This window comes from Pyrgilauda ruficollis, unplaced genomic scaffold (assembly GCF_017590135.1).
Source record: "Pyrgilauda ruficollis isolate IOZ18807 unplaced genomic scaffold, ASM1759013v1 scaffold56, whole genome shotgun sequence".
Classification (NCBI taxonomy): domain Eukaryota; kingdom Metazoa; phylum Chordata; class Aves; order Passeriformes; family Passeridae; genus Pyrgilauda; species Pyrgilauda ruficollis.
Genome location: NW_024527266.1, coordinates 6,081,486 through 6,151,735, shown reverse-complemented (window position 1 = coordinate 6,151,735; position 70,250 = coordinate 6,081,486). Strand labels below are relative to the sequence as shown.

Here is a 70,250-nt window from a genome sequence, read left to right as displayed (position 1 = left end):
TCCATATCCCAGACACTTACCAACTCCTTCACTAACTGCCACAGACCAGAAAGAACCTCCCAATGTGTCTTGGGCCCAGAGGTGGCAGAACTAGGAGAGATGAGAGACGTCATATGCACTCCCATTGATTCAGGCGTGGCGATTTTCTCGATTATTTGGTTGTTACTGTGCATGCTGCTTGCAGAGAATGAAAATCTCCTTCCACGGATTTAAGAGTGCCTTTTAGAGTAGTTTTTTTTAAACCTCTGTAATGACACAAATACTAATCTGCCCAGAGTTATTTTGCACTTGTTTGATATTAAGGCAGCTTTGTGTGAGAGCTCATTTAAATGCCAAAATAAACATGAGTTTCTGTGGAACTTTGCACTGCTGGGTAAGGGGTGCTGCTGCACTGCAGGTTTCTCACACCTCGGGAGAGACTTTTGGAAAAGCAGCAGTTTCCCCTGTCCTTATAATTGAGCTTAAACCAAACCAGCTTGCCACTTAGTCACAAACACACATCCCAGGGGAATCCTAAACTGGTTGGGCCAGACAGACTGGACCCAAAAGGAACAAGTGAGTCGGAGAGGCAGGATCCTTGTGCTGTTTCTTCTGAAAATCTGTTCACTGGGAGGCCTGTAAGCCCAGTCAGGCTCATCCCTACCCTGTCTCCCTTGGTGGTGGTAGTTGCAGGTGCTCTGCCTTCAGGGCCCTCTGGTTTCTGGTCCCTCCTCTCCCTGTTCAAGGAGACCAGAGAGCCAGAAATGTACACACCAGAGAAGGGTTGGCACAGAGCTGGATTATGAAAGCAGCCAGGATTATCAGGAGGCAGGATAAACTGCTGAACTTCAGGTCAGGGGTGTCATGGGAAAAGAGCAAAGAAGAACGAAAACACTGTTCAGCCCCAGGACCTTCAGGGTCACCATCCCATGGCCTTGCCAGGGCTGTAGGGCTCCACGTGCCTGGCCAGCAGTGAACATGGAGGGTGCAATAAACCCTTGGAGCACAGACCCATGCCAGTGGTAACACAATTTGGAATGGGGAGGAACCTTGCTGGGATCACATCCCAAGTGCTCCCTGTCCCTTCTGGCAGCTGGTGCCAGTGCCACCCTCCCTAAACAAGATTTTTCTTTGAGAGGGATTCACCCTCTTCCTACAAGTCCTGCAGTGATTGCTGTGGCACAGGGGTCATGAGTCCCTCTTCCTCAGCTGGGGCCATTTTCTCCAGGCTCACAGGGCCAGGTGATCACTTTAATCAGATCTGCTCCCCAAGGAACAGAATCACAGGACCACAACTTGTGACAACTTTTGGTCCAAGTGTGCATGTTGCTCCTTTGCCAAAGGTGACTCAGGGCTGACAGTACACGTGGTGTGTCCACTGCCCAGTTACAGGAGTCACCTTCCCCCATAAAAACCTTACAGTGTAGGTTTCAGTGTCCTCATCACACTGGACCAGAACCAGAGGCAGCTGAAGAGGAGAAATGTCTCCCATTTTCCTGTCCCTGCCAGAGGCAAAGTGAAGAGCTGGGAGCAGTCTCCTCCAGCCATCCCTGGCAGCTGCACTACAGCCTGTGAGCAACACCTAGAGGGCAACAACACTCGGGAGCAAGCGACAGCATTCAGCCCACCCTACATTTCCACTTACACTCTGCTCTTACACACACATACACACACTCCCCAGGGAGGGAACAATTTTGCAGCTTCTTAAAGACAAACACGAGATTGAAAAGGTGCCATTGTGAAAGTCGTGTGTGAGTAATGCATCGGATGCCTCTTGCTCTATTCTGCCCCAAGCAGAATATTCTGCTCCCTTTAAAGTGTAAGCTCACAGAACATGCAGGGAGGTGTGGTTCTGAGAATCCACAGAGTTCTTCCTTTTTCCAGCTCTTTCCTACATTTTAGTAGGTTTAGTGGCACTACAGAGTCTCAAAGTTTTGGTCAGATGGGACTTCTGGAGAGGTCCAGTCCAGTTTCTGCCCTGAACAAAGCTCATCTCCAGGACCAGTTTGAGGTAAGCTTTGAATGTCTCCAAAGGCAGAGATCACAAAGCTTTTTGGGGTCCCTATGCTGGTGTCTGACTGCTCTCATTTGGACATTTTTAAACCTGTGTCTAATCAGAATTTCTCTTCTTGCAACTTCTCTGTCATCCTTTGACCTTTCACCGTGCACATATGAGAGAAGTCTGATCCCATCTTCTCCGTAGCACCCATGTAGTTAATAGACAAGAGGACCTGGATCCCCCTTAGCCTTTCCTCTGATGACAAAGCAGGTCCCTCAGTCTTTCCCCGTGGTGACATGGTCCAAGCAGCTCCCAACAGTCTCAACAGCTCCCCTGGCAGACTTGTTCCCCTTGATCAAGCTCTGTAGCAGTGAGAGACCCAAATTGGACACAGTACTCCAGAAGAGCCTCCTGAGCACTAAATAACAGCAAATAACCAATTCCCTCACCTTGCTGACTCCACCCTTACTCAGACAGGCTGGTATGTGGTTGGTGTACATTGCCATAAGCGTGCATTGCTGGACAATGCCTTCTTCAGACTCATTTTCCCCAGCACCAGTTACTCCCTTTGCCCTGGAGGAGCTTGTGTGGTTATAAATAGAAGGGACTGAACAGTCCTTCCCTCTGTAAGGCAGGTGGTTTTTGACAGGAGCCAGAAATAGCACCTAAGGCCACTGAGCTGAGGCCTGCAGCTGCCTCTCCTAGGAGGAAGTCCTGGAGAAGAGAACCCCAGAGCCCCTGCTCAGATTTGCCTGCTTTCTGGGGCCCTGAGTGCAAAGTGGAGGAGGTGTGCCTCAGTGGCAGCAAGCCCAGCCCCTGAGTGCCAGCAGGGAGTGTCACTGCAGCCAGGCTGCGCTGGGTGAGCAGCACTCAGTGGAGCTGTGCACTCTGGGGTGCCCGGCCCCGGGGGCTCCGCTGCCTCTGCCCCAAGGCAGCCTCTGACACTGCACTGAGCAGGGAGGGACAATGGATGGACACGAGACTCTGCCGGGGTCCCTGCCCCACTCCAGCCACCTTGGTTCCTTTGGGCCTGCGACATGTCTTGTCCCCTCTCCCTACCTGCAGCACACTCACCCAGTACTTTCCTATTTTGGATTCCTTCCCTCCCTTAAAGTCAACATGTGCTGCCACAGGCAGTTTCTAGGGAAACTGGTGTTTGCTTTGCTTTTGCTATGGTGACGAGTGAAGCACTCTTCTAGATGTGAGTGCCATTTTCTACAAGACATTCTGAAGTGCCAGGCATGGAGCAGGAGCTGCCCTCCTGTCTGACCAGGCTGATTTTATTTGCATCTATCTCCAGAGACAGCCAGGGCTCTGCCTGGCTGAGCAGTTTCTCCCATCAAACTGGTAACAGGTGCATTTGAGGAGAAAGCAAAGGCTGTGGCTTACAAAATGGGCAACTTGCTCTCTAACTAATTAGTCAAGATCTGAAATAGAATGCTGTGTCTCCAGCATATGTCACTGTCTGCTGTTTCTCTCTCAGAACAGTCTGTAGTGAGGATCATATGCTTGAGTATAGAGAATTGCTGATAATTTTTGATGAGATCTCCAGTCACGGACAGAAAAGGACCTCAATATCCTCCGGTACTGCTCCTTGCTCAGTGCTGTAAGAAACGATGTTTTCCTGCAAATAATCTCTTTTCTGGTTTTGCCAGACCGAACGAGCACACTTGAATCTCGGAGGTTAGGCACCGAGGGGCTGCTCAGTGTCACTTGATCATCCCAGGGCGCCCCTATAATCCAAAAAGCAGGCTGCTCCTGCAGGCGCTCTGTTTTAGCAGTGCTCAACCTCCCTCTCTCACTGGCTGTTTGTCCCGTCCTCATCCCCTACCGCAGCCACCTGAGACTGGTGCCAAGGGCGAAATGAACGAGGCAGCCGGCTCCGACAGCGATTCCAGCACCCGCCTGGTACCCGCGGTGCCCCCCAGAGCAGTGGGCCTCGTCCCACCGCGCTAACTCCTGCAGGATTGAAAGCAGCCCCCTCGAAAACAGGGAGGAGGCTGTGTTTAGGGTTCTGCTTCCTCAAAGGAGGCGGAGGCAACGCCGGCAGGGTCGGTGCGGGGAGAGGAGCCGGCGGCGGGACTGGAAGCCCGCGGGCGGCTCCTCCTGGCATCCCGCCAGCGGCCGCCGGGCGGCGCCCTTGGCCCGCGGAGCGGCCGCGCAGGGAGCGGCTGGAGCCGAGCCGGGAAACGCGCCCGGCTCCCGCCAAACCCGGCCCGCGCAGGGAAACCCGCGGCTCAGCCCAGCTGTGGTGTTAAAACTACCAATAACAACATTATTATTATTATTATTATTATCATCATTATCATCATCATTATCATTATTTTTATTTTTATTTATTGTTAATAATAATAATAATAATAACCACAACAATAATGTTATTTCATGGCCTTACACTGAACTTCTGTAAAATTTGCCATTTTTGCCACCATTAAATGATTTCTTTGACCCAGCATGTTCCAATTAAAAAAAACCCAAAAAACCAAAAAAAAAAAAAAAAAAAAAAAAAAAAAAAAAAAAAAGGAAAGAAACCAAACCAAACCAAACCAAAACAACAACAAACAACAACAAAACCACAAGCAACTATAACTTTCCAGCTAAAAAAAGGAAGCTTGTCCACTGCGATGTTCTGCTTGTTTTATACAGCAGCACAAAGAGCTTGTCTCTGAACTCATTTTATTTTAGGCACAGTTTAGTTTGATTTCAACTAGCCCCTTCCTGACCGTCCGCACTTCAGCTGCTGGAGGGAAATGGGCTGCTTGGAGAGGCTGCTGCCCGTCTTTGGTGAGGTGTCTGTGGTCAAGGAAGATCAGCCAGCACCCAGACCCCGCACTGCGGATTCCTGGTGCTTCACAAGGCTGCAGGACATGGGCAATTGCTGGGGTGGGCAGCACGTGGGCATGCTTCCGTCAGACTGACTGTCCAGGCAGAGTAGGCATCACCAGCTCTGCTCCCCATTCTGTGCAGCCTCCCAGATGGAGGCCACCAGCTTCTGGGCTTGCCTAGGTGGGACTATGCCAGTCAGAAAGCCAGGAGACCCCCAGTGTCAAAGCCTGTGGTATCTGGCAAAAACGTGGACAAATCTATTACACAAAGAAGAATCAGGTCTTTGTCCTTTCTCTTCCTCTCTCATCACCACCATCAGTACTATGTACAAAGACTGTGTTGTGGTTCTGCTTTGTTACATCCAGACTTTTGGGTCAAAATCAGCAAACGATCTGTGTGAGATGAGACATCGACAGGGCCAAGATTAAATGCCCAGTTCTTAAGCAGAAGTCAGCTCACAAGCAGAGGGATTCACTGATGCAAGGACGTGTGTGCTGAGCCAAGGCATGCACAATTCTTCAGGGCAGAGGCTGATGGAAGACCTGTGGGACAGTCGTAGCACTGCTTCAAATGATCCGAGAGCTGTCTGCTCAGTTTTTGCAGCATTGCCGTGCCACTGTCCCCCTCGATGCTACCCTGCTCCTGTCCCAGGAGGACATCGGCCCTACTACTGCCCGCTGAGCTTTAGTGAACTCTCTGAGTTCAAAAACCTGTGCGGTGTGAGGAGGCGCACTGAGGAGCCGTCTGTGCCGTGGGATGCGCAGCAGCCGGGCGGGGGCACTGCGGGATCTGCATCCAGAGCGGGCACGCGGCTCCGCTCCCGCCGAGCCTGCCAGAGCGCACGGACAGACACCACCGACAGTTTTCAACCTGTTCAAAGCCTTCGGGTGAGTTCACACCAGATCAGTAGCTCGTTTCTTGGTGGTGATCACATTTTTCATCCGACAGCAGCAGTTCTAAAGCCAGATTTACTGAGGTAGCCCTGGTTCTGGCTACCAAATCCTCAGACAAGTGGGGTGGGAGGAGGGGAAAGTCCTCTCTCTGCAAGTTTCTTTAGGAGCTTCGCCTTTTTTTGAATATCGTTTGTCTTTATTGTCTGGCAGTATTTTCTAAATTGGAATCAACTTTATGGAATGAATGAGGAAATGCTGAAAGAAGCTGCATGCTCCTCTACAGGATCCCAGAGATTAAACCCTTGCTAGTGTCTCGCCTGATTTCTCTTTCACAGTGCACTCTTGAAGTGTCATCAGCTTTTGGGGCATGCTCTGCCTCCAGCTGTGCATACAGTGCACACACTGAAATTAATAGAAGCATGATGGTACATTTGAAGTGAGAACATTGGGGGGAAAAAAGTTAAATTCTTACAGGTACAATCAATGGCAAAAGTTTATTTGACTTTAGTTCTCACCTTAGAGACATCTACAGGTCTAAGTACCTAAGGAATCATTTTTATAGCTATATGTGTCTTGGCACAATCCTAAGAAATAAAAAAAACTCCATGAACTTGGAAATATAAGGATTTTAAAAACATGTCTTTGTGGTCTCCCTCTTAACAGAGATTTGTTACTGTGTTTAACCCCACTGTCTCCACCCCAGTCCTACTCTGGGGAATGGAAAATTGTTTGTATTTGATGGGATGACCACAATTGTTTGTATTAGATGGGATCATCACAATACACGTGGACAAGGCACTAGTCACCAATTTGCATTGGTGACCTTAGATCTGCTATTCAGAAATTCTGCTGTCTTGTTTTCGATATGTCTTTTCAGTTGCTAAGAGTCTTTCAGAAGGTCTTCTACATCCACATGTTTATCCTTCCATCAGGATGGGGAAATGATACTTCCTACACTCGGGGCAGAAGGTGAAGGTCAAATTTTCACCATGCCTAGGTGATTGCTCACCCACACGCCCAGGTGAACTGCTCTGTGTCATTCAGAAAAGAGGGTCACACCTGGGCTGCTTCCAGGCAAGGACTCAAACTACAGGAACTGGTGGAGTCACCATGCCTGGAGGTGTTCAAAAACCAAGTAGAGATGGAATTTAATGATATGGCTTAGTGGGTATGGTGGCATTCAATCGAAGGTTGGACTTGATGATCTCAGAGCTCTTTTCCAAGCTACATGACCCTATGATACTGTGCCGTCCTTCCCCTCCCTGCAATGCAAAAACCTCCCACCAACATCTGGTTTACAGGACAGAGGGGACTAAACAGGTAGGACAGCTCTTCTGAGCAGCAGCCTTACTCAGAAGGGACACTACTATCAAGTATAAGGTTTAGGAGCCCTTCCTGGAGGAGGCTGTCCTTTCACCTAGCATTGCTCATCTGCTTAAATGGAAGCCTCTGCAGGAAGAAATGACAAGGGTCAAAATAGCTGGATGCTCTCAGGGCACAAAGTAAGGGGATGTTTGGTATAGGTCTTCACATTCAAACTGTCCTGTTGTCCCTGGCACTCAATTGCAAACCAGAAGCTCAGGTCAGCCCACGCTGGCAGCTGGACCCTAGGATCTCTGTGGACATTCCACTCCAGCACTGACATTTGGCCTGCCCTGCCCTACCAGCTAGATGAAGCAAGTGCAGTTTCCCAAAACAAGCTGCATGCCTGCCACTTCTGCTGTGTAAAACCAGCAGCATCTTGCTGCAGAGATTTCATAAGAGGGAGGAAGTCATGGGTTAGTGGCACATGGTCAAGGGCTTTTCTGGCTGCACTATGCCTGGCTGAAACTCCTGATCCTTGTCTCATGAGCTGGACCAGATTTGCAATCATAAGCAGACATCAGGGGGAAAGGGAGCATCTCCCAGTCAGGCAGAATGACCTCCTGTCTCCCTGGGCAGAACAGCTGAGATGCAGCTCCCTGCACCCAAACCATCCATCCCCCCATTACACCATGGCCTCCTCCTCAGTGTCCATCTGTTACCCTGGCCAAGGGGAGGAGAAAAGCAGGAGTGGAATGTAATCCTGTCACATTGTGCTGACACTGAGCATTCATCCTTTGCAGCTTCCTCTGAGCATCTGTAGCACTGCTTTTCGTGTCTCGGCTCCGTCCAGCTCTGCAGGTGAATTCCTGAAAGGGCTGTGAACTAACTGTGTTTTCTTAAAGACCTGAAGAATGAGGACATTATTTACTTTGGTTGTCGATGGGCATCAAACGGTGTGAAAGAAATGTATGCCTCAACTCCATCACTATCTGGGACCAAAATAGCAGATAAAAGGAGAAAATCTGTGGGAGTTATCATTATATGGAGTTGCCATGGAAATAGCATGAGAGAACTTGGAGGAGAGCTGACACACTATGTCTCCAGGAGGGCACAAATCTCCAGCTAGCCTCACTCCTTTTTATCACATTAACAGGCAATTTTTTTTTGCTTCAGCAAGAGGTGGGAAAACATCAAAGCACAGTTCTGACATTTTTCTCTATCCCTTGATTTCTCTGATGAAGACCTCCATGACCCCTCAAGAAACAGAAAAGTGAACCCTAATGCTATTTGTAAGTTGCCCTAGAAACCATTTAATAATTTCAGTAAAATGGTAAAAGGGATGTAATTTTAAGCAGAAAATATTACTGACTTTTGTGAAATCATACAAAAAATTACCCCTTTATTGGAAGTGTACTATTCTAAGAGTTTTTTCAAATAAAAAATTATGCACTTCATTTAGAAGGTTTTTTAAATGCCGATTTCTAAGGAAAAGCATTACAATTTGAAGGATCTCTTTCAGGTGAAGTTGCTGTCTTGTGCCATTGCTCTGTTCTGGGAAGTCTGTTTTATTCTCTTCTCTCAGTTGCCAAATCCCATTTTTAATCTATCTCATCCCCCGATCAGGACAGGACAACCAAGTCTGCTCCTACGTTATATCCTGAGGCTTCCCAAACACAGCTCCGAGGCACGATGCTGTATGGGGTGACATCCTCCTGCTCACAGGTCCAGCTCTCCATCCTGCACTCCCTGGCAGGCCATGGTTCCCCGCTCTGGTGGTCCCCACCCAATCAGGACTATCAGTGGTGCCTGTGGCAATGTGACCCAGAGTGAACCACACTTGGCATCCACTGCACCTGAGTACAGGAGTGCAAGTGTGAGTGAACAAAACCACTTCTGTTCACTGACAAAATTGTTGTCCATGCCTATAAGGCCTCATATTTTGTTCTGCTGCATTATTGCTCCAATTTTGCAAAATGTTTTCCCAGGATATTGGTTTACCTGCCCTACCTTTCACCCTTTCCTAGGGCTTAGGCTGCTGCAGATTGTTACTGAGCACCTTTAGAGGCAAGAAGGACATTCAGCCTCAGCCAGGCTCTACAGGAAAGCCTGGAGCAGGGCAGCAGCAAAGCCTTCTTATTTGTACCTGCCCCCTTTCAGCAGAGCCCATAAGTGGATAAGGAAAGATGCCTGCAATGAGACCTTATCCTCCCCACCCACCAGTACCACTGCAAGGGCAAGTGAGATGAAAGGAAGCAGAGTAACAAGAGAGGAAGACAAAGAGCATGGTCCCCAAATGCTCCTCTAAGAGTCAATTCAAGTTATGTTCCAGCTGTTGTCCCAGTTACTTCTCACAGCACCCTCTCACCAGCTGAATTTCCACCATATTTGTGACTCCACTTGCAAAACCTGGAACTCCAAGAGATATAAAGGCCTACATTTTGAAAACCAGAATTGCTAAAGACATGGAATTAATTTGTGTGGGTTGACAACTTTGGGCTAGGCTTCTTTGGCTTATAGCTATCACGTTTGCCATAATGGCAGCAATTTCAAGTTTTTTCCCTAAAGCTGTCTTAAATAAAGAAAGGAAAGAGAGGTGAAGGGAGGAAGGTCTCTTTTGACACCTGCATTTCTAAGAAAAAGGTCTAAGAATAAAACTCGTGTTAAGTTCCTGTTGATTGTTTTGTCTCTTCGCTCAGCATCAATTTAATATAAAATTATACACATAATTTTATAAATGCTATTTATAAAGCTGTGGATACATATTATGCATATTTTGTGCCAAAATGAATCCATTTTTACCCATATGAAATGACAAGTCCCAAACACTGAATAATTCCACAGGGGCTATTTTTAAGGCACTTGGTGGTGCATTTGTTGCTGAGTAGCATCTCTCTGTCTATAGCCATGGGAATAGACACCATTTTTAGCCTCTCATCATTCAGGAGCTGGAATCAGTCCAGAAGAGTTTGCCACAACAATTTGAAAGGCTATTTATGAAAAATGGATTTGTGGATTATGGGATCAAACATTTCAGAAAACAATTGTGCTTACCTTCCCATCAGGACTGTCTGGGGAGCTCGTATTCATCCCCTTGCTACATGTCCCTGGAGCAGGAACTGCAGTCACAGGGAAACTCTGTCAGGGTGCAGCTCCCAAGATATTTTCTTCATTTCTCTGGGGTGCCTGGTCGTACCTTGCTGCTTTCAGCAGAGTAATCTGGAAGCAGGTGCCTTCAGTATTGCTTCAGGATCGTTATTTTCATTTGTTTCTTTGCAGGGAAAGGAAAAACATCCAAAGCCTTTTCAAATGCTACTGGCCTAGCATCAGGAGTGGGAGTAACTTGAAAGGTGAAACAAAAATCCCTGTCTGTATCTGCAGTTTTTTGCTACATTATGTGCATTCTGGGCTTCCATTCAAAATAAACAAATCTTTAAAGGCCAAAACCTAAATCATATGCTTCAGAAATAAGCCTGCATTTTTCTCTCTTATTCAGAAATAGCATCATCATGATGAAAAATAGATGAACTCCTGTTGCCTGTTAACAAACCAGCTCTGTGGAGAGCAGTCTCCAGCCAAATAACTCCCTTGGCTCAAGGTCTGGCCTTCATTCCTGGATTCAGAGAGATGTCCTGTGCAGCCATTCAGAAGCTGATACAAGCCACGCCTGCACCTGAGAGGCAAAGTGGGGAAAGGGCACTGCCTGCCCCACGTGTGAGCAGTGCCACTGCCATGCCCAGTGAGATGGGAGAGGTGTGGCATGAAGCTACACAGGGGTCAGCACACGGGCAGATCAACAAATACACCTGGGAGGAACAAAACCACACCTGGGCACCCTTCGTGCTTGAAACTGCACCCATTTTTCCCACCTCTGCTTGCTCCAGGCCCTGTTAACCCATTTGGATCAAAACCTGCAGGACTGCTTTCATAATTTTGAAATCAGCTGGGCAGGTTTCCAACTGGAGGGTGTTTTAGACCAGATTCTCAAGATGCAGTATCTCATAAAATTGTCATTTCTGTTTCCCTCCCTGCCTTGGGACAGGGAGGAGTGCTCAGATCAGTCTCAGCTGCACTTCGTGCCTCAGGGTTTCGCCCCTCCAGGGAAGCCAAAGATGTCCTCAGAGGAAGAGCAGTGCTTTCCACAAAGGCGTATTCCCGAGTCTTGTGCAAAGCAGATGGCAACACAGCAGGACAAGAGTCAGGCAGTGAATTTCCAGGGAGATCTTTGTTCCCTGGACCCTGCTGTAGGGAGGAGACATAGTCTGTCTCAAGGCAGGGCTGGAGAAGCTGGGAGGAATCTCTGGTTCCTCTTCTGTGATTAATTGTGCTGAGCCACCACAGCACAAGCCCTGTTGAAAGGGGTTTGTCAGTCCCCCACCCAGCATCCAGCAAGGCAAAGGGAGGGAGGCACGGGGCAGCACAGACACTGCCTTCAACCAACCCACCCTCACCCTGCCCTCCTCAGACACAGCACAGCCATGGCATCAGCCTTCTCCTTCCTACACCTCCACAGGATTTCTTCTTCCCCTCCAGCCTGGGTTTGCCACGCACAGGTATGGTGTGCAGGTGGGTCACGGTTTAACCCAGCCAGCAGCGAAGCATCACACAGCTGCTCGCTGGTTCGCCCACCCGGGTGCCATGGGCAGCAGAAGCAGAAGAATAGAAGTGAGAAAACTCGTGGGTTGAGATAGAGACAGTTTAACAGGTAAAGCAAAAGCCTCGTATGCAAATAAAGCAAACCAAGGAATGAGTTCACCACTTGCCATAGGCAGGTAGGAGTTTCAGGACACCAGGACATCAGGGCCCCATCACATGGAACAGCTCCTCGGCAAGGAAAATGACACCACTCTGAACATCGCCCCCCTTCTTCCCCCCACTTTACATGCTGTGTGGCCCCGTATGGAATGAAATATCAGCTGGGCTTAACTGCCCCAGCTCTCTCCCCTGCCAGCTTCTTGTGCACCCCTGGCCTACTTGCAACAAGAAGCAGAAGAGGTCTTGGCCCTGTGTAAGCACTGCTCAGCAACAGCAAAACTATCCTGTATTATCAACACTGTCTTCAGCACTAATCCAAAGCACAGCCCCACACCAGCTACTATGAAGAAATTAACTCTATCCCAGCCAAAACATACACAAAGTGGAAGCAAGGTGCTGGAAAATGAGAGGCATGGTAATTACCCCAAAGAAACACCACTGCAGTAACCATTCCCCTCAAAGTACCCAGAGTAAATAATACTACAGTTCACGAAAGATACTTCAATGAGCCAGCACATGTTGATTCTGAAAGATGTTCCTTCACAAAGCTGAGTCATAAAGAAGATTGAGAAAGTCTATAATCAGTGTTTAAACAGCCTAGAAAGATCTACCAGCAAGGGAGTGCCCAAAATTGTCATGCTGTACTCTATCTTTTATTTCAATGTTTTGCTTTAAGTAAAAGGCTTCATTTTTTTTTCATTTGTCTGGGTACAATGCATTTCAAATTTCAGATCTCCTCTTAGTCACAGCAACATTAAATTCTGTTGATCTTGTACTTCACAAGTTGTGTGGGAAGGTGTCTGAACTTTTTGTCTAATCAGAGAATTCACTTCAATTGGTTTTTTGGACTCCAATTAGGAAAGGCCTTAAATTAAACACTAGGGATATAAGAAAAAATGAATAAGATTGAAAAACACTGGAAAAATACTCAAGAATAGTTGCCATGGCAATCCTTCTCTGCCTTCATGAGCTGAAGAAGACACATCCCAAACACAGGTGGGTCTCTTAGAACCCACCCAGCTTCCAAGTCAGGCTCGGGCAGGGTGGGTGGTGCAGCTGCCCACGTGGCACAGGCTGGGCTCTGCTGCCCCAGCCGAAGGAGCCCCAGAGTCAGGTCACACTGCCAGGGACACATTGCACACCCAAGGTCATTCAAGTCACAATGCAGATCAGGCTGCTGCTGCAGCACATGGTGTATTGCAGGATGTGGTTTCTGGGATCTTTCACTTCCACTGGTACTTTTAAAAATCTTCACCTTAGATTCAGGCTGCTCAATTCTGTCTTCTCACAGGGAGTGCACAGAAGATACATCTGAGACTTCCTTGGGCTGCCGATCAGTCAGACTTCACACTCAGTCTAAGAACAGCACAGCTCCTTTCACCCCAGTCACTCAAATTTCTCTTGATGGGGGTGGGCAGCAGTGAGGGGTATGGGAGTGGCATGCACCCAACTCCCACCTAGGTATAGGGTCTGGATGTAGAATTAAGCAGACAGAGTCTCAGGAATCAAGCAGCATTTGCACTGACCCATCTTCTGCAGCAGTTCCCACAGAGGACTAGGAAAAAAGCATCTGCCACGGCTGAACCGTTGTCTTGTGCAACGGATTCTGCTGAGAGCAAAGCAGAGATTATGAATGAGCTGACAAAACCAGCCTGCTGTTGGCATAGGCACCAAGCAGAGACAGAGTAGCTATGCTGGAAGTGTTTCATCCATTACTGTCAGAGAAGTCACTTTTACCACTGATCCTGCTCTAATAAATCATGTTGCCAAGCAGTTTTATAGAGGCGTTATACATCCAAAGCTACTTATGGTCCTGTTAAAAGAGATGCATTTCTTTTTTAGCTCAGTGTGGCTGAAATGCTGTCACAGAAGAAAGAGAGCTGCTGCTCAGAGTGCTATTCTAAAAGAAGTATTATTGTAATTAAATAGGGAGGGACAATGTGAGCTAGGAGCCACAATCTCCCTCCTCTGACCCATCGCCTTGGGGTAGCATTGCAAAACTGAAAATTTGTGACCATAAGCACAAAAGCTGCTCACACACTCTTTGCCACGGGGATTGATGAAAATGGGGAAATAATGATGTTACTTCCTTACTCACCATAGATCACCCACACCCTCAAAGTGACTGGAGTATTATAAGCCTGGCAAGATGTATATGGACAACTTAACCAATTAGCTCTTTTATAAAGGCTGTCATCCTCTTAATGCAGTGTTAGATATACTAAGGCATGTGTCTACAAAGTAAAGTATTCCTTTCTGAAGCTAACAAAGGTCTCATTCTAGCAGTCTTAAAACTTCAGTCTGCAAATGTTCACCCTGTGGCTGCATTCGCTCTAGTGAGTTATTCAGTGACTACAGAAGCCAAACAACAGATCAAAGTAACTGGTCTACATACACACTACATATACTACATTTATACCATATACACATGTATATAAATATATAGGGTTTGCCACAGTTAATACCAGCAGGAAAATTCCTTAATAACAAGTGGAGTAGCTTAGGAAGGTTGTATATCCAGCACAGATAAATCTACAGGGCATGTGTATAATTCCCATCAAAATTATGCTTTTAAATTTGGCTGTGTTTAAATGCAGCCGTTCCTGTGGCCAGTCCTATCGCCGTCACACCACTGCTTTGCATAGCACTGAGAGGGACCTGCCCAGCGGCTAATAAGCAGCAAGGGCACTCCTGTCTCTGGGAGGCAGAGATAATTCCCGAAGGCACTGCCCTGCTGAGCCCGTCCAGCCCAGCAGGCAGCACAGGCACGTGTGGAGCTGCTCCACTGCCCTGACAAGTCAGGCGATGGGAAAGGGACCACGGGCAGCAATGCAGGGTGTGATGCACACACCCACCACATCCCAACAACCCAGCAAGGCGACCTCTGGCAGCGCTGAGGGGCCTCAGCACGGAGAAACATCCACCTTTCAGTTTCCCTGGCACTATCTTCTTAAACCAACACACAACAGGAAATGTCATGGTGCCCTGTGGAACGACTGAAAAGCACCAAAATCTCTCAATTTCAACATTCACTGGAGACAGAAAAGGACATTGCACAGGTGCAGAAGAGAAGCAAGGAAGTCTCTAGGTAATCTGCTGCACTCAGAGATACTGCAGGGGATGGAGAAAATGTTTTTTGTTTTAACATCAGTTCAGGAGTCAACTGCACGTAACAGTGTCTGTGGCCATGCAGGCCTTGGGTCAAAATCCAGAACGCACCTCTGACTTCTGGCCCCAGCACAAAGAGGTGGCTGGAAATCCTCCAATGTCAACAGCAACTCTGGCTGTCCAAACAAACGTTCACTAGCAGTGACAGAGGCATATCAAAAGCTGCCTAAGGAGCAAAGAGACAGCCTGCTGGAAACACTCTGACAAAGAGTGTTTCTACCTTTCCACAACCAAGGGCAAAAGGATGCCACGGATAGTAACTACATTATTTCTAGAAAGCAACCTGACAAATGCATGAGATAAAATTTACCTGGGTCCACCAAGCACAATAACAAAAATCCCTGGGTCACATCATATTAGAGATAGGGAAATATTTAAAGGAGGTCTGAGCCCACAGCTGCACTGTTCCTGTAATCTTGTCTCAGGTGTCCACTACTGTCCATCACAGGGACAGGGCACCAAGCTAGATGGACCTCAATGGGACAACATGTCAAACATTTCTGGATCATAGATCATGTTGAAAATCAGTCACCAGTATTTGCCTGAACATTAATGTGTTCACTGCCTGTGAACCCCAGCCACAGGAACACATAATCTTCCTCAGGTAAGCAAGCCCATTGTTTCTACATTAACACAAATACATCGCTCAAAGCCTCTCAATGGCTGGAACAAATGAAGGAGATTATTTCATCAGCTCCTGTCTCTCACAGTCAGATAATGCAGAGCCACACCAGGATACCCAAAATAGTGATTTATTGGAAAAAGCATTATGACTATTTATAAATGCTGTGACATGATTAGTACCCCAAACAGAAAGATAAACTGGCAACCTACGGTCTAGTAAATCAACTACTCCCACTGAGCTCACAAAGTCAGTGATCAGAACAGAAGTTGTAAATCACAATATTATTATTTATTTATTTATTTCAAAACTAGAAAATGCAGACAAAACACAGGCATCTTTGTGTGTACAGAAAAGGCAATTCAGTTTGCATAAGGCTTTGACATTATATAACAATGTTTATGAAATTCTATCCTGCCTGCCTGATGCAAAAGGCCAGTATCAGGGCTGCAGAGGCAGAGCCTACAGATGTTTACTCTCACTCTTGGGTCTGAAGCTCTCACTCTCTGTTCAGAGGGTATGCACTTTATAAAAGAACCCCACCATGCTGCTGAGCTGTGCAGCTCTGTTTATACCAGGTTTATTACTGACATCCCTAACATCTGAGATTTCACAAGATAAACTCTGAGAAATTTCAAGGTTTTGATCATTGAAAGGCATTCACCACAGGTCACCAGACTGTATCCACAAAAGCCCAAAACTAACCTGGGAAGGCACAAAATGGACAATACTGTGCTCCTCCATTCCTCGCCCATACAGGTTAAAATAATCTGGGACATGAACGATCCCTTTGGATTCGAACAAAGGGACAAGCTTAAAAGGGCATTTGCTGCTTCAAAAATTCCTTCAAAAGCCCAATTCTTTGTTTGTCTTGATTTCTCTTTTTATTCTTCCTCCCCTGCACTGCAATCACTAACCACAGCCAATATCTTTTCCCTGTCATTGTTGTTTGGTTTTTTGCTTACTTAAATGATATCTGCTCTTTTTACCATCCTGAACTATCTGCTCTTGCACACAGGTGACTGAAACTCTCATGAAGTTCACAGCAAAGCTCTTACACAGCTCAGCAAGAGAGAAAAGGAAAGCACATCAAAACCTCAGGTTTTCTCCTTTTCCTGCTGAGATTTGTTCTCAGAAAGCAGGCGCACGGGCAACAGCTTGACCAGCCAGCAGCCACAATGCCAGCTGACAAATGTCTCTTTCAGCTCCAGGGGAAAATGGCTTTTGGAAAGTACCTGAACTATGGGGCACTCAACCACCAGAGGAGCACACCTCTTTTAGTGCAGGTAGTGAATTATACACACCCAGCAGCAGGGTGAGTGTTCCCACTGTGGGCACTCTACTGTGTCCCTGGCAGAGCCAACAGCTAAAATGCTGGTTTGATGCCTGACATTTCAACATTACCACTCTTCCTGAAACGTGACCCACACTTGCTATTATATTTGAAGTTTCCAAAGGCTACTCATTATTTGACCCAAGCCCCTGTTTTCCAGGACAGCCATGTTTTCCTTTTCTTCCTCTAAAGAAAACAGCTGGTCGGAGTAGCCCTTCAAAAATTGACACCTTTTAAGAAAAGTTTTTTAGATTGGCACCCATGGTATTTTCACTGTATTTTCACCATTCTTCAAATGCACCCTCATATCACAAGTAATAAACATCTGCTTTCTTCCCAGCCTTGCATTTCTCTAATTCAATTAGATAACCACACACATTTCTGCTTTGGTCCTTGCACAGGCTAGTTTTAAAGAAATGTTACACAGAAGTAATAGGAAGGTGAAGGAACAATCTTGAGGTCTCCAGGTCACATTGTCCAGCTGCTATCTGAGATGAAGACACAGCACACGCCAAAACATCTCTCCTCAAACAAAAGAAAGCTGCAGACAGAATCTGGATCTTTCTCTGAATGGCATTTCATTCTCAGACAGATGACAGAAGCGCTGATCTTCTGCATGCCCTGAATTAATGTAAAGGATGTTTATTTTCTCTATGCTGTGTTGGCAGCAGTGCCTGTGTCCCTTTAGACTGTTTGTGGAATGGCACAGATAAAAGAAGCATTTTACAGCTGCAGCAAACTGAAGGAGATAAAAAAAGTCTCTGTATGCACTTTTGTCATGTTCCCCTGCCCGTCTCAGGTGAGACTAATAGTCTTGCCTACACTTGGACGTGACTCCTGTCAGGCACCAGTCAATTAAGTACTTTTGGCTTTCTCAGCACTGAACTCTGGAAGCACAAAGGAGATAAAAACAAGCCATGGAGAGATCAAGAGAGTCTGTGTGGCTGAAGACCTGGTCTGGAATGAAGGAGCAGGACTATCAGAAGGTCAGCAAGTGCTCTTCTAAAATTACTTTTATGGTCCATGAAAGACTAAGGCATAGGCATGGAAAAAGGCAGTGATAGTTTTTTGCCTCTGCTGAATTCTTTTTTTATTTTAAAGAGGACAGGGACATAGTGTGGGGAGGTTATCAGAGCAAGGCAGCACCAAGGGGAGCCAGACGTTCACTCCTTCACAAACCAGACCTCATTGCGGCGTCCGTAGGGCTTCATGGGAGGGTCGTAACCATTGCACAGGTAGAAATCCTTGTGGTATGCAGCATCACTCCCCAGAGCAGCCTTCAGCTTGGCAGCATAGCTCACGTAATCTGCCTCTTTGGCATAGCCACCAAACTGCCTGCAAAGAAACCAGAGAGGTGTTGAGCAGTCCTGGAAAAGCACAGAAGGAGGAAAGAGAGAACAATAAATAGCCACGGTATATTTAGACATGCATTTTGATCCAGGCCCTGCCAACATGCACTCATGTGTGCACTGTTCATTGTGAAGCAGCACACTTCATCTGGGACAGATGAAATCTCATGGGTGACACAGCCAAGGGTGACATGCAACCTGCAAGTGCATGAGATAAAATCTACCTGGGCCAACCAAGCACAATAACAAAAGTCCCTGGGTAGTCATCCACTGGGAGGTCCCAAAGGGATCCCCCCAAGCAGCCCCACGTATGTCAGCCAGCAGAATGGCCCTGCCCTGTCAATCAGCACCATATCAGAGAAACAACTTTCTAAAATACAAGGTTATCTCCAAGTCAGCTCAGCCCGCAGTCCCCACCAATGCTGTCAACAACCACGTTCACTGTGGTGTGAACAACCGTCTGCTGGAAAGAACATGAAGGAAAGCCAAACTCGAGCTAGCCCAAGAAAAAGGGGAGGTAGGAACACACAACTGGCAATTACAGAACACAATGCCCTTTAAAAGGTGTGGACTGAAATGGGTCTAGTTTATGTCGACCTCCCACCAACAGGAACTGTTTCCACGTCAGTCTGCACCTCACCACCCTCCCTCAGGGCTGAAATTTGAGACAAAACAGGCTGATATTGCAGAAAGGGCCCACACCCAGAGCAAAGGCCAAGCAGCAGTTGGAGGCAAGAAAGAAGTCAGTTAGAGTCAGCCAAAATAGTTCATGAAAGTAGGCAGGGGAATCTCCAAAGGGTAAGGACAAGGTGAAGAACTTATTGTGATGCTAGTTTGAGTCCAGGCCTGTCAGTCAACACCCCAAGACATTCAAAGGTGACTTGAAGCAATGCAGTGGTTCCTTGTTTCCATGATGGAGTCTGGTATGAGTCCATCTAAGTGGGGCTTCAGTGGACAGTTTGTGAACTGCACCAAAGAACATTCTTAATGACTATGAACAATCTGGAACCCAGAAAGTGGGGAAAACCATAGATTCATACAATAGAAATGGCACAGTATCTTTCAGGGCTAGCCTCCACACTTGTTTACCCAGTGGAAAAAAATCCATATTCCACATCAGTGCAGCATGACCAGGGGTAAGAAGTGACATAAAACACCTGTCTTCAGTCTAGACATACTCCTCCATCTCCTTCTGCCACATGCACCCCTTGTACAGCAAGTCACCTGATAAAACACTGCTTATCAGAGCACCCTAAAGACCTCATCACTAGAGACTGAAGATCCCAGGATGCATTCCTTACGTGGAATAAATGGTCATCCCCTGTCTTTCTTCAATCTTAACACTTTCATCAGTAGGACATGGAGGGTTGTCTTGAAACTGGCTCGGGATCCGCAGAGAGACTTTCACCTTCTGCTGGAAGGAGCCATCTTCAGCAGGAAAAGCAGTGATGGAGACAGGAGCAGTCATGCCCATTCCAACCCCTGAAACAGACATACAAACATTACTATAAGAAGTCTAGGCTCTCAGGAACTCACAAAATTAACAGGGAATTCACAAAAGCTAATTTTAATTTTGGAAAACTCCTCATATGAGCAAGCTCATTGTCAGGACTGGGCTCCTCTAGGGAAGCAGAACAGCCATCATCAGGCTTCTGCTTGGGCCAAGCTCCCTCTCCACACCAGGAGCCAGGGAAAGAAGTGTCCCAGCTGACCTCTGGAATGCTTTTTATTAATGGTGCTGCTTCTGTGGTTCTGTTAGACACTCTGTTCTTCTGACAAGTCAGCTGTAAGACAGCAGGGTCTGTAGCTCCAGGGCAGGCCAGTGGCACATATAAATCTACATCAGCATTTAAATTAATACTATCTGCACTTAGTCGTGAGCCCACAGCCAATACTGGCTGACAGGAGCTTTCTCTTAAAACCTCCCAAATGCTTCCAGACATCCTACAAGTTCCAGTGTCCCAAACCTCTGTGCTGTTATGGCTTTCAGCAGGACTGTCCATGCTTTCCACACTCCAGGAACAGCATGGCTTTTTCCCACTCATTACCACCAAGGAGTACCACATGGCACTGAAGACCAGTTTTCTTCACTTTTCTTGCAGCAGTAGGGAACCTCTAAACCTCATTACCAGGCAGCCATAAATACAGCTGAGATCAAGCCATCTTTCTCATTTATTTTCCTTTGATGTCATACCTGTGTTTGTGTCACATGTTATAGAAGGCACCTTTCTACTACAGCAACCGCAATCATCACCTTTCCAAAAATGTTGCTGCAAATACCATTTCCCACTGCATCCACCTCCTACAGAGACTACACTAGTCCCTCTACTAGATGCTGGAGAAAGGTGTTTAAGAAATATATATGCCTCAGAGCTACTCTGTAGTCTTCTCCTGCTATGAATGGTTAACATTCAATGGTGCACATTTTAGTAAGATGAAGAAATCATCTGGAAGCACTGCCATAAAACATTAAAATACAACCATTAAAAAGGAAGCTCACTGTTCCTTACCCTTTCATGAATAAAAATAACCAGATAAAATATCAAGGTTGTAACTGTTATTTCACTGCCCACAAGGGCACATCATAGAACCGGTGTCCCAGATAACCTGGATTTCATCAGCTACTGCTCACCCAGGGAGCTGTGATAGATACATGTCTGCCTGTCCTCATGCTATCCCAGCTGCAAGGTAACTCATTCCTGTTTAAACAAATAATTTTTGAGATTTCATCCTGAAACAGAGATGGGTTATAAGTGGAGACACAGAGATGGGTTATATGTGGACTCATAGCATGAGTTGGCTGGGCACAACTTATCCTGTTGCAAATTTACTTTTACCAGTGAGGAGCCATCCCCATCCAAGACCCCAGTGCCAGGAGCCACAAGCCAGGCGGGCCTGCAGTGCCACTGCCTCCATCCATCCTGCTTTCACCAAGCCTCAAGCACAAACACCCGCCAAGCCCCGCGGGGCAGGCAGCATCTCTCACCCTTGTCGTTGCTTCCTCCGACATACTTGAGGAGCTTGACCGCCCCTTCCTTCGAGGCTTCGTCGAACGGCTTCCCCACCAGCTCCACCGCCGCGAACCTCCCGCCCTCGTACGTCCTCTCCTCGTAGCTGACCTGATCCTGGGGAAGGAGATGGGGATGGAGGCGCTGCCAGGAGGAAGGCGCTGCCCGGGGCCGATCCCCGCTTTCCCTCGCAGCGCCTTGGCGCAGAACGGCCCGGGAGCAGCGCCGCCCGCCCCGCACAGACCTTCTCGCCCTTGCTCAGCAGGCGGCAGGGCCATGCCTCCACCGTGCTCAGCAGCGAGTTCTTCACCATGCCCAGCATGNCGGCGCGGGGCCGGGAGCGGCGGAGGGTGAAGTGTGGAGGGCGCCGAGAAGTGCGAGGAGTCATGAAGTGCGGGAACAGATGGTATTCATCTCTGGGAGACAGGAAATGTGAGAGGGGATGTGAAAGGAATGAAATACAGGGAAGTACTGGCAAAGTGTGTCATGCATAGAGTGGAAGGCCCCATGGTCCTGGAGTTGCAAAATCATAGCCTCTTGTTTTTTTGGTCTTTTGTGTTTTGTTGGGTTTTTTTTGTTTGTTTGTTTGTTTGGGTTTTTTTTCTTTTTGTTTGTTTGTTTGTTTTTAATAAACATAAATAAGAGGAACATAAGTTGTTTTTTAAGGAGGTGGTCTGGTCACTGGATATTGTAAGCTTTAGGTGAAGGGTAGATTTTAGAAGTTCCTAACGATACTTGATCTCCTTCCACTGACCACCCACCTGGTCACCTCTATTTAAAAGTTCCATCCAGATCCTTTCCCAGAAATGTAAATGAACACAGCAGAAAGCTTAGATGGCTTCTGTAGCTGGATACATTTATATGCATAGAAGACTTAGACACCTTGAGACAAGTGGTTTTTTTTGTTGTATAAGCCGCCTCTAAGGACAAGTGCCAGCTAGAGAAAGTGCCTTACCCAGGATCTTTTAAGAAGAGGTTAGCAGAAGCAGAAATACAAATACCAGTCCCTGGGAATCAGTCCCATGAGTCAGGCCAGCTTCCCAGGCAGATGGGGTAGAGGCATCTCAAGTTGCTCAGCTGGACTGCTGCCTCCTCAAATAGAAGGTGAACAGTGCAGAAGTAGGCTGGCGCATAGCCTTCCTACACTCTTAAAAAGCAAAAAGTAAAATTATAAGATAAATAGGACACTAAACTTTTCCATCTAGAGAGAGGGTCGTGCAAAGAGATTAAAGAAGCTGGCTGTTATCATCTGATCAAACAGGCTGTGTCCAGGTCAGGGAGCTGGGCTGGAGCCTGGCATGGGCTTTCACAGTGAATGACCGGGCTGGTGTCACTGGTGACAAGGTCACAGACTAGTCATTTATTAACCATTTATATTACTTGGTTTATTCACCATTATGCAAGAAATTGGAGAATTGTAATATACATTGCATGCTGCAGCTTATTTGTTCTCTTTTAAAGTAGATGGTGACTTTCACCATTGTGCTGAGCAGGTTTTGCCAAGACTACAAACTTGCACATATCAGCGTAGGAATATGTGGACTCGGTTAGACTGGAGGTCCATCTTGCCCTGTCCTCTGTCTCTGGCACAAGCTGGTGGTGGACATCTAGGTATAAAGTAAAAGTATGCAGTGATCTGGTCTGGCCTCCCACCACCAGCCGTTTGTAACTTGAGGAACTTGGGGAAGTCTCATCTTTGTGTTTTAAGTAGTCCTCAATTTATACAACTTCAGGTTGCCTGATAAAATGCTTGTGTCTAAAATATGACCACGAAAGCTAACATTTATGTTGTACTCTTCCTCCAGATAGGCAAAAATAACCAGCAGTCCCTACAGCCCCAAGCAAAGCATCCCTTGGAGGGATCAGCAGTCTGTGCAAGGATGCAGCTGTTGCTACAGCACAACCTAGAAACTCTGAATGCAGAATAACAAGAAGTTAGGAGCCTTTCTCTCCTGTTATTCCTTGTAATTTATGTAAATATATTCTGGGATCAAAATGCTCTACATTTCCTGAGAAATTATGATGACAACTTCAACAAAGGCACAACTGTATCTTTTTATCAGCCTTTTCACAGTCTTGATTTTCCCCTTCTCTAGCTAAGCAGCATTTCAAGTTCCCAAGCAAAAGCCAAAGAGAGCCAAGATCGAGTTTTGTTATTTCCTGAAAACCTGAACTCAGAGAACTTACATCCGGGAATTATTTCCAGATTGTCTCATACCTCCCCCACTCAACTAACTCCCATGTTGAAGCTAGAATTCTTATTGTGTTAATTCTTCTGGTCCATTCTTACTGTGCTAATTCTTCTGGTCCATTCTGAAAGATTTCATATGAAACTAGTTTTTACCCCTTTCCTTTTGGAGGTTGTTGTACTGTCACTGAATTTCTTTCCATAAACTCAGGCTTTGGGAATCCTTAAATAGCTAGTCTGCATCCTCACTGTGACTGGAGAATGTTTTCAAAACAACTGACATGCCAGACACCCCCACAATAATTTAGACATAATCCATTCTTTATTTGTGTCCTCATAAATTGCTTCATCCAGACCTTAAAGACAACCTGTTTCTTTTCCTCTCTGACTCTCTTTCTTATGTTTCAACACATTTAATATACACAGTTGACTACAGTGCTGAATGGAAATCTCTGTATTGGATTTATCTTTAGAGACCTGAAATGCAAGGCCACTCTATCCTCCATTCAGTGCATAATTTGATTTATGCACTCTTTTTTTATCACCAGCTTTATTGTCAGGAAGACACAGGCAAAGACAAGCTGAAGGCAGGGTATTCTGGGTAATCCCTGAGGGACCAAAGTCTTTGGAAAGTGTGGTTGTTAATTTTCTACAGATATTAATTGTGCTAAAGGATGTTGGGAAATGTCTGGAGGTCAGTGCTGGCATGTGGAGAAAATACTCTGTGAACTAGACACCAATTGAATCTGTGATTTTGGGGACTGAAGAGTCTCTTAAGCTATTTTGGAAAATCCTTCCAGACACCTGTCTTTGCCATTAGATATCTAAATAGTTTTGGAAAAAAAAAAAATTTAAAAATCCTCTGGTTTCTACGAGTCTTGGCAAAAATCAGTTAAGTATGTTTCAGAGTGCTGGAAATTATGAATAAAACCATTCTGAGTGCACAGTTCCAGGTAGCTAGAAAAAGACTCTTTGCAGAAGGTGGATGTTCGTATTTGGTCCCTAGCAATTGATATATCTTCAGTGTTGAAGCATGATGTACAGACCAAGGTTATCCAGCCCTACTCACCCTCTGAACATATGAATGTGGACAATAGGTTAAGGCAATATTTTGAAAGATAACTTCCTCTCCCTCTCCCTGCCCAGTTGGAAGTGCCAAGCACTAATCCATCTTTCTGCATTCATCAGTTGTTCAGCACTTTTGAAGTTCAAATTCCCCAGCTGTTTCAGATGGAGTGCTTTAAAAATAGGGCAGAGAGAGAAATTCACCTGATCTTTACAGAAAAACCTTCCTCTGGTAAGCAAAAAGAGTGCCTGTATAGAATAAAGGTATTCATGCTCAAGTAGACTGAGCTTGTCAACTTGTTTTTGCTTGGGACACAAAACAGCCATCATTAAAAAACAGGGTCAGGTTTTGCCTCCTGACCTAGGTTTGGAAGGCAGGAACAAAATGCAGAAGTTCTGGTCTCCTTAGCAAAGCTGACTTGTGTGTGTGCTTTACTTTTTTTCTCTCCAGCAATGTCCCATTGAGAAAGGCTTAAGCAGATGAAAAAAAGAAAAGATTTCCCCTTTTTCTGGTAGAGAATTAAGTGCTCTGAGGTCTTCTGCGAGCATATAACCTTCTCCTGTGTGTCGGGAGTCTCCGGAGCTGAATATTGCCACGCCTCTGGCTCTGCAGAGCATTCAGTCGAAGGGGAAAGACAGTTTTACTGATGACATTGAGGCGTTCATTCAGTTCTTCCAGCCTTTTCCTTATCAACTGGACTTCCCTTACAAGGTTGTCCACAGCTGCAGAGACAGGGCGGAGACTACAAAGAGAGTAATACAGAAGAATAACTCGGTTTAGGGAGTGTTTCTGAGCATGCAAAGTAATTTACCATGACCTTTGTTTCTTGCTGGGTAAGGGCCCTTGATGATGAAAGAGTTGCAGCCATTTGAAGCACCAAAAGATGCTTCAAATCTACCCTGCTCTTCAGTGATGGGAGTTCATCTGAGGTGCCCCATCTGAATCCTGGAAAGCACAAGCTTCAGGAACAGCATGAGCAACATGGTCTTTCCACTACCTTATTTTAATTAGTAATAATTAACTAACTTTTATTAGTAATAAGTAAAAAGTAATAATTAGTAAAAAATAGTAATAAGTAATAATTAACTAGGAGTACACCTGGAGGCTAGGCCAGTGGTTTCCATGGGGTACTGTTAGTCCTCAACATTTCTAATGGACCAGTCTGCGTCCTTGCCAGCAAACTCGTAATTCAAAGCCCAGTACAGGATATATGGCTGGACACTCTCATCACATCTCCCTGGACTAAAGTTAGAACTTTCCAAATACAAGACTTAATATCGTCCCTGATAATATGAGGCACCAATGAATTTCAGCACTGTCAGTGGGAACGTTGTGATGAATTCTGTGCTAGTAACAGCCACCATGCAGCCAGGGCCAATGTATAACGATGCCAAAGGCCAATGTATAATCTATGATGCATTCTCCTGAAACCCTAATTTGTACAATTACATGTGACCACCTGCCCAATGCCTTTTTTATTCTTCTAACCTTTCCTCCTCAACTGGTTCAATGTGTAACATTTGCAAACATTTTTTTTCTTGTTACAAAAGAGAACAATTAGTTATGGAAGACAGCCACTTTACTTGCTTTAGGAACAATTCTGATTTAAGTGATATTAGGATTCTAGCAATTCCCAGTATTCCTTTTCCCTCTCTTTCAGCCCTTCCTATGGATATATGGGATTGAAGTAAATTTTGTGAGTTTGTTCAACAGTTAATATCTTCAGCAATGCAAAGGGGGAATATGATGACATGAACTAGTGAATAGCTTTCTCAGATTTAAGTGTTAAAGATTGAAATAAAAAAACATCACAGACAAAATCAGCTTCTTTTCCCTGATCTGTGGCCAAGCCCATGTGTGGATTTGTAGAACAATTAATTTTTTCCAGCCTGTTCTCACAAGTGTGAGAAATGCCAAGGGCATTTTCTTTAGGAAGATTCTTGTAATACAATGATAGCTGTTGAGAGTGTTTCACAATAAATAGTTAGCAGAGTATTCAGTTTACTAATCAGAGCTGCTAGCAAAACAGGTACTGAGATAGTGTGTCTTATTTCCTTCCAACTGAGAAATACAAAAATTCATCTTTAAGAAGATGAATCCTGCTCAGGGAAGGACACCCAGGAAAGAACAGAATCCCACCTCCAGATGAGAGGAATTACCTGGAGAACTCTGGCAGGAGAGCATTTGGGTTGTTCAGCAGGGTATGCTTCATTTGCCAGAAGATGTCATTTCCCCATTTCTCGAGGGTTTGAGTAATGCTGTAAACACCTTCTATGTTGACCTTGTCAGCTAGGTTAGCAGGATGTCCATGGAAGAGAGGAAAACAAATGTGTCAGCACAAGGCAATACGAGCCAGTGCTCCGAGTTTGATTCCATTCCCCATCACAACTCAGTTGCGATGAAATGCCAAATATTAAACATATGGAGGATCTAAATTAAAAAGCAGGTAACTCTCCCTCACAGTGTAATTCTCTGCCTCCAAGTGCCCAGGTTTTCTGCTCTTACTGGATACCCCAGCTGATTATTTCTAAAAGCATTTTTTTCTCCAGAAGTCTCCAGCAGCTACCCAGGAATCAAGAAAGAGCAGTCATGAATGAGCACTGTCTATCTCACTCCAAGGACAAAATAAGTGAATCTGCATCTCTCAGTTACTGAACACCTCGCATGCTGAACCACCCCTGTGACCTCCTACCGCCTTCTCTGTAGTTCCATTTCTGATGCTGGTCCAGAAAGTCCTGAGATTTACTGCAGGGCAAAAGGATGAAGAGGAGGAAAAGAGGAAGAGTCACCATGATGGCTGTTGTAGGATCTTGACTTCCCCCTGTCTCTGTGGAGACAAAATATCTTGCTAAGTGCTTTATTTCTTTTTTCTTCTCTTTCTTCACTTCCCATCTGTCATCACAACACCAAATTTCTCTTTGGTGATGTTTTTACTTAAAATGTTGTTCAAGTTGCTCAGGATAGGTTTTACAGAAGCACAGGGACTTTTCTTTTTCTCAAGTATGAACTTTACTTCCTTTTCAAGCAACAGAGTGGTACTGAGATGCTTCATCAAACAGCAGTAGCTGGGGAATTAGCTATGTAGCTGTGTTGGGATAGCACCTTCTAGCTACAATTGCTCTAGCTGTGTCAGAAGGAGGTTCTACAAAGTGTGAAAATCACTGCATCCCTACTTTGTATTTGGGAAACACAAGGTAAACAACCTTTGAACAATTTATCAAGTGTTTCATAGTGGTCAGAATAAAAAAAATTGTTGTTTTTGGTCTGATCCATTAACCAGCGGCAACATCTTAGATGCTGCCCGGTGATGGAGCCTCAAAGGTAACCCCACCCCCCATGTACTATCTCCACCTTGCCCTGGTGTCATGGAGTCAGTTCCTCCTGAGCAAAGCTGCAGAGTTGACAGGACAGGTATATGAACTGATGTGAACACTTACCTAACTCCTTGTTTTCTTTCAAGTTTACCATCATTCCCAAGCCAACCCTAACCTACACACCCTCCTGGGCAAGTACCATCCCTAAGTGTAAGAGGATAGATCAGTCTCTCCACAGCTTACTCATGCTGATTTGTTATTCTTTCCTAATAAATTAGTCCCACAGTGTTGAATCTGGTACTTTAATTAAAAAAAAAAAAAAAGTCACAAACAGCTGTTCTGCTAGACATTGGCTGAAAATATCCATTATGCACATATTGCACATAGCAAACAGAAAAAATGCATTGCCAAGTTCATGGGGTTTAGTGATGATTTTGGTCATCTGTAGTCACAGTGATGGAGTGGCTCATGTGAGAAGCAGTCACATCCAGAAAATCTGAATTATTCTCCTGTTCAGGTACATGCATAAAAAGCCTAAGATCTCACTGCAAAATATGAGGACATTAAATTTCTTTTTTAATGTAATATAGCCATCTGGGAAGAATTCAGTCTCCTCAAAACCTACCAGAAGCTGTAGCAGATAAAACAGTAAATAAATAATTCCTTTCACTTTGTGCCTTTCTTACATTTGATCACTAGTGCATTTTAATTGCAACTGCATTTATTTTTCCACTATTTAAAGTATCACTATGAATATAACCATACTAATGGAAAATGTCATGATACTTTAAAAGCATTACTTTCCATCTGTCAGGATGTAATTTGTATTTAGTATTCTTCATCTAATTGCAGTATTCATTTAAAGGAAAAATAAATTACCTTTTTCCTATCTCACACATGCACACACCTTTTCTTCCTGCTAACTCAGAGCTGCCAAAATAAAGATCTTTAAGAAGGTCTGACAACATCACCCAGGCTCATAATGAAAAGGTCTTCATGGACCTTCTTGAAGCTATTTGCATTGACACCATACCTCCTCCACCTCTCAGCTTTTCCAGATAAATGCGCCAGCCTTTACAGTTTTTTTTTTTTCTCTCCCTTTCTTTGAATGACTGTGCCCTGCACATGCCTTTTTAATCTTCCCTGATGGGAAAGGACTTACCAGACACCCATGTGTCTAATTGCAAATGATTTGAAAATGCTGCCAACATCAAGGAGACAGTGTGGCTTCCAAGCTAATTGGAAAACTTCCTGTAGAGATTGTCCATTCCTTATCCTTTCCAACTCCCACTTGTTTCAATACCCCACAGCTGGGATACTTTGATCTTTCTCTATTTGTTAAAAGTAGGGTGGTAATAAATTCCACCTACATCTTACACTGAAAATCCACGCTACTTGAGCTCCAACTTTTTAAGACATCAGGTGTCCAAATGAATCACAATACCCACATGTGCTATTTGCAGGGCCCCTCACAGACCAGTTTCTTTGTAGCTTTGCTCCCTGAATTCCTGGGGGTCTACTGTAATTTATTTTCACAGTAAACATCAGGTTATAATCATCTTTGAAGTAGATTCTCATACCTCAGGCACACAGAAAATGAGCACTCTTCCCTCTTTTAGGTGGAATTGTAGACAGCAAATGGATATTCACTAACAAAGTTCCTAGCTGAAAAAGTCTGCGGGGTCATTCCTCTGTAACAGGAACCAGATCCCCAGCCGATTCAAATATGTCTTCTGCTCTTTTGCAGAGTTGCACTGGAAAGTACTTATCAGGGTAGAACACAGATGGACAAGCAGGGAAAACTCTCTCACATCCTTGGATGGAAACTCTTTCCTAAATGCAGAGAATAACAATATCAACATATTAGCTTTGTCATTGTTACTATTAATTACAATAATATGAAGTGCTGTCAGAATATTACATCACATTCTGCCCTTGGAACAGAGTAGGCTCAGTGATTCACTGGACAGTCCCTTCATCTGCAGGCAGTGAAGACCAACATATTTGTCTCATTATTACACAACATTTTTTTCATCCTTTAACCTTTTGATTCCTCACTTCAGCATGATAAAAGAGCTCAGCTAGCTTAACACCCTGAGCACAGCCCTGCTGGGATCAGCAGTTGTGCCATCCAAGCCAGAATCCCTGCCCCAAAGCAAAGGAGTACTGCCAGTATTTGGACTCCGAGCACTGTCCCTCTCCCATTAACCCCTTTGGTTTCTTGTTGCTCCATTTCCAGTGCTCATCCTCCCTCACAATGCAGTGGGTAATCACAACAGAGCTCTCAGATTTCCTTGGTATCTGCCTCAGACTTTGACAACTGGGGTAGAGCATGATGAGTGAAGTGCACCACTGACAGGATATGGGGGATTTGCCCAGGTTACCTGCTTCTAGTACCAAACACAGCTTCATTTCAGAGAGCCCTCTCTCCCCTGGAGCCAGAGGAGAACACACACATCCTATTGCAGACACGCAAGTTGTTGCTTTACGATGCAGAGCTTGCCTGCCCCTTGTACATCAAGAGGGCTTGAAACCTTCCCCTGTACTTCTGACTGCTCCAAACACATGCCCTCTCTGAGTGCATCAGCATCCCAGTGTGTCAGCTCAAGCCCATGCTTGCTTTGAGAAGAGGATGTTGTTGATTACAGTTATCAATCCCTGCAGTGATACTTAAAATTAAGGATTTTTTTTTTCTGCATTTGAGCATTGAAATGCAAGTGAATTACATTAATGCTTTTCATTTGAGGTCTGTTCTCCTCTCATAACTTTTTCAAGTTCCTTTTGAGCTACTTTCAGACTGAAGCTGAAGAGTGATTCTGGATTTTGGGTCGTTTACAGGGAAATAAAATGTAGTTCTAAGTGACTCAGGGAGTTTGATCTCAGGTGAATCATAAATATGTAAAATGTAGCTCTCACTCCAATGATAATGGGTATTTAAACATCAAAGTATGTTTAAGATTCTCTATTTTGTAAAGGATCTCAATAAATAATAAAGCTAGTTTTGCAAACTGTTGGAATTCCTTTCTGTCTTTTTTTCCTTCTATCTCTTTTATTTCCATTGCAATATTTTAAGGTTGTATTACTTACACACACCCAACTGAAATGTTCTGTTTTATGTATTAGGTTCAAGAAGGTTTAAGTTATATAAACCAAAACAGCTTCTTATTAAAAAAAAATAAGTATATTGTAGCTGCATACAATTTCTAATGCCAGTTCTGTGAGACTCCCAGCCTGGGATCTTGAAAGGTCTCTAAGCTTTCAGAGGAGAAAGCTGCCAAGCCTGTGAGTCCAGAACAATCAAAGTATTTGCAAGCTCTACTTGCAAAAAAAAAAAACAAAACCAAAAAGCCATCCAGGTGCAAAGCAAACATCTGCTGCAATAGATCTGTAAAGTACAGCTGATTTTGAGGAGGTAATATTCACCTTCTGCTTCCTCTTCAGGAGTGCATGCTTTTTCAGGATATGTCTTATCTTCAACTCTCCCTCATTTTGTACTTGGTCCTTCCTCTTAGGAAGTTTCCTCTCTCTCTCCTTAGACACTAACAGACCTTGCACTCTCCATGTCTGTCTGTCTGACAGTCTGCCTGCCTAAGGATTTGCTTTCTCTTTCTTTCTCCCTATTTCTCTCACTCTGCACACCCCTGTTCTCTGTAGGAACTGTAGGTAGCAATCCTCCAACCTCCACGTCCATGCCAGTCTGCACCTATTCCTTCCTCTCCTGGTTCTTCCCACAGGTGCCTTTAGAGTCCCTCAATGCAACAGCCTCTTCCTGAGGTGTATGGATCTGTTTCCTCCAGAGGAAGAAACAAAACATTCCTGGGAAAGAAGGCAGAGAATTGTATACAAGCATTACCTTTGCTCTTGAGGCCAGTCCTTCTGTGATGAAGCTTCCAAATCTCTGCCTCCCTGCTCCTTTTCTTCCCCTTACCACCCCTCTGCATTTCAGCTTGCAACGAGTGACGTGTCCCTCTTCATTTCCCTGCTTTCCACAGTTCCACAGTCTTTCCGTGGAGCCTCCTCCAGCTGTACCTCTCTTACCCCTCCCTCCCACTCCTGCAAACTGGCCATCTCTCCCCACACATGGGAGCCTTATGGGAAGGAAAGAAGGGCGATGGAGCCCTTCTCAAAAACAGCTCTGTCTCCAAGGACACTGGTGTTATCTTTGCCCCCGGTTCTTTTGGGCAGCTCTCAACCGCTGGCTCTCCGGCGCAGCTGGATGACTTCTCCTACTAGTCACAGTTTCCACGATGCAGTGCTTCTCTCTGGCTGCTTGAACCCTCCAGCCATCCAGTCATGAATTTGTTCACTGCCTTCTTCCTGCCTTTTAACTAACACGCCAATTAATTCCCTGCTGATTAGTTCATTCCTGATGCATTCTGCCAAATCTATTTCTAGTGGAATAAACAAGGAGAGATGAATCGGCTGCAGTGTTGTTGTTCTTTTCCCTTGATCCCCTCCCCCAGGTCTGCATTTGCCAAACCAAACAGGTTTTTGGTCTGGTCAGTACTTAATAAAAAGATTTCTAAACAAATGCAAGGTGTTAAAGGGATGAATTTTGTGAAGCAGGGGGCGAACCCCTGACTCTGGTCTCATGTCTGTGTCAAACTGGTATTGTGCTGTGATTTGAGAAGATGTGCAGCCACCGCAGCCCGAAGCTGGAGAATTGCTGCACACATCTCTCATGACTAGACCCATGGCACTGCTTGTGAGTGCCTTGGCCAAATCTGCATTCTTCTTAGTATTACTTCTCCAGCATCAACTGGCAAGAACACCCTCTCTGCTTCCTGACCAGCCTATTCTTACTTAATTCAGTTTTCCACAGCCAAGACGCTACACTATACAGTGAGAAAAAAGACACTTTTCTCACAGGGCAAAGGACTGCCCAGCCACTCAGAATAAAAGCAAACACCCAGAAGTAAGGAACCAGGGGATATGTGCAAGTGATACAGACAGAGCAGTTAAAAATGCAGTATTGTGATCACAACAGATGCTGGCGTAAACCGATTGAGCTGATTGTGAGGGAAGCTGAGTGGCTTTTAAGCACAGTCCATCAACATCAGCTAGCATTATTCTTTAGTCAGCCACTTAAATCCAGTCAAGAAGAGAGAGGTTCCACTGGAACCAGACTCAGGGATATCTGCTTCTCTGACACCAGCAGCATGTTGTTTTGGCTGCTCCTGCTCCCCCAGTCCCACTGGCTCTGTGGCAGGGAAATTTCTGAGAAGACTGCCTTATTTGTGGAGCCTTGCCACTGAAACAGCAGGACACTCATTTGCAAAGTTATAAAACACCAGTTTTTAAAATCAACACACAATATACAGGCTTAACACAGACCAGCCTCTGGAGGAACTGGAAACATATTTTTTCAGGGCTCAAACAAGCAAACAAAATGTCCAGGCAACAGGCAAATAACCCAAACAATCATCTGCCTCCAGCTGTTCCCCATTCACCATGTGGCAAACAGTCCTGTTATGCCTTTGCATCTCCCTGCTAAGAGGAAGCAAACTGCTGATGGTCAGTGTGAAACAGGGACACCAGCTTGAATGTTCCCAGCAAGAACTCCTCCACGGGGGCACAACACAGAGCCCTGGGTGAGGAAACCTGACACTTCACAGCGTGCATTGAGCCAGTGCTGCCCAACCCAGCTGCTCAGAGGGAAGAGGGCAATTCCCAGTGGCACGTTAAGATGTATGCTTGCTGCTGGGCAGTTTGTGGGATCTTGCAGCAGGTGCTGCCTTCCCTTTTGTATAACATATCACCTTATTATCTACCCTCTCCTTCTCTTTATTGCATCTCCAGTTCATAAAGGACTGGGCACTTCCCTCTGGGCTCTCAGCCACAGGGTGCCCAGCGCTGGCAGAACAATGCTTAGACTAGAGATAGAGCCACCAGGAGTTTGGCTGGGGCAACCCCTGCAGTAACTCTCTCAACTAACACCCCGTGAAGGCAGCATGTGGGCACATCCCACAGCCTCAGGTGCTGCACAGATGAAACTTTTGCACAGTCCTGACCATCTTTTGGCCTTTTCTCATGCGAAGGTGAACTGCTGTTGGCTTTACTGCATGGGTTCATTAGAAACTCCATGGTCATCTGCACTACTTAAAACTTCCTAAAGTGTACTGTTTTGCACCTGCTAGAAATGTTATTATTACTTTTCCTGGGTTTACCTGCCTTTACTTACTGTTGTCCTTCACTGCTTGATTGTATTTATTTTGTTGTTTGAACAAGCATTTCCTATTTATTGCAATATCTGCTCCTGTGTGATGACCCTGTCATGGAAGGACTCAGCCAGGCACAGGAGGAAAGAGGATGGTGTTCCTGGCCTTGCCATGTAGCCACGCAGAGTAGAAGGGCGGGATGAATAGAACTGGTAAAAACATTGGTTTAACACTAGTAGGAATGCAAAGATATAGGTTATTTCTTCCCTCTGGACACCTGGAAAAAGGTACAGCTGGGAACAGCTCCTGCCTCAGCGGTTCATCAGGAGGTGACTGCCCTCTGATCTTTCAGCAGGGCTGTGTGTGCAACCACTCCATTGTGCAGCTCTGCACGAGTGATCTTCTCCAGCCTGAGAACCTTAAATAGCAGTGTTTCATGTGGCTCCTTTCAGGGTCAAGGAGCAAGGAGAGGTTTCAGCTCCAGCAGGCTGGAAAAGGCTGCAGTCTCTGGCAGACAGGTGGCAAGAAGCAAGGAGTGGCACAGGCTTAACACTGATGAGGGGCTGGTGGCTGTGTATTTTCACGCTTTTTTCTTGTAACATTTTTCTAAATGACCACGTTGTCTACACAAAGCTCTCGAGCCTAACCCCAAGTATCTAACTTTTCAGCATCTGGCTTTTTCAAACTGCTTTGGGGAAAAGAAAATAAATAAAATGAACAGTGACATTCACATAAATTAATGAACTATTTGCAGCTTTTTGATTGATATTCAAACACTTGACAGGTTCAATTTATATGCAAATCAGCTTACATTCACAGCGTAAAGAAGGAAAACTTAATTTCTCATCCTTTGCAAGTCATTAAATCCTCTGAACATATTGCTTAGTCATATGTTCCTCAAAAGCATCAGTTTAACCACAAATCACTTGTCCTTGAAATCCATTAGGCTCACAGAGACCTCTGGGCTTGGGGAACAAGCCATTTTTGTGGGGACACATGAAATTAAGAGTTGTGCTGAAATTAAGGGCTGTGCTGCACAACAAATGTAAAAACATAGCAAACTATGTGCTTTTGCACTGTGTGTGTGTGTGTGTGCCAGATGTTAGAAGATCACAAATGAGGACACCAGACATCCCAGCTCCTGCTTCTGGCTGTTTTCTGCCATTCCTTTGCTCCCAGCTCTAATTGGTACCAGAAGCATTTTCTTAGAAGGAGTCACTTTGCTGGACAGCTCTTGCCCTGTCTATCACAGGCGTTGCTAACTGAGACTTGTAAAGGATCCAGGATCTATCCTGTAAATATTTACATAGATACAGGACTGTCACTGCTCTTAAATCAAAGCCTGGAGGACAGGAAATGGCATATGGAACAGAAAGACTCTGTATTCAGAAAGACCTGGAAGGGAAAGAGTAACAAAAACTGTGATGGCTTCGCCAGAGTTTGTCACCTGGGACTGCCCCCGCAAGTGCTGCGTTCTCAGGAAGGTCTCTCTCTGAAGCCTGGTGACATCAGTGGAAAAAAACCTCTCTGATACCTAAAGATTTTGGATCAGAACTATTCTCTTTCCTGTTCACATCTGAAAAAAAAAAAAAAAAAAAAAAAAAACAAAAAAAACAACAACAAAAAACCACTCTCTTTATCAACTAGACCACTTGGTGTCTCTCTTCTGCTCCTTATTGTTACAATTCCAGGAGTTCCAGGACAGACCTGGACGTGAAGGAGTGAGTACATTATTTGCAGAAACAGCACCTGAAACGGGGGAAAGCAAGAGCAGCAGCAGATGCTGAGGACACGTGGTGTGTTCATTAGCCAAGCAGAGTCTCTTGATGTATTTGGCCAATACTCCTTCCTCTCATTCAGGGACGTTGCCTTGCGAGTTCTCACACAAATCATGACTTGAAGAAGTGGTGGTGTTCGAGGGCCCTGGGAATCAGGAAGCCTTGTGGCTTTGGGGAAGCCACAAAACCCTCCTTGCTCAGTTTCCCCCTTGTGGGAAAGGGAGAGTTCACTTATTCACTCACCTCGGAAGGCTGCGGTGGCGGTTGAGGACGGCTTTGGAAAACAACCTGGACGTCTTTTGTAATTAATCAACGACAACAATAAAATAAAAATAAGAATAAGAATAAAAATAAAAATAAAAATAAAATGCCAAAAAAAACCCCCAAAAATAAAAACAAAAAACCAAAAACAAAACAAACAAAAAAAACCCTAGATTCCTTCCAACCAAAAACTTTCCAAGAATGAAGGCATATATTTATAGCAACAACAATTTAAGGGGACTGGCACTTTCTGTGCAAACCACTCAAGATGACAAACCTATTTTCCATCTGTGCCCACAGAGTCGCTCAGGCTGCGGAGATCCGGGCTGTCCCCGGTCACGGCTCGCTGCCACCGGGCTGCCCCTCCCCGCGGCTCTCTGCCCCTCACACCATCAGGGACGCCAAAGGTCTGGGCCCCTCTCCCGCCTGGGAACTACAATTCCCAGCAGGCCGCGGGGAGGCGCGGGGCGCGCGGCGGCGCGCGAGCGCACTGTCGCGTCCAGCATGGCTACGGTGCTGTCCCGCGCGCTGAAGCTGCCGGGTAAGGGCTGCGCGCCCGCGGCACGGACCGACCGCGGGCCGGGCTGGGAGGACGTTGCCTTGCGAGTTCTCACACAAATCATGACTTGAAGAAGTGGTGGTGTTCGAGGGCCCTGGGAATCAGGAAGCCTTGTGGCTTTGGGGAAACCACAAAACCCTCCTTGCTCAGTTTCCCCCTTGTGGGAAAGGGAGAGTTCACTTATTCACTCACCTCGGAAGGCTGCGGTGGCGGTTGAGGACAGCTTTGGAAAACAACCTGGACGTCTTTTGTAATTAATCAACGACAACAATAAAATAAAAATAAGGCTGGGCCGGGCCGGGCTGGGCCGGGCAGGGCAGGGCAGGGCAGGGGCAGCCGCGGCCAGGGCAGCCCTGATCGCGGGAGGCGCGGGTGCCGCTGCCTGAGGGCTGCGGGGCGCGTTGCCATGGTGATGTGGCGATGTGGGGTGAGGCCCGGGGGTGCGGGCGGTGAGGGGCGGCCGGCGGGCTCCGTGCGGGGCCCGCGGCCGCGGCACGGACGCAGGGGCCGGGGCAGCGTCTCGGGGCTCGGAGGGCGTCGTGTGTGGCAGAGGGGGCCTGGGCCGCGGCCCTGTGAGGGGTCTGCGCGGGAGAAAGGAAGCGCAGACGTCTCAGATCCGCTCCTGCCGGGTTTTACCCACAGAAGCCTGGCCAGGAGTTCGGTAAGTGCCAGTGCAATTACCCAGGTAAATGTTTAAAGCCTGCCTGCCGCCCCTGCACCTTCCAGCCAGAGATCTTCAGCGAGATGAAAGGATATTCAAGCATAAGGGGCTATTGTGTGCGGTGAGCAGCAGTCAAACAGCCATTCTCTTCAGTAAGGAGATTAAAAAGGAATTAAAATACCTTACCAAACCAGATCCTGGGAGCATGCTAGCTACTGTTGGGTGTACTGTAGACGGTGCCAATGCACCTGGCTGCATTAACTCCAATGGGAAGAGCTCATTGCTCTTCCTAAGGAGCCTTGCCTTTAGGACAGCCCTGGGAGAAAGACACCAGCTGTGTGGTGCTGGGGAGGCTTCTCCTTGGCACTACACGCCCCTGGGTCCTGCATGGCCCCATCCTGTGAGGCTCACTGGTCATCCTTTCTTCCTCCATCAGTCCCTGAAGGTCACAGTAATGTCTTCAAGGTCCTTCCTGCCATCTTTCCGTAACCCTTACCAGTTGGTTCCTTCCTTGTTTTATACATGTATGTATATATATATATATATATATGTATATGTGTGTGTGTTTGTCTGTTGAAATGGGAAGGAATAAATTACCATGAGGTCTGTTTAGGACGAGTGCAAACTGGTAGGTGTAGGTGTGTGCATTAGGGCGTGACCACTGGGGAACTGCAGTAAGAAGTGCAGATCACTTCTGGGACCTTTGGAACCAGCATGATCTGTTTGATGTCTGCTGTTGGGAAACACTGATTTGGAACAGGATTGTAACAGGCCTTGCAGCTGCATTTAAGAGAACAGTTCTTGCATCAATCCTCAGGTTAAATTGCAGAGATCATACTTTTCTTGTGTGCTTAATTATTGAGAAATGCAGGTTCCAACAGCAATGAGAAAGCAGAAGGCCTATTGCTATATCTGTTTTTCTTGCTGCATCTCATTAGATTAATTAAAAATCAATATGGGCTTAGAGCTATGTCTGCAGTACCCAGTGACTGGTGCCTGCCAACTGCCAGAAAAATAAACAGAACATGAAATTAGTACAACAGGTACTGGAACCAGTGTGCCATCTTTGGAATAATGCACTGAAAATTGCACTCTTCTAAAGTCCACAATCTGCTCTTTTCACTCCAAAGTGAAAAGAAGCAAAGAAAAGTCTTCCCCATCAGTCGAAACCAGGAAGATATAAATAAGATTACAATTAATACCTCTGAAGCCATCAGCACAAGAAATGAATATTTTATTGTCACTGGGACCTCATTTCAACACAGATCACCTAATGGGTGCCTTCTTTCCAGATCGTGATCTCATGGTGATCATCTATTCTTCACTGACTGGTCACATTCTTTTACTGCAATAGCTGCCTGTGTGAAAATAGCATTTGGCAAATACATGGGGGATTTTCAAAGTCATAAAATGTGATTTAGAGACCTGCTGCCCTTGAAAGCCAATAAGTTGGGGTGTTTTCCCTCAGTTCTGTCTTTGAAAGCCTCCATTATCAGTATTTGCTTTTTCTTCCAGTAGCTGCAGAAAGAAAAAGAAAATCCAGGGTGATGTGACCAGTAACTTGCTCTGATTGTAACCACAGGCCACTGAATGGGAACCTCTGTTTTATCACTGATGCCATAGAAAAAATGGAATATTATTTAGAGCAGGTCAGAACAGAAGATGCTTTGTTGACTCTACCTGTAGGAGGGAGGGAACACAGAGCAAGAGGGAAACTGGCATTGCTGATACTAACTCCATGCCTGTGAAGTGGATGCAAGGTTTATATAGACTTGGAGTCTCTTTGGAAGACAGATAACAAAGTGTGAGTTACACAGATCTGGTACGTGCGTAAGGCCACAGAAATGCAGCTTGCTTTAGCACAGAGACTGATTTCTTGTGAAGGCTACACAGTGGTTATCCTTTCAGGACATATGGTGAGAGTTTCACCAAGAGGTCAGCTCAGATCTTACCATTTCTACTTCCATGATGGAAAACTGTGTGTATTCCCCTGGCAGCTGATTGCTTGTGACAGAGGCACTTTTAGCTTTCTCTTGATGGACAAACTGTTTTCCTTCAGCCTGAGCCTTGTTGTTGACCAGAAAGGAAAGAATGTGACTTGTGAAGCACTTAAAAATAAATCATCATTCTCTAAAAGGTGTGAGAGTGCCTGTGTTTTTACACATTCTTTACTGGTTTTTATGTTTGTTTGTGCTTTTCTGCTGAAAAATCATCTGGGAGTGATTGATGAAAGCCAGGTGTGTTACCCCTCCTTCCCACAGCCAGTGACCTAAAACTTGTATGAGGAGTCATGTTCCTTCTGCTCTCCCTCCAGCCAGGTGAATCATGAGTTACATGTTCTCTGCACCACAGAACAGCCTTGGGAGGCTGAGGTGAGCACATGCTTGCCAGCATTCCAAGTGCATTCCCAAAACACCTTTGGATTGGTTAAGGTTCTCTCTGAACAGTAGGAGATAAGTGTTTGAATCTTCTGAGATGAGCTATACAATTGGGTTTTACATGTGCTAGATGAGTGCTTCAACAGTCCTTCCTAAAGGGCAATATCTTCCCTCCTTTTGGCTTAAAAATGCCCCCAAAAGGAGTTTACTGAATGGCTGTGCCTTGTGGGTGTGCTGGATAACCTTTTTGGGAAAGATAGGGCGAAGGATTGTTGGTTTCTGATTCCTCCTCTGGCTTAGACATGAATTAAGACTGAGCAGCTCTCTGCCTTATAGCTCTTCTATATTTCTCCAGATTCTTAACCATGTAGATCACCAGAAGCTGTCTGCTGTGTAGTAGCTGTTTTCTAGCCACTGCTCAGTGCTTCTCAGTAGGACAGGTCTTCCTGTTACAAACTGTGGGTGATACCACTGTCGATGTTGCCAGCATCTCAGTCCCTGCCAGTTCAAGGAGTGGGTGAGCCATATTTTCAAGGTCCTTTCTGTCTCCAGAAAGGGATCCAGAACAAAATTTAAATGATAAATTTAATTGATACCAATGCTTTCAGCTGCATCATGGGTGAACAGCAGGTTCCAGTCTTTTGGTTGACTGTTTGGAATTAAAATAATAAAACATAGTACATGTGAAGCATAATTATTCTTTGAGTTGTTTTACTTGAAAGTCACCAGTTTCCAAAATTGGGAGCAATCTAGTTAACACAACTGTCCAGCTTTGACTTCCCAGGCTTAATGCCATTTACTCTTGGGCCAGCCACATTTGTTTTTCCTGCCATTCTGACCTGTCTTGAACTGGCACATCTGGATCTGTTGTGACAAGCTGCAAGTACCCTGGCAGTGAGACCTCTCTGGAATTTTTTGTTTTGACTGAGTGGTCTTTAAGTCACTTTTTAGCACAACCTACAGTATTACACACCTGTGAAATTACACTGCAACCTCTCAGCAGAGAGTTGTGTGCCGCCAGGATCGCTGGCCTTCTGTGCACTTATGGGGTGGAGCCAAGATTATCAAGACTTCCTGAAAAGCCCCCACTTTGAGCACATGTTTAGAGCAGACCTGTGCAACAATGCAGTGTGTCACAGGGATACACCAGACAAACCCATAGGAATGCAGTATCTCTTGGTTCCTGCCTCCACAAGGAGCTATATTTTGGAGTGTATATGTGCACCAGATTTTTGAGTCTTTTTGAGTAGAATTCAAGAAGTAGTCCTAATTCAGAAAGGAAGAGTCTGTCTTAGATATGTGAACATGTTGGATATTTTTATTTTCTTCTGTTCAGTGTAGGTGAGTTGTCCTCGCTGTTCCACCTAATGTGGGGCATTTGGTTTTTAGTGGGATTGAAAGTTTTTCTTAAATCCTAAAAATGAAGCTGAATACCACTTATAAGTGGTAGACAAAGGGAAAGTGAAAGCCCTTTTGTGAGATAAGAAATAAGGAAAAAATTAGATACACGTGCTGCAAAATACACTCTAGATTATGCAAAATAGGTGTGTTGCACTAACTAGGTACTACAGAACACTTGAGTGTCTTTCAGGAAAACCAGGAGTAAGGTATACTATCTTAGTTAGGAAGAATAATCATGAAAGCCCTAAAATTTCTGCTTTGTAAAGCCTCCCATCATCTTAGTGTCTGAGAGGGGTTACAGCTTGCGTATTTTTGCTTATTAGTTATGCCTTACATGTACCACTTCAGGAATCTTCAGGCACCAGCTGGTTCATGTTTCAAATCAGCTTTAAACAAAAGGAAATGAGACAGATACCTGGGATAGCAAAGTCCTACCTTGTAATCGGAGAGAGAGAACCAGACTGGACTCTGGAATCCTCAGAGCACTGGCCATGGCTCCATGCCCAGCCTTGTGGCACAGGGCAGCTCCCTGAGACGTGACCCTCCACTCGTAGCTTGGGGCAGTGAGTCTGCTTGATCTTTTCTGTCCCCACAAACAGATGGTGCTGGGCTAACGCCAGGGTGTGTGACTGGCCTCTACACCTGCCCTCGCCACACTCCCTGCTGCTATCCAGGGCTTGGGGGAGAATTCGTGTGTGCTCGGCACCTGTGCAGGAGACACCTAAAGCTAAGCTACCTTCCTGCACCACCACCTGAAGGGATCAGTACCAAGTTATCTATCTTGGCCAGGCTAAGCACAGCCTGTGGGCTCTGGTGGGAGCAGGAACAGAGCAGGTGCACTGTGGTTGCCTCAGGCAGGGCAATGCTCCAACGAGCATTCTCTCTGGTAGAACTGAGCCGTGCAGAGAAGGTGGTGTCTTGAAGGAACAGCCTGATTCCTCCAGACATCAGCATGGTACTTGGCCCAAAGGGGCAAAATTACTTTCCCCTCATCTTCAGGGAGACTTCATGTTTCATTACTAATCAAGAAAGTATTAGAATTAAATCAGCCATGAATTCCATATAGATACATATACATACACATACATACATGTACACACACACACTTAGCTGAGGAAGATAAACTGTCAGCATTTTTTCTCCCACTGATGCTACTGTGAATCATGGAGAGAGAGACCCTGTCATTTCTCTCACACTTCTCACTTGGAGCCATGCAAAATGCACACTGCTCTGTCATCCCTTCTGTATCACTCTCCACTGCAGCCTTTTCTCTACTGAGATCCTGCAAAAACTCATGCTTTATTGTCTCTCTCCATCTTTTTTCTCAGGAAAGAAGAGCCCAGACCTTGGGGAATATGATCCCCTCACTCAGGCTGACAGTGATGAAAGTGAAGATGACCTTGTACTCAACATCCAGAAGAATGGGGGGGTCAAGAATGGGAAGAGCCCCCCTGAAGAGATACAGGACCCTGATTCCGATGTGGAGGTTGGGATGACAAAGCAGCGCACGTCAGAGAGCGCGCCTGAGGGTTATCCTGCTGAGACGGCTGGGAGTTTGGAGCAGAAGGCTGCTCCCTCCCTCATGCCATACCTGCGCACTGCCATCTTTTTGCTCACTGTGGTGATCTCGATGATTCTTGTGCTGGTGTGCGCATTTCTAATTCCCTGTCCCCCTAGAGACTTGCATAACACCTGGAACCGCAACCTAGGTCAGGGAGCAGGTGAGAAAGCCCCAGGAACAGCATCTGGCATGGGGGAGGTGGCAGCTCCCAGGCTGGGCATTGATGGGAGAGATGTATCTGGGAGAGCCAGGTCAGGGCAGAGACCCTTCCTCACCACTACAGGTGCTCCAAAATAATAGACAGGTGGCTGTGTCCTGGTCACTCAGGATAGCTGAGTGTCCAGCTGAATGTCCAGCTGAGGCATGTGAAATCTGGCATCTGCACATAACAGTGCCACAAAATTTTGTTTCTGCCAACATCAAAAATTATTTTGACTCTTCTTCCATCCTGCCTTTTTGTCTGGATGTTGTGCTCTGTTCCAGATGTAGATGGCCCAGCTCACTTTAAAATACAGTGCCTCCCTTTCTACAGCCTGGACTTTACCAGTACCTCCATGCTGAAGTATGTGGTTGTGTTCAATAGGAGAGGGATAGAAGTCTTTTTGTCTTCCAACTAGCTTTACTAATCTTACTCTATTGTCCTTTAGTCGTGCTTGAATCCATAAATCAACATTTGAGATATTTTGTTATCCTGTATGGGTCACTGGAATCTCCCATTCTGGTTTCTGCAATAAAGTAACACTGTTTTGTGAAGTAATTTCTGCCAGGTCTGCCATATGTCTCTGCCTCCTTGCTTTCTGCTGCTGGCTTCCAAATCCAAGCTTTTCATAAGATACATGGCTCCACATTGCCTCAGAAATTGAAGTGGGACACATGAATTTTTCTCTGTTAGTGTCTCCATTTTTCCTTTCCCTTTCTCTGACCCAGGTGCTACATTTCTGCCTTTTCATGCAATCTTACCATGGTGTGAGCTGCCTGCCCTTGGTGGTTCCTTGGCAGACTTTGTGAGGCTTGTCTATGCACAAATCTCATTTCTGGGCCAGCCCTCCTCTCCCAGTGTGAAAAATGAGCTGAGTGGCGTTTTTGACATGCAGTGACTCTAATTTTTGCAGGTGGTGTGTTATCCCCACTGGAACTGTGTGATGTGAACGGTGATGGCCTCCCTGACATCCTCATTGTCTTCACTGCCTTGATGAATGCCAGTGTCATGGGTAAGCGCTGCAGCTCCTTTCCATTCCTCTTAATGTATCAGTATGAACCTTTGCATGTTTGTCTGACATACAGGAAGAGTCCCTGCTACTGCAGATTCACTGCATTGCTCTTTTCAGAGTTCCTTAAAATTGCTGGTGTACTTGCCTGTGGTTGGTCATGCTTAAAATTTTCATTACAAGCCTGTGTCCCTATACCTTTTGGTCAGCATCATCTGTTTGCCCTTACCTTATCTTGGGGCAACTCTGTCTCTTTGTCCTGCATTTGTGCACACTTCACTTTGTTTTTAGAAACACCCTCACTTTGCTGCCTTTTTCTCCAGGTCACTCCATATACTTGCCAGGCTCCAAATCACTGTTAATTCACAAATAATAGTCTGATAATGGGGAAGCTACTGTGCCTGGCTGTTTAGCAGGTATTGCCCTGCTTCCTCCTCCTGGCTGCTTTGCTTTCTTTGTTAGTCCTCACACCCTTCAGATAATATAGCAGAACCTGCTGATGCTGGCCACCATTACACAGGGGCTGCCAAATCTGGTGGCATCCTGTTGTACTGGGCTTCTGAAGTCCTGGAGGTTCCCAGCTGCCTGTCCTGGCATCGCCTGGTACCAGCTGAATCTGTTCTGCCTCAGAGATGTATTCAGGGAGCAAACATACGTGGCACAACCTGAAGAAAATTGTTGGAGCAAAATGCCTTGGCTCTTCAAAGAGGTAATAAAAATATTGTTAGAGGATAGGGAAGATGCCTTTCTCCATGGCCCAGGCAAGGAGCAAGTCCTACAAAAAGAAACCTATGAACATAGAGAAAACTGTAAAGTAATTTTAAAAATAAGTGAGAGAGGAAGATACGGTTGACATAGAGGCTGTATTCTGTTTATATTGAAATTACTTGCGCTCTGTATTTTTGCCATTACATTGCTTTTATTTTTTATCCCAGATATACATATAGGCAGCATGCTCTGAATGAAACTAGTCATACCTAGTTGCATTCTGGGTTGTAGCTGTGCTGGAAGACAAAAACCAGACACTAAAACAGGTGTCAGGTAAAACAATCCAAAACTCAAATAGCTGGATATCAGCCCACCTGTAGCTTGTGCTTGGAGCATTCACGCAGTGCCAAGTAGAGATAAGCCTGGCATAGGCACCCAGTGGAGTAATCTGCAACATCCTTAACTGTTTCTCTGGCTTGTACACACAACAGCTGTGAGCTGCATTCAGGAGTTAGTTGTTCTTGGTTGCTATCAGTGTAACAAAGGTAACTTGATCTGGGGCAACCCCTTAGCATAAGCCACGTGATTTTCAGTTTGAGAAGAGAGTGAGTTTGGTTTAGAGACAGGACTCAGCCTTGTGTTTAGCCAGTGGCCTGTATATGCCCTTTTTGTCATCAGGTCACATGTTGCATGTGTTGCTAGTAAGACAGAAGTTGGCTAGGTCTGTTGTTATTTTGAAATGTGTAGGAGTTCATCTTAAGCTGTGATATGACGATACTAGGTGGAGATTAATTACAATAATCACAGTGAAGTCTGAGGGCAGGCTGAGCTAAAAGTTGATCACATTTGGAATCAGAGTCAACAGTCAATTGAAACAGCATTTACTACTGTATTTTACAATTATTTTATGCTAACTGGTGAATTGGAAAAAGAATGGTGAGTTCCACCAATTGGTTGCATTCAATCTGTTTTTCACAATAATTAAATGCCTTTGGAAAACAAAGAAAAGCGCTCTCAGACCACCAATCACTTTCAGTTGCTCCAGAATTACAAACAAACCAGGACTTTCATGTGACGTGACATCTGACTTGGGAGTCAGTTAAGGTACCCCCTTGGTGCTAGCTCTTTTGTTGAGGAAGAGGGGATCACAAGAATCAGTCTGATTTGACAGCAGTAAATTTCACAGGAGGAAGACACCACAACTGAGCACATTGTCCCCAGGAACTTGGTTCTCTCTGTCCAGCTGATCACGTTTCTTGCTATGAACTCAAGTTTTAATGATTTTCTGGGCTGTTGACTTTCAGCCCACCTTGTTTGGAGATCACTGTTAAGCTCTGCAGCTGAGAAATTCAGCCATGAGGTGACATTTGACCTTTGCTTTCAGGCAGGGTGGATTTGTCTGTCTTGAACCGCTCTGCTCCAAGAGTTAAAGCTGGATCTCCAGCACAAGGACCCAAGGCAATGTGGCCATAGTAATCCCTCTGACACCAAGGGATTACATGATCTCTTTCCTGCTTCTTCTAGGTGTCTCTACACCCTCTGTAACTGTGGTGGCACTTTCTGGTATGAATGGCAGCACCTTGTGGTCCATCCAGCTTCCAGAGGAGACACAAAGTGTGCAGTGCAATGGGCTGTCACTGGGGGCAGCTGCAGGGCCTGTCTGCCTTGTTACAGGAACATCAAAATTCCTCAGCCTTCTCAGTGCCTCCACAGGTAAAGTCAACTACCAGCATATTAGAAATGTGCTGTTACTTTTTTGTTTACTTTAAAGGACTAATAAGCATGAATAATTTGGTTCTGGCACATCATGGTGGCTATTACTTTGTGACGCATGGAATGGAGTCAAAACACTAATGTGTTTCTAGCTACACAGGATAAGAGAATTCAAAACATTTCATCTCTGTGGCAGCATCTTCGTGCTACATCTCAGAATATTTCAAAGTGTTAATCTTACCCTGTAGCATCCCCATGTCATAAAGAATATGTAAAGTCTGTTCTCATTAGCATTGAGCTGCTGGTACAACTCAGGACGTACCTACCAGCACTGCAAAGCTGAACAGCATTCTTGGAGAAGTTACATAAGGATATACACAACATCCAGGAAACCTTGCAGAGAAGTTAGGCCCATAGTTGAATTGATTAGATGTGAATGAATGTTGCATTTTTAATCACTTGATCATGTGCACCTTCATTTTCTGATTGCTGTTTGTTCTCCCACATTAATTCATTGGCAGAAATAGCCATAGGTAGGTACAGGGTTGCTTTTGGAATCAACCAGAAGGTACCTTGAAGGTGTGTAACTTTGGGATGGAGGTGTGTATTAATATTACAGTTAGGTTTTAATGAATCCAGTTCATCCAGGGACAACAACTTCACCACAGTTGCTGGCTCAGCAGCAAGACACCTTCTCCTGTCTCCCCTGGCTGATGGGTGCTGTGCCGTTTATCAGCTGCAAAGGACCATCAAGTTCCTCTATCTGCAAGGATTTCTACAGTCTGGCCGTGGTATTCCCATTCCACTCTTTGTTCCAACCCCTTTAGCAAGTGCTGTGGTTGCAGATTGTGGGTGTGTGGAGTCATGGTGGAATAGGTTTCAGCCATGCCAATCACATTCCATCCAGGGAGCAGCAACTGTATTTTACCCTATAATTTCCATCCTGTTAGAACATCTGTTAGGATGTGAATATAACTTCTCAAGTTTTCTCTAATTTTACCCCCCAGCTATCTTCCCACACTTTTCAAATGCTTTTAGGGACCAGGTTACTTGCACAGTGTTTGCATGGTCAGGACCATGACCTGCCTCCTTTACCAGCAGTAGTAATGTACAAGTTTGGCCCTTGGTTTACTTTATCATTCAGGGGCAAACCTTATCCTACAGAGCATCAGCAACAGAAAAACATTTTAAAAGATTGTAAAAGCAGAAATGTTGGCAAAAGAATGATGAAAAACTAAAAGCATAAAATTTAATTGTTGCTTTTTTTTTAATGTTTATTTGCAAGTTTGCAAGTCTGGTTTTACTGTGTTTCCAGCTGGGTCCATGCTGGACTGCTGAACCATTTGACATCACGTCTGTTAACATGCTTTCCCCCTGAGGTGGAGTGAGCATGTCATGCTGGAGTGGTAATTTGCTGCTGGGAATTTAACTGAGACACAGATTTGCACTGTGAATATCAGAACTGTCCATCTGTTTCCTTTCCTCACATCCACCTAGCCTTTACTGCTGGCTGAGGCAAACAACTGCTGTCCTGCATAGAAGCACTCTCATTTGGGTTCTCCTTTGTAAAGTGAACCTTAAATATTCTCTGCTATTTCAGAAATTATTTAGGGCTCAGGTCTTTTATAGAGATGCTAAGAAGGAAGCACAGCAGGACTTGAGGCCTGACTCAAAGGCAGTCTGAAGAAATGCTGGGAGAAGAATTTTGCTTCCCACTGCAGTTTGTCTCAGTTTGTAGATGTGTCTTTCCCCTTCACACAGAATGGGAGAAATAATTTCTCTTGCTCCCTTTTCAAGAAGGTTTTGTGGAACTCTCTAGAGATGCCCTCTGGTTCCCCAAGTACAGGTCTCTTTTATCCTGTTCTTTCCATAGGCAAGACCATCTGGACACTGAACTCCATTCATCTTTCAAGCGGGATCCTGGCTGCACCAGCTGCAACTCTTCCAGATGTAGATGGAGATGGGATTAGGGATATTGTTGTTCTGGTTCTCAAAGAGACACAGGTACAGCACATCCCTACGCATGGTTTGGAAGGACCTTTACTATTTATGTAGAGGAAAAATAGAATGATGTGGAAGGACTGTAACCAGAACTGCAAGAGCCCCTAATTTTCATTCCCTTGGATTTTGCTGAAAAGCACCCTTTTTCTTCCAGTAGCTCTGAGCAGTGAGATCAAACAGTAATGACAGTACCTGCATTCTTGACAACTGGGAATGAACAGAAGGGTCATTATTTGCACCTGACTGAGACTTGAGAATTATCTGTTTCTGTTCAGTGAATGTGTGGTTTGAAGTGAGTGTTTAGCAGCAGTGTAGGGATGGATCTCTGGAGAAAGGGGCATTTAGCTTATCCAAAAGAAGGAAATACTTTCTTTTATTAATTAATTCAGATTAATTGTGTGATTAATTCAGATGCAGATTTCCTTTATGCTCATCCCTCCCCACAATTCTGACATAGATTTTGTTAGAGGAGCTCCAATTTTTTAATTCCCTTTCATATTTGATGCATTTGTGTCAAGAGAAAAACATGAATGTAAGATGCCTAGGAAGCCAGACTGAGCAAAGAGAAAGCAAACACTATCTAGACCGTGCTGAGGGGGAAATTGTCGGTGCAGCTTCATGCTATGGGGTTGGGAGAAGATTCTGAGTGCAGAGGTGCTTGAAAGCATCAATAAAAATATCTCTCTCTCTCTCTCCTTGTAGCCTGATGTGGTTTTCATCTTGGTATCAGGGAAGACTGGAACTGCTTTGGGTGGGCCTGTCAGGTACAGCACCAATGGAGAGGGGAAAGTGATTGGCCCCCAAGTCCACATCACCAGCCGGGGAGCGATCTACATCCTGTTTGGTTTTGGTAAGATGCACCTTGCCTCTGCAGCACTTCACCTTCCTGAAAAACCTTTTTTTTTTTACCTAAAATGGTCCAGAATGTCCCTGGGATGCCTTCTGCTGTAAAATCTAAGAGGGCAAAAGCACAAGTCTCACTGCCATGGTGTGGAAAAGTACAGGAGCACCAATACCTGCTAGTCTCAAATACTTTGGAGTTTCCCAAAAGCACATCATGCCAGGGAAGTTCCAACTCTGGGCATTTCATTGCCTTCTACCACAACTGCAGTGGTCCCAATTGCCCTCTGTTCTACTGGGTTATCTTTTGCAGTCAGGACTCCTCATCTTTACTCTTCCTGGCAGGTAATGTTCAAGCAGTTGCCCTGAGGGATATCTTTACTCAAGCCAGAAACCGGGACAACTTTCCTGCAATGCTGCAGCAGGAGGAGCCAGAGTGGGAAAAGCGCAGATCTGTCAACCTGTCAGAGCTCATTGACATTTACAGGTAGAAGATGGACTTGTCATCTTGCTCCTTCTGGGAGAGGAAGGGAAGGGTAGGCACTTACTAGTGCTCCTAGAGGGGGTTGCTTCTACTTCAATACTGTCCTTCTCTTCATTGTCCAGTTGATAACTGGGGAATACTGTGGGGAACCTGTCATTTCCTCCCTGTCCTCTGGTTGTCCTAGCCAAAGAAGTGCAGAATGTAATAAAAGGGAGTTCTTAGCTTCTCCTGCTCCTTGTTCCTTTCTTCAGCCCGGTATGCATTGCTGAAGGGAAAAAAAGAGGCGTTCCCAGCTAGTGGAGTCTCTTTGGGAAGCTCAGTCTGTGTGGGCCTGGATTTCTCAGCTCTTTCTTCTTTACTGCCAAACTGTGGGACAGGCTTCGGTAGGAATAAAGGGAGGGAGCAAATATCAACTTACAAACCTCATGCTTTTTATAGTAACTCATGATATTCAGAAGACCCCACAGTTGAATTCAGTTCACTTAACTGAGGAACCCACATCACTGGGGAAAAGATGAACTTCTCCAAGTATAACTCGCGTCTTTTGTAGGAATTGCCACGTGGACAGGCAGTTAGTGCTGAGTGTGCAGATACAAGCCTTGATCTCCTCTGTTTTCCATTTGTCCCAGTGGGGGTGTTGACTTTCTGCAGACAGTGAAGACACCTGACACAAACTGCAGCAACCTGCTCATCACAACCAAAGAGAGCTTGATCCTGCTGAGGGGACAGGACCTGGAGCGCCGCTGGACCCTGGAGCTGCAGAATATCAGCAGGTTACTTGCTGGCAACATTTTTCTGTCCAATTTCTTCCTGTACCATTTCTCATCTTTTAGTTCTAAGCACATTAGTTCCTTAGAAAGCAATTGACAGTAATTCCCCAAGTCTGAAGAGGAATCTTAAGTACTGGAGGTGTGTGTTGTTGAGCCAAGTGAGGAGGGCAGGGGGAGCAAGGAACAGAAGACTGGGAACTTGAGCTGTGTGCTTGTGAGTGATCACAAATAAGGGGCTTGATTCAGGTACCCAACACTGAAGTCATGGGAATGATGTTGCATTGGAATTTAGTGGATTACTGATGTGTGATTCAGCCCACCTGCTGTCCAGGGCTTCAGTGGAGAGGATCAGTTACATTAGTGATGTTAAGAATTTAGAGCAGGTGAATGAGTATGGCCCAGGGATCTTAATGTTCCTTGAAAGCTGAAAATGAGCATTTTGATGACAGTCAGCACATCATCTATACTAAATGGAAACCTTAAAATAATATTGCTCATCCCCTAATTTCACACATGGAAATTAAGTAATTTTCCAGATCTTGTGGGTTGGTAATAACCAGCAATTTCAGCTTGCCCAGTATTAAATATTTGCAAAGGACAGTTGGGCACAATTGAGGGAAATTACATGGGAAACAATTGCTTGCTCTAGTAATGAGAATAAAGAGAGCATCTCTCAGCTCTGTGCTACCCAACTGTCAGGAGCATAAATGGGAAAAAGGCACTGGAACTTCATTAAGGAAAAAAAAAAGGGTGTTCAGCTATCTTTGATATTGAGGTAATGTCCACATTCAAGGGCTGATGGGTGACATAAGCCACAATTTTAGGAATGAGTTATGGCTAGTTGATCATGCTATGGGGAAAGGAAATGGACTAGAAGTGTTTTGGGCCCACAATCTGCAGACTTCTGAATGTGTCTGGCATCGAGTTTAAAGGGTAGGTGTGTACTGACTAAACATAGCCACTTCACAGGTGCTGTAGAATCAGTTATACACAAGAAATTTCTAAATGAATGCAGTAATAAATTGGAATACACAAATCAAGAAGGGTTGAAAACTTCTTTACTAGAAGAGGTTGAGGTTGGAATGCACCTCTGGAAATTTCCTAATCCCGCCTACTTGCTCAAGCAGACTCTAGACAAGCTACAGCAAATCACTCAGGGCTGTGTGCTGTCAGGTTTTAAATATCTCCGAGGATGTAGACTTCACAACTTTTCTGGGCAGCCAGTATTCAAGGCTGCTGCTTTTTCCCATTCCCTGACCTCCCAAGGGACAGAGCACAATACATGTAGAGGAGATGGCAGATAATCATTGAAAAATAATGAAAGCAATTATTGTTCTAGGCTACTGTGCTAAAGTCCTGAACTACCTGTTTCCTCAGAGTTAAGAAAGACAAAATTTACTACACTGAGTGTATTGTGGGCAAGTATTTAATTAAGAGGTTTGTTTGGATTTTTTTAGAACTTAAGTTCTACTTAAGCATCACAGGCTGGTGGACAAATTCAGGTCAGGGATGTTACCACATCAAGTCAAACAGACTGAATTCCTTGTTACAAAAAGCTTACAAAGCCAGCTGTGAGCAGCCCTTTTCCTGGGTAAACCTGCCCCAAGCACACCACTTCATCCAGGCAGTCTGAGTCCAGGCCTGTGGGAGTAATTTCTGAGAAAACCAACATGGCTACTGCAGATGTGCTGCATTTCCAGATAGCTTTTGACAAGATCCCTGGAAAACCATAAAGGAGAATCAGTAGTCATAAAACAAGGGCGAAGTTCAGAGACCATGAAATTGAGTAAGCAGTTGCAAATTGTGTTGTAAATGGATGTTTCAGATGAGAGAGGATTAATAGCAGGTTGCTGGGGGGATTACTGTTGGGCAGAATAATTACTAGCCTTCTGGTTCATTTGAGAAAGTGCCCAGGGGATTTTTCGCTTGATTGGTAGCATCCGATGTACTTAAATTTGTGTGCATTCAGTTTGTGGGATCTGCCACTGACTGTGACCCATAAGGGCAGAGGCACCTTAGGAGATGTTTTGAGTTTGTGGTCATAGGATAGAATTGTCTGCTACTTCCTTTTGCTACTGGAGAGCTTTCAAGCTATAGGAGTGTCTCGTGATACTGCCTTGAAGGCAACACCTGGTTGCCAGAGGTGTGTGTAATGCAAATGATGTTGTTTGATGTCATAAGTATAAAGTCAAGCCACTGCTGTGCTGTGGTATTACTGTTCAGGAACCATTCTGTCATGCATGTTTTAAAAAGGAAGATGGAAAAAAATTGAGAAAAGTTCTGGAAAAAATGCTTTGGCATGGAAGATTTTAATTATTGAGTTTGTATGATCAAAGAGAAGCCTGAGAGGTGAGTTCATAAGCGTGTGTAAGAAATAGAAGCTAATAGAAGCATAGCAAGAAAAAGTGCCTTGGAGCAAAAGCCGTTCACGTTCAGGAAAATGAAGATGCAGGAATGTTTCTTTGGGTGAAATTAATCGTTAGAACTGACTGTCATGAGAAGTGATGAATTCATCTCATCAAAGATGAGGCAAAGCCAGCCTACTGATACTTGGTTAATTGGGTGAGATACAGAAGTCTGTCATAAATAAAAAGAGAGAGGATATACTCTGATCCTGCCTTGCCATAAAATCTCTGGTTCTGTGAACTTTGTGGACTCAACTGTGCTTATTTAGAATTGTGTGTCTAGCTGTGGTGAACTGAAGGAAGACAGAGGCAAGGCTTAGAATGCCAAAAGCAAGGAATGTGGTTAAAAAATAGTTATAATGAGGGATATTAATGTGTTATGTCACCCAGAAGTGAGAGGATGAGAAGGGACTTCATTTAACCTGTTTAAGGTCATAAAAAGGCTTGTAAACCTGCCAGCAGTAAGAATACAGGGAATCATGGGCTGACATTAATGTTGAGTTTGTTAAGATCCATTTCACACAGCTAAGGCAGCCTGGGAAATCCACTTTCTGCAGGAGGCCAAATGTGCCAATGCATTTTGGAAGGGCTGGGTAATTTTATATAATTATAGCAACAACAGTACAGGTTCTCATGCAAAGGAAAGGATGATAGAGTAGTGTACAGGGAGATAAACAGATGTCTACACAGCCTATCAAACGATGCCCCCCACACAGACAACTCTGAAGAATGGCTGACAAGCACCATGGGCCACTTTACCATTTTTCACTTTTCTGATCCACCAACAAATGATTCCTGACAGTCAGAATAGTTCTGAGTGAATTAAAGACCTTATTTAGCATGACAAATCCTGCCATTTTAAGAGGCAGAATGGAGGATGAAGGCAACTATTCTGCCTCCATCTGAAATGACTTTTTTTCTACCATGGGGCTGAGTGTTTCTTTTTCCAAATTTACAGCCAACCTGTACCAGGTTACTTCGGTGCTGACCAAACTCTGGACTTCATGCTGCAAGCACAGACTGGAGATGGGAGCAAAAAGGTAAAACAGGTGGAGGCAGGAAGTGTGGTGGCCTTACAGCAGTGGGGAAGGTTGGGTAAAAAGAGACAAACACTCTCTGGTCCTTGCTTTTCCCATCTCTTGTCCGACACTCATTAGAGTCTGGCCACAGGCATGAAAGGGAACAGTGCAGGCCATTCCTCTGCAAGGGGTCTCTGCATACCCATGCCTTGACATCCATTAATGCTCAATCTCTCCCTGCCTTGAGGTGGTGGTGATAGATGGCAAATCTGGCCTCCCTGTTTGGAACCAGGAATTTCCATGGCAGCGACAACAGCTCGATGCACTCTCAGTCATGACTTTGGACAAGAAGTCTGTTTTTCTCTTCTGGGCTGATGAAATGCAGCCTGTGTTACGAAGTTTGGTGAGCACACATCTTTTCTTCACTTTGAAGTTTCTTTGTGAAGCACATGCAGTCTCTGTCATTTATTCCTATTGTTATTGAACTTGAACCTAACATATAAGAAGGCTGTCATCTCTTACTTCAACATTCTGACTTCTCTGAGCCTGAGCACAGGAGTTTTTGTGTGCAAATTCTTCATCGTAAAGCTTTGTCGACAGAAATTTTGCATCCACAAACCCCAAAATTTGTGAATTTCATTTTTTCATGGAGCACTGAGGACTTATAACTGCAGATTTGTTGCCAGCCCAGGGTGCTCCTTCTGTCCATGCAGGCATACAGTTTGGCATGGAGACTCAAACTTCCAGACTGTAGCTTTGCCCATCAAGCTGCATGTAACAGAGCTAGATTTAACCTTACCAAAGAGAAGTTGTAGAGCAAATTCTGTTTTAGGAAAAAACGGGTTTCAGGATTTAATCTTTGTAAAACCACATGTTTTTATTCTTTGATCCATGTAAAAGCAACACAGTGTCAGAAACCTTTATTTTTTTGACAAAGCTAGACTGCCCTTTGCTAGCAGTTGCTATGTTTTTTGTCTTTCATTGCAACAGCAACCTGGTCCCAGACCTGAACGCCCAGGCCTGCACCATCTCTATCTCCTCCATCCTGTTTTTCCTACAGTCCTTTTGGACCTCACCAATGCAACAGACAAAGTCATTGCTTCAGCAGGTGAGTACAAATGGAGGCAAAACTACCTAGGCCAGAAATATGGAGAGAGAAGTAGCTATGAGAAACAATGGGCTGTAGTTGTGCCTTTAAAGGTAGCACCTAAGGTCCACAACACATAGCACAACAATGGGAATTAAGATTCATCTTCCTTCTGAAGGAGCATCATGTCCACCCCCAACTTTGCAAATAAAAGACCCCCCAAGTTTCTTACATGTTTAACCAATGACAGGTTTAAGTTTGATTTAATGCATGTTTTACACCAGAGAAGTTGTGTCGCTTTCCGTGGAGCTATTTTTAATTTAATGCCATGCATAAAAAATCACTATTCTCTGTCACCTCAGATACACTTCTGCTTTTGTTGGCCATCTCCCAATCTTTGGGATAGGAGCTGTTCTAATTCCTCTTTGTTTTTGTAAGGGGGAATCCAAAATATATAAGTGTTTTCAGGGAAAAGTAGATCTGGATTTAACATCTATACAAGATTGTACAGTCCCTGTTCAATTTCCTTGCACTTTCTAAAGCAGTTCAGCAAATAACCACCCTCTTGTGCATGGGAGTGGGGGATAAAGGATCAGTTCATCCAGAACTAAGAGAAGTAGGCCAGGAAGCATAGAAAAACTGCTGCATAGTAATCTAATTGGACTTGTATCAAAGTTCAGGCAAAGTTCATCCAGAACTAAGAGAAGTAGGCCAGGAAGCATAGAAAAACTGCTGCATAGTAAAACATCTAATTGGACTTGTATCAGAAACACAGTTCAGGCAAGAACAAATAGAATAGTATTGTTACAGGGTTTTTTTTAGAAACTAGGATTTCTGAGGTCTGTACAGATCATTCTGCAGTGACTGGAGTCACCTGACTTGCCAGTGCTTTACAAATTTCCAGTTATATAGAGGTAAATAATAGCTACTAACAGGTGTGGGAAGGAAAGCTGAGAGTGAACTGTATTCTTGAAATATGTTCATATCCTATGTCAAGCCCAAAAAGCATAACCTGGAACCAAACCCTTCCATTTCTGATCTATATTTCAGTTTCTTTCCATGGAAAAAGGTTAAAATATTTTTCCCTTATCAACTAAAGTGCATGGAATTGTAAAGTCAGACTGTATATACTATCAGTCTAGTGGGTGTTTTGACTGAGTAAGGGCTATAAGATTTCTTTTGGAAGAAACATAATCATTTCCTTCTCACCACTGTTTTCTTGCCCTTTTCTGATGGACCAGTTGGAATTAATGATCTCCAAAAGGATGCATTTCACATCACTGTGACAACAACTGCAACCTCTGAAAAACAGCCAGGATTTCTCTCGGTCAGCAAGCTGGGCCTGAAGTGGGCCATGATGAGCCAAGGGCGAATGGTGTGGTTAAAGGACAGCAGGACTCCAAAAATCAGCCGTGGAGAAGTGAGGCGATTTCTTGCCCGGATGAAATTTGCTGACTTTCCTCAGAAGGTGAGATTGTCCAGGAATCCCTCATGAAATCCAGACATTGAAAACATGTGATTTCTTCCCTACAGACACAGTTAAGGTGTTCTTTGGGATGGAAAGAAAATGGTGGGATGCAAAATTACTGCTTGCAAGATGACTGGCTACCCCTTTGGGCATGATGGACAGATTGTGAAGCAAAGATGTACTTAGGCTGTTGAACACAGCGCAGGATCTTAGAAAGGAACAGGGATGGTGGTCATAAGAGACTGGGAGACTTACAGAGGGATCAGAGAGGTGGGGCTGATATCACTTGTTTTGACATGGGCAAGCAAGGGTCCTCCATATAGTGGTGCCCAGGTTCTGTTGCTGACTTACAAATTACTACTTTACCAGACTGGATGATAATAGATTTTGGCTTTAATGTTTGTTTGCCTTCCTTTTCAGCTCTAGCCTGGTGGTTCCTCAGATGTTGGTTGGACCTGTGGCCTGTGTTGGGAATATAGGAAGCTGCTCTGTGTATCTTCAGGAAAATGGCTATATAGAGGGAACAGGGTCTAAAAGCACTTCCCCTTTCTTCAGCTGTCTGGGGAATGCTGCTGGAGGCAGGTTTGTCCTAGGCAGACCCAGAGAAACCTTGTTCAGCAACTCCCTCTCCGTATGCTGTTCTTGCATGCTTCCTTCCAGGTAACACAGAAATGTGAATTTAGAGGTTATATACATATATATATAAAATCAGGCTTTATATATATATGTGTTAATTTATACTATGTATGTATATTTTTTGTATGTTTAATTTATGAATGAGATTCAGGACACATCTTTTTATGTCCAAACAGTGTTCCCAAGCAGTCTAACAAGCTCTATGCCTAGAGTGGGCCATGATGAGTCAAGGCAAGTGGTGTGGCTGAAGGACACCGTTAATCTTTTCATTTTTGGAGAGAAGCCTCTGGCTCCTGCAGGTTTAGTCTTATCTACGATTTCTCCTGTGCTCTCAGCTCTCTTGTCCATGCTGTTGCCAGACTCACAAACAAGCTAGTTCTCTGGCTGAATTACCTGATCTAGAGAAAGATGGTCTCCACAGCATTTGCCAGCCCCTTGCACTTGTGTCTTTCTTTCCCAGTCCCAAGTTCAGGACACCAAGTTCGGGCATATGTGGGTGATGTAGAAGTGAAAGGTTCGCAGCTTATTTCTCTCCTTAAGGTTTGTATGAACCCACATTGTCACTGTAACATCACACTGCAGTCCAATGGGCAGACTCTCCCTTTTCCAATGTATCACAACCCCCTTGGCATAAGAGGTCCAGCAGACCCTGACTGTCACTGTAAAGGTCACTCAGTCTTGTCACGGAAAAGCTGATTCTTATGCTGCTGCTCCAGGGTTTAGAGGTTCAGACAGAGATAGAATTCTGTGCATTTTAACCCTATTCTGAGATCAGTGTTGCCATTCCCTTGCCAGTCCAGCCCTGTGTGCAGCTCCAGGAGGAGCAAGCACATTTGTTCATATTTGTTCACAGTGCATTAGGTGTATCCCACGCTGTGTCCCAGAGTGTGCCATCATTCTCTGTTATCATTTGAGGACCATCTGTATGAACTTTCTTGTAGTAGAAAAGACTATATAAAAGTGAAACAATTTGGTGCCCTGGTAGTTCCCCACAGTTTAGAGTAACAAAATAGGAACTCCTTTCCTAGTATGCCATTCTAAGCCTGGCCTTTGACATTAAAGAGAGCCAGGCTGAGATGAGGACTGCAAAGGACTTTTCTGTCTAGCATGTGCCCTTCCATCCTCCCCACATTTTCCTAGGAGTTATGAGGTGACAGCAGACTTTGACCCTCCTTCCAGATGGGCACATTAGCCATGGGTTTGCTCTCCTGGGCCCTTGACACCTCTCTTTGCTGTATCACCCTTTCCATCATCCCACATTTCTATATAAAGCTTCCAGGATAGCCCTTCAGGTTTAGCTGCAAGCCCCAAGGCTGGTCTTTGGGCCCTGATCTCCTAATGTCAGAGCTGTGAACAGTTTGTATATGTTTAATGGTATTTTTGTGTATATAGCTTTGTATATATTAGCACAACTGTAGCAACGGCTCTAGGCCTGGCATTTTCCTCTAGACAGGGTTTAGTGTTTATAATAGAGTTAGTGTCAGTTAATAGAGCTGCATAATAGGACTGAAAGTGTGAGGACCAGTAACATATGAGGGACTAAACAGGAGTGCTTCTTCCCTCCTGTCCAGCCACCACCTTGCTGGGAAAGGTGAATTGGCTGTTACCTAAGTAGTTACTTCTGAGATTCTTCCTGAGAGAACTGATATTCAAGAGCAGTGATGTTAGCTCCTCCTTAATGTGAATTCACCCTGCCCACACACCCCCCACACCCTCAATGTGAATAAAGAGTCTGTCTGTATATTGTTGGAAAAATGTATTTGAACTGCAGTGGAACAAAATAAATACTGTGTACAGCGTCATGTGCCATGTGAACCAGTGTTTCACCTTTGAGAGATTATGAGTTTGCTTGGGGTTTTGATTCAGGGGTTGTTTGCAATATTTTTACAATGGACAACAAGGAGCAGATGAATAGAAGTGACATAAAAAGCAAAAGTCCTGCCAAAATCTTAATGGTTGCGAAGAAACAGTAAAAAGACACAGAAGGCAAAGTATCTCAGAAAGGGAAATTTTTGGGCAAAAAGCATGAAGGGAACATGTGGGAGTCATTACAGATAGGAAAGAGGAGAGATATGTCTGAAAGCTACCCCCTATTCCTACTTGCAGCAGGACTTTTCATCTGGGGGCAGGGAGAGGAGTCTGGGCCTGGAAATTAACAATAAACAGGGTGTTCAGAGGGGGTGACAGCTGATCAGTACGAACACTGATGGCCTTCACCATAGCACTGAACTGGAGGTGTTGACAGAAGGTCAATGTGACACCACGCAGCAGTACAGTTTGCCAACTGGATAGTGCTGACTATCTGTTCCCCAGTGCAATACTGGGATTAGGACATCTGACTCAACTCTGAAAGTGCTTGGAGACAGCTGGCACCAGCATGTCCCTCTGGTTTCACCCTTGTCAGATGAGGGCACCCATCACACTGTGTATGACCAGGGAGGACCCCCCAAACTTCTACTCTAGTTGCCCTGACCCAGTGCCTGCCTCCTTACTCCCTTCAGAGACTGGAAGAACTCCCCAAAGCCTCCTAACAGTAGTTCCAGTGCTTGGTTCAGAGCTCTTGTTCCTCCCAAACCCCACTGTTCTGGCCCTGCACACTCATCCCTAGCAGCGATCCTCCCCGATTGTCTGGCCCAAGACTTCATCCAGGTCCAGCTCTGGTTCCCGCTGTAGTATTTTCTGCTGCAGATCAGTGTAGAAGTCGACTCCCTCAGAAACTGAATGGAAGACCTTGCCTTTGGGCTCATAGTAGCTGCTTATTTGCTGTATGAAGCACTGGTGGTGCTGAGGGTGATCCTTGAGGCTCCCATCGTATCCCTTGATGTGGTTCCTTTTGAACTCCAGTATCGTCTTGGTGTAGGTATTGAGAGTGGTGACAGCAGAGGCCATGCAGCAGGTAAAGGAGGCCCAGGCCATGCTGCCAGAGACACACAGAAGAAGCACATGCTGTGAAAAGCCACGTAGGGTAAGGAACACCGTGACACACCCCAATTCTCCCTGATTTGCCAGGCAGAATCTACTGGGCACAGATGTGAACTAGATTGACTAAGGCTTACAGCATTACAGTTCTTAGGGGTTATCCCACCACAAGATTCTTCTTAGATCAGTGGGATAAATATTGGTCATCCCCATGACAGGGAAGGAAGTGACACAGGGAAAAGGGCAGCAGGAACATCTGTAACATCTGTAATTTCCAAGCTGTAGCAGGAGAGCACAGCTAGGAAGCAAGTTCTGTATTGCTGGGCTGCTCAGTGTCGTACTGCACATGAGACGTCTACCTGAGCGTAACCAAATTGCCATCCTGGCATTTGATGTCCATGGGTGGCATGTGGCACTGGAGTGTTTGAGAATCAATGTGGTCGTCATCAATACAGCATTGGAAATTGAACCTGCACTTTCCATGGGCACCTGCAAGGCTCATCCAATGTTTTTCAGGTCAGGTATGTCATGTCTGCTGTGCTTGGCTGCTTTATCCTTTAGAGAAAGGCACACTGAGTCCCTGCTTTTCGCAGCTCCTCTTCCTGGGTCGTAAGTGGCCCTGTGGTGTACTGCCTGCTTTCCCTCCTTCCTGCACGTAGTACCTGCCTAAGAGGGCCTTGGCGTCCAGTGCAGCTGCCATTGTATGGCTGGGCCAGCACTGGAGAAGATGGTGTGGCAGCTGGTTGGGGCTGAGCTGTGCCCACATCTTTAGGCACCTGTCTAGGCTTGGTGTTGCAGGAACAAACCCTTTGGCCCAACATGGGTTAATGAAGATGCCAAGCTAGCATGCAACTTGTTAAAATTGGAGAAAAACAAGGTGTGTTTGAGAGCACACAAGTGTGACACTGGCCTCTGCACACAGGGAAGAGTTGAGACCAAACTGGGCAAACCAGCAGAGGGGCAAGCCTAATTAGTCAGCAGGGCTGAAGGCAATTGTTTAGGTGTGACCCCATTGTTTTCCCAGTCCTTTGGTAGCTATTCATTTAAGTAGCTCAGCCACCATTTATTAAAACAGGGTGAGGCAAAGAGAGGAGATTAGTAGTAGGAGAACCTTGGTACACCTGTCTTTGGAACACACAGAAGGTCAAGAAATGAAGAGGAAGCGGGTGAATGGCTGAAGCTCTAAATGCTGAGGGGGTGAAAATGGCTTCAGAGCTCACGTACTAGAATGCCCAGCCATAGTCCCATGTGTGTGGTCTCCAGTCCTCTGGTCCCAGATTAACTGTTGCCTGGAAGACTTGAGTGTACATCATGTGTGCCACCATCCCAAGGAGACCTGGACACAAAGGACAAAGCAAAGAAGTTACAGCAGGAGCCACAGCAGCATACTTCAGCCTTGAGTGGAAAAGCAGGCTCTCCAGTGCTGAGATTCCAAGACTACAGTAATACACTTACCTGACAGCACTGAGGAGACAGCAGCAAAGGCATTGAGCTTCATCCCACAGACAGGATTGCCAGTATGCAGAATTTCCACCATCATGAGGATGAAGCTGATGAGCAGCAAGCTGATGTATAGCATCTCTGATCCCAGTGACAGCCACAGGATTCCTGCCAGGAATACGATGAAACCATGTTCAAGGAAGCATACTCCCATCTCTCAACCCAGTCCTGAAAGGATGTCCTTTGGACAGAAGGGAACGAAGGAAAACAGCAAACACCCAAAAGCAATCTCCCCGGCCTGTGAGCAAGGGATCAATGGATGCTGTAAGGGACAGAGTGCATGTCACAGAGGATGGCTTGGCTCCTCTAGCATGGCAGAGCTGAGGGGATCTAAAATGTCCTCTGTAAACAAGCCAGCATTATTTCTAAGCAGCACAGAGGAAAGCAAAGGGAAAAAGACAGGGGAAGCTGTTGACTATTAGCATAAAATCTAATGGTCATAGATTGGCCACATTGAACATATCCAAGCTCTAATCAGAATAAATGCAAACAACTTTTAACCTTGGGACTCACCTATTTAAGAACTATATGGTGCATCCATGACTGTTTGGGACATGGCCTCTGGAATTCAGAAAGCCTCTTGCAAGTCTGTATTTCTCACTGAAACCCCAATTAAAATGAAAGTACGTTCCTTGGGGTTGATATCCAACCAGGGCAGTAACACTGACCGCTCACCCTGCTTCTTGAACAGAGTGCAGGTACTTTCATGCTGGGATTTTGAGTGGGATTTAAGTGATACCAGAGTCCACAGCTGAGCTGAGTTCTACAGCTTTGCAGTAAGAATTGAAGGAGGATGAAGAAAGGCACTCTGTAATGCGGGGTTGTGGAAAAGCACAGGATCCACTGAGGAAGAAACATTAATCTGACAAATGAAGCAGCACTGTGAACACTACTGTTAGCAACTATTAATGGCTGTAGAGGAGACATTCAGCTGGGGAAAAGGAGTGTGAAGAAAACCCTCATTAATGTGGCACTGACTTGAATACTCAACATCATTAGTGCCGTAGAGTCAACCAGCTCTTTAGCAGAAATAGATGAGCTGCATTCCCTGTTTAAAGGAGCTGGCTTGCTTGCTGCAGCACCATCAAGAAGAATATTTCATTAAAGGTCAGACTGTCAAAAGTATTCTGGAGGTCACAGGCACCACACATACACAGAGACCTCTGCATCATTTTCCTTGTGAGTCCAGGCTTCCCACTGATGATGTGTAATTTGGTCTTGTAATGTTGTGTATTGTGGAGCTGCTCTGCACACACGCAGCTCAGCCAGCCCATCCCACAATCGGCAGTCACACCCTCTCGTGCAGTGCTAACCCAGCCATACAATGGCACCTGCACCGGTCATGTTAAGATGATACTTTGTGCAGGAAGGGGTGAAAATGGTGCTTGCAAATCCCCAGCATTTATTACACCCTTGCTTTCAGGATTTGAAGGCTCTGCACCCCAGGCCATTCCCTTCATATATGAACATCTTCTGAAATTACTCCAGCCTCCATCTCAGGGAATAGTTAGCAAGCCCACACCAATTGAAAAGCCTTCATTAAGTAGAATCTCTGTAGCATATGTACACTTCCATCAAAGTATACTGAAGCTATCCACAGGGTGATTTGAAACATGTGACAGTGACAGAAGGGGTGATGTCTCCTACCCTAATGTAGTTTTGTATTTAATGAGGCAGGGACTTCACCTTGAAAGCGTTAACTTTCACATGTCCTGTTCACTTACCACAAAGTAAGAGGTGATTCAGCTTCCAGTTTCATCATATTAGACCCCAAAACTGAAGCACTGAGTTAACATGTAGCTTGTGTGGGAGGGACTGCCCTGAGGCTGCATCCATCCTCTTCCCCTTTACTACAAGCAAGATGATAACCCCAGACCAGGCAACTCACTACATGAGACAAATCCCACCTAATACTGGAGAGACTCAGGTTTCTAGCACTGACTTCACAAATGGCAGTGGTTTATGTGAACATCTGGGAGGAAATCTTTGCTCTTTTAGCAACCACAAGGACAGGATTTCATTCCTGGCTCTTTGGGGACTCACCCTGCTGTCCCCACACAGGCAAAATGCTGCTGGTCCCCTGTCCCTAGGAGGCACACTGTGCAGCTACAGTGAAATACAGGGATTGGCTCTTACCTCTCTCTGCTGGTGGCGAAAGCTCAATAAAGCTGCGGCATTTCTCTTCTGAAACACAAACCCAAAGCTTTTAGTTTATAAAACAATGTAAGGAATACAGGGGGAAAGAAAATCTCTTAATCTCACTCTCTTTTCGGTGCACACATCCATTCATCTCTGAATCTACCCATCAGACCTTCTCACCTCCAGACTTTTTCCATCTTTCGAGACCTTCACTGAGGCAAAGGATGGGAAGGCAACATTTGCCTGCAAAACTAGAAATTACCTTTTCAGAAAAAAAAAGCTTCAGCAATTCGTAAATCTTTCTAGCCTCTACTGAATATAAAAATCTGTTGCTACTCATTCACAACATTACTGATGATCAGATCTATTAAGGTTGTAGCTTGTAACAGACTGCAGATCCATCACTTCTGCTGAATTCCCACACACCCTAATCTCAGAAGAGCATTTCTAGCCCTGCTTCTCAAAGAAGAAGGCAAAAAAAGAACTTCCCAAGTGAAATACTTTGTGACAGAGATGTAAGTTCCCCTTCTGTGGCAGAGACTCATACAGAAATATGGTCGTTGATCCTCACGTTTTAGGAATGCTATTTCAACAAACTGTTAATATTTGCTTTGGCAAACTACTGTCTCAGCTGAGGGTCTATCATTATTATCTGTAAGTGTCTGTCCCTGCATACTGCATTACTGCATTTGAGGGTCCTCGCCTCCATTTGGCACAGTATTTTCTCCTAGACTTTTCCACTTCATGTAAGAATCTAATTTTCTTAATTTCTATCCCCAGTTCTAATCTTTCCAAATCTCCTGTGCTACTTCTGTCATCCACAGCTCTCAGGATGCTACCCAGTTTAGTGCCATCTGCGGTTCTCATTAACTTGCAATTTGCTACTTCACCTAGAACTTTAATGAGGATATTCAGTAATGGCTCATCTAAACTGATCCTGCGATTAGCCTGAAAATGAAATCCTTTCTCCAGCTCAACTCAAACTCCTTTTGTTCAGAGTAGTCCCTTCTTTGTTGTTTTTATTGTCTATGCAGTTGCTTCAAAGATGCACAGTAGTGGGTGGGTGATTTACAGGAAGCAGGAGACTGAGACTGACTGTGCTTCTATCCCGTGCTCTATCCCGTGTTCTGCTGCGATCCAGATGTTACATACTTTCTCTGTTCCTTCAGGCACTGGGGTTATTCCCGGACTGCCCAGTGAACAGAAAAGTTGTTTAGAGAAATCAGTCGAGGGATGTAGTTTCATTCCCACAAGCATCATGGAAACACAACCCAACCCAAACCAGTCCCAAATAAACACATCTCCTTCCACAGCCCTTCTGGAAATGCTCATAACAAAAAGCAGCCCACTTGTTAGGACATGAGAGTTTCAAGCACATTCCCTTCTGCTCCAACCCCACCTTCTGTCTGCTTTTCTTCACCAGTTATTTATTTTCAGACTGACAGAAACAGAGATGAAAAATACTGTACTGGAAGGATGGCTTGGTTAAAGAAGGTGAGATGTTTGTACTTGGGCAGAGCTTAAGGGAGGGTGGTGGGCTCAGGGGAATGGCCCTGATGAAAGTGACTTTCATCATTCTATTTTTAGATAAAAATCTCTGTGTTGACCACCTTCTGGATTAGTTCTGACCCTTGATGTGTGTCCCAGGCAGTAAAGGGCATCTGAGCACTGCAGAGCACCCACCTGTGCTGGCGTGGCACAGGTTTCGGCAGAAGGACTTTAGCAGGTCTGGGCAGGAACAAGTCAAGGGTGAAGGGAAGCACCAAAGGGTTCTAGTACAGGTTTCACAACCAGTCCCTGGCACTTCAGGATTTACAGTGCCAGTCCCACATGGTCAAAAATCACTAATGAAACCTGTCACAATACCACAAAAACTAAAAACAATTACAATATTGCAGGTCTAATCCTCAGGTCAATTTACCTCCTAGCTTTAGTTCCTTTGGGTTCAGGTCCTCCAGGTTTTCTCTGTATCTATAAGGTAGTAATTCCCTTTCTCTGTTTTATTTATTTGATTTTTTAAGAAAAGCCCAGTCTCTGTTTAATAACACAAAACTACTCAGTCTGATGATTTAAGAACACCAACTATTGTAGTCCTCACAATGATAGATTAAAATTATCATCTGCATAAAATCACTGTACTTAGATTTCTGAGAGGACATCACAAATTTACCCTGAAGAGCATGAAGTAAGCTGTGTGTAGGAATGGATATATGGGGAAAAGGAAAGGAGGCTCATGGAAATTCCCATCAGGATGGACAGTGCCATCATAAAGTCACTGCCACCACCACCATCACTTGCACTTCACAGACCCTATTCCAGACCAAAGGGCACACCAGAGACAACCACTCTCCATTTCCCTGCTCTGTGAACATTCCAGCAAAGGACAGAAATATATTGACTGCACCAGTGCACAGGGCTGATACCATCTAGGAAAAGGAAAAATACTTCTCTCCCACGTGTTCTCAGCCTTCCACCTTTCAGTTTCAAACTTCTGTGGAGTAAATACAAGGCAATAAGTTGTGGCTGCCTGAGCAACACACTACCTGGCCCTTCCATGCTCTCTTCACAGGAAAGCCACATCCCTGTGTGGAAGTATCTGAAGGCAAAGCGGTCATCTCCAGTCTCCCAGCTGTAGTGCACTGTGTCCTCAGACGAAGCATTGCTGGCATCTGCATCAGATGGCATGGGGACACCCACGCACTGGGAGGCTTTGCTCTTCCCACACAAAGGCTTGGGTACTTTCTGGGTCCCGGTGCACCAGTAGCTGCCCAGCAAGGCTGTGGTGGAGAGGGTGAGAGCCAGCAGGTTCAGGATGACAGCCAGGAAAGTACGGTGCAACGGCAGTCCCTTCAGCAGCTCCATCTACAACACACACATAGGAGAGACCATCACACTGGCCACTTGTCCCACGTAGCCTTATGAATCCCACCTTTTCCCAGCATGCAGCTGTGGGGAGGGGTTATGAGCACTCTGCCTTCCTCACAACATCCCAACAGCTCACCCAGCATGGAAGAACCATTCCTTGAAAGCCAGGGCAGTGGACCTGGTCAGCTTCAACCATTTCAAAGTATTCTGAATATCTGTACTGGGGAAGAGAGGGTGACATAGCAGGGCTGAGTGCATTGAGGTGTCTGAGCATGGGAGCAAAATGAAAGGAACATCACATTCATTCATCTCAGAGATGACAGGGAGAAACTGTTAACCAACTTCCCTGAATACCATGTGTTGCCTTTACGTGAGATACAATGAATGCTCACTCCAACTAAATGAGAAATCTTAGTGCCAAGTGTCCCAAAACATTTTTCAAGCAGCTCATTACTGTACCTAGGGAGGTAGAAAGTATAGTGATTTCTCAGTGGGAAAAGGCAGGAAAATGTTTCCATATCACTGAAGGCCACATATCAAAGCAGTGACTGGCTTAGAGAGAACACCCAGCTATCCAGGCCTGGTATCTTAAGTACAAGCCACAGAGCAGCACCTTCCACCTGAGCTCTCATCTGCACATCAGAAATTTGGTAGGGTGGTGGGGTGGCAGCATCTTTGCTTTCACACAAAGTCCCAAAGGTTTTTTCCCTATAAGGGTGAATGTTGCCACAAACATTCTTACTGATTTAATCTCATAATTTAAAGTAATTCAGAAAGAATTACTGAAAGCAGTAAAAAAAGAATTAAAGAAAGCAGTTTGTGAACCAGGGACTTTCGCACTCAGAGGGAAGATGAAGACTTCAGGGTTCCTGCAAAACCCTGCACTGACTCCTGAGAACCCCAAAATACCACTGCATGGATTGATTAGATGTCATCTACCCACACATCAACTTTCATGTAATCAATGCATGTCTCTTCCCACGTGGCACTCCCTATGTTTGGCACAACTTCATCCAGATACTCCCACCCTTTCCTATTTATGACTCTGAAAATCTATTTACCCATGAACAGATTCAGTTTGCACAGACACTGCCTGCTGCGGGTCCTCTTCACTTAACTTCGGCTGACTCACCCAACGCTGAACGTGTGAGAAAGACCATTCTGTGGACATCACTATAAATAAACAATACAAGACCCAGCTTTGCATTCTCTGTGACTGCACCACAAATAAAAGTGGTGCAGTTAGAATAATTTCTTCTTCTACCCAGCAAGCTTGGAAACACACTCAACAAAGCCATTGCTGAAGCTCCTCTTGAAAAGCAGGATCTTATTAGCATCTCATCACACTGAGAAAGCAGTGCCTGACCCTGAAAACCCTCACTGAAAGCAAGAAAATACTCTGCTCCTGAAATTTTCCTGCATGGTTTCATACTCTGGCTTCTTTTGTCTCTTCACCAGGACATTTCTTTCTGCACCCTGGAGATGGTAACATCTTAGTGATGCCATAACTAATGGCTTTCATGATTTGAAGGCATGTTGAACATCATCATTTTCAAAGAGAGGACACCTACTAGGAAGAGTTTCTGGCTAAGATTAGTGGCAAACTTCTCAATGAAATTTTTTTTGGTGGAAAGTTTGGCTTATGACTGAAAAGGAAATTGCAGACAAAATTGTTTTTCTTAAAACCACAGTTTTTCACCTGAAAATTGAAATCTTCAGCACACTTAATTATAAGATTTTGTGTCATCAGATTTTAGGTTGCTAATGCTTTTATTTAACAAAAAAAAATTCCTCTCACAATATTTACAAAAATCATCTTTCTAATTTAAATCTTCAGTAGTGGGAAAAATATTCTCTCCAGCTGATTTATGACAGTAGTTGAAAGGCCGTATAATTTCAGGAAGAGTGTTAAGGAAAAGACATAAAAAGTACAAGAAACAAATGAGTCAGAAGTAGGAAGTGGATCAAGGATGCAGAAGACATATGGAATGAGAAGCAAATCTGCACTATTTCCTGAAAACATTGTTAGAAAAGCTTCCTTCCACAAAAGCCGACTCACTGATAGCAACCAACCATAATATCTAGATAGCCCCAAAAGGAATGATAGTTGAATTTACCTTAGCAGCAAGTCTTTGAAGTCCTGTTAATTTGGATGAACAGCACAGAAGTGGGACTCATGCTTTGTCTGCTGTTTTGTTCATCCCTGTATCCTCCAAGAAACCCAATTGCTGCAAAATCCCTTCCTCCTTTGTCTGGTCCCCTCCTCCTTCTCCTCGCCAGTGATTATTAAATGCTATCCTTCTGATCAGCAGCTGTTTTGTGGAAAATGGTCATTTTGTAATCCACAATGCAATCACAGCACAGCTGTTCTGGGAGATTATATGGGAAGCAATTGGTGCAGCGGGTTGGGATTAAGTGCAGAAGAGTGACCTGTATTAATTGAGTAGAAAGTTTCTTTAAAACCCTGAAAGATTCCAGCCATCCCCATGTGGTGGCTATTTGGGAGTGTGTATGGAGGAAGATGGCAGCTTTGGCCAATGCTACAGGGGAGGAGTGGCCTTAGCTGGGAAACTGCCAGCACCCTTGGCATCAGGTCACCCCTTGCATGGTGCACTGTCTCAGGGGAATGGCAAAGACCAAAAGCATCCTAGCCCTAGGATGTCTTCCTGGCCACACCTGATAGTTGCAGAAAGGGCAGCATAAAAAAAAAAAAAAAAAAAAAGGAGAGGAAAGTTTATGCAACTGCATCTGCTCTGAGGACTGAGGATTTCAGTCCCTGAAGAGATACCAATACAGTTCTCCCCATGGGCACTGGAAATTTTGATGCCAAAAGGATCCCCTTAGCAGAAGAGCTGCTGAGAGGCAGACTGACACCATTGCATCACTACTGTGAAGGGGGTATTTGAAACAGCAGCAAGTCAAGCCAATAGTCAAAGGAGAAAGCCAATAGCTGAGGAGAATGAGGTAGACTGCCAGTGTCACTCGTAGTGGCAGCTTTCACCAAAATGTGAAGGTCACTGGGAATCCCAGCTGGTTCACATTGAATGAATTTAGGAACCTAGTAAGAGACAGAGATTCACATTGACACAAAGTCTCACAAGTCTGAGCTCTAGTCCTGGAAGTTTAAAGGCTCTCAAAATACCTGTGTGGTATCAAACCCATGAAAAGTAAGAACAACATCACCTCTCATGAGAATGTACTAGACGCCCTGGAGCAGAGCTGCACTGAATCAAACTGTGAAGGAGGGGAACATCAGGGAGGATGTTCCAAAGGAAGACACATCCTGTCTTCCCCACAAGCACTTTGCCCAGTGCCAAGCGGGTGAATCTTGTACCACCACTGGGAGGGAACGAGGCAGATTCCCTGCATGCTGCTCTGCCAAGACAGAGGAAGCCAGTGGTCCATCCATTGTCATCCCCCGTGTCCAACACTGGAGCGCAGAGGCTGGAGCAGGTGCAGGAACAGCTCTGGGTGACAGCACAGCCTGTGACAGCCCCACACAGCACGGGCAGCAGATGGGGAAGTTCATGGTCCAGCACATGGGCTGTGCTCTGCCGGGCTCCTGACCCTTCCTGCCCTGAGCAGAACGGGCAGCAGCTCTGTGGTTATTTAATCCCAGTCACTGCATAAACTCCTCTAATATAGATAAGCGTTTCTAAGACGGACTAACTGAAAGCAATGCTGAATGCCCCTGTGCTCCATGGACCGCCTGCATGTTTTTGATTAATAAAAAGGTTCTGTTTGAAACAGATGTACTTAATTTACTGGAGTAGGTAGAACAACAGCAGATGCCATTTAAAAGGAGAGTGATTTTTTTTGCTTTCTTTTTTGCAGTCTGTCTGCATCTGGACACCTTAAATTTAACTTCTAAATGCTCAGTTAAAAAAAAAAAAAGCCTCGCTTACAAGCTCAAGAATAAATAAAGTCCA

The 70,250-nt window shown here is 45.1% G+C and overlaps 3 protein-coding genes and 1 long non-coding RNA gene across 4 annotated transcripts; 1 reads left to right on the top strand and 3 right to left on the bottom strand.

The window, feature by feature from the left end:
- Positions 1-17,941: 17,941 nt before the first annotated feature.
- On the bottom strand, positions 17,942-21,560 carry HEBP1 (heme binding protein 1). The gene is made up of 4 exons (XM_041481689.1): positions 21,479-21,560; positions 21,213-21,351; positions 19,528-19,708; positions 17,942-18,212 (listed from the first exon to the last, which is right to left on the bottom strand). Exons 1-4 carry the CDS (start codon positions 21,554-21,556, stop codon positions 18,041-18,043), a joined length of 570 nt encoding a protein of 189 aa, XP_041337623.1. The 5' UTR covers positions 21,557-21,560; the 3' UTR covers positions 17,942-18,040.
- A 1,953-nt stretch (positions 21,561-23,513) lies between these two features.
- On the bottom strand, positions 23,514-31,819 carry LOC121361243. The gene is made up of 5 exons (XR_005956316.1): positions 31,656-31,819; positions 29,383-29,635; positions 27,181-27,315; positions 26,648-26,777; positions 23,514-25,230 (listed from the first exon to the last, which is right to left on the bottom strand). It is a non-coding gene; the product is annotated as an uncharacterized LOC121361243 (long non-coding RNA).
- Positions 31,820-36,503: 4,684 nt separating this feature from the next.
- Positions 36,504-58,690, top strand: FAM234B (family with sequence similarity 234 member B). Its single transcript, XM_041481679.1, has 13 exons — positions 36,504-36,540; positions 42,327-42,719; positions 43,672-43,770; positions 46,000-46,188; positions 48,062-48,192; positions 48,892-49,039; positions 49,375-49,516; positions 50,143-50,286; positions 53,647-53,728; positions 53,955-54,110; positions 54,698-54,815; positions 56,036-56,262; positions 56,683-58,690. The coding sequence occupies exons 1-13, from the start codon at positions 36,504-36,506 to the stop codon at positions 56,686-56,688; spliced, it is 1,872 nt and encodes a 623-aa protein (XP_041337613.1). The 3' UTR covers positions 56,689-58,690.
- A 765-nt stretch (positions 58,691-59,455) lies between these two features.
- On the bottom strand, positions 59,456-66,517 carry GSG1 (germ cell associated 1). Its single transcript, XM_041481603.1, has 6 exons — positions 66,458-66,517; positions 66,000-66,318; positions 63,454-63,501; positions 61,273-61,425; positions 61,042-61,153; positions 59,456-59,815 (listed from the first exon to the last, which is right to left on the bottom strand). Exons 1-6 carry the CDS (start codon positions 66,515-66,517, stop codon positions 59,503-59,505), a joined length of 1,005 nt encoding a protein of 334 aa, XP_041337537.1. The 3' UTR covers positions 59,456-59,502.
- Between the last annotated feature and the right edge of the window lie 3,733 nt (positions 66,518-70,250).

What these genes read in the sequence shown, in the direction of transcription:
- HEBP1 (XM_041481689.1), bottom strand. Translation starts at nt 21,556, where the DNA reads ATGCTGGGCATGGTGAAGAACTCGCTGCTGAGCACGGTGGAGGCATGG. An exon ending in CGGAGGAAGCAACGACAAGG is followed by an intron (nt 19,709 to 21,212) that starts GTGAGAGATGCT and finishes TGTCTGTTTCAG; the next exon opens with GGGTTGGAATGGGCATGACT. An exon ending in GGGATGACCATTTATTCCAC is followed by an intron (nt 18,213 to 19,527) that starts GTAAGGAATGCA and finishes GTTTCTTTGCAG; the next exon opens with GCAGTTTGGTGGCTATGCCA.
- FAM234B (XM_041481679.1), top strand. Translation starts at nt 36,504, where the DNA reads ATGGCTACGGTGCTGTCCCGCGCGCTGAAGCTGCCGG. An exon ending in CCGCGCGCTGAAGCTGCCGG is followed by an intron (nt 36,541 to 42,326) that starts GTAAGGGCTGCG and finishes CTTTTTTCTCAG; the next exon opens with GAAAGAAGAGCCCAGACCTT. An exon ending in CTACATCCTGTTTGGTTTTG is followed by an intron (nt 49,040 to 49,374) that starts GTAAGATGCACC and finishes TCTTCCTGGCAG; the next exon opens with GTAATGTTCAAGCAGTTGCC.
- GSG1 (XM_041481603.1), bottom strand. Translation starts at nt 66,517, where the DNA reads ATGGTTGAAGCTGACCAGGTCCACTGCCCTGGCTTTCAAGGAATGGTT. An exon ending in GAATGGTTCTTCCATGCTGG is followed by an intron (nt 66,319 to 66,457) that starts GTGAGCTGTTGG and finishes TGTGTGTTGTAG; the next exon opens with ATGGAGCTGCTGAAGGGACT. An exon ending in TGTCTCCTCAGTGCTGTCAG is followed by an intron (nt 61,154 to 61,272) that starts GTAAGTGTATTA and finishes CTTTGTGTCCAG; the next exon opens with GTCTCCTTGGGATGGTGGCA.